Genomic DNA, 72089 nt, shown 5'->3' with positions numbered 1-72089 from the left:
CGGTAACTATTAGCCGAACACACAGACGTGGGATTCAAGATCGAGATAACAGAACAGCCCAAGATTAATTATATAATTTAATCAGCCTAAAGCACACTAGAAACTACAATATATACAATAGGGAATCTACAGAATATACATATGTCAGAGTACAGTTACAATCAAAGCATGGGTTACAAACAGGCATACACAGTTCCAGCAGTTACCTTGTTGCGTCTGGCCACAGGGGGGCGCTGTACCCAGGTTTCTAGGATCCTTCCCACAGATGTTTCCTACACGTGCCCCCAGCGAAAAGAACACTGGAAAATGGCCGAAGTAGGGTTATCAACCTGGGCAAATCCAGGTCCCCTCCTACCTTAGTGACCTCAGAGGGAGCACTGCTCCACCCCTGGCTTGAGTTATGGACAATCCACAACATGGAATATGGGCCATAACTTTGCCTGGGAGCGTCGTAGGCGGACGCCAATGCTCTCATTGTGACAGTTATGAATTTAGCTACAGAACGAGGGGACTCATGACCTGTCTGCCAGTTCCCCATTGGCTGATATCACGCCTGGGGCATTTCCCAATGTCCTGCTCCCATAAAAAGGGTGTGCCGGCATCGTCCGCATGCGGAGACACCATTTTTATGGTTGCCATATTTATCGGAAATATGGCTTGCGAGATATGAACCATTTTTTACTGGAGTCGTTCTGTCTAGCTAGTTCCATAGCCTTGCTAATGAGATACAACTCTTGTTACAGGGTGACGGCAGGGAGTCATCCTGTGTCCATTGTTCCCACACCACCTCATCTCCATATCACAGGAGATGGCCATGGGATTTGTTGCTAAACCAGTTGTGTGAAGGAAAGGGGGGGTTGTGACGGGGTGTACAGCAGAGCAAGGAGAGACAACAGGCCGAGGAACGATCCAACAGGTTTATTCACAAGAACACTGGAACAGCACACGATAAGTCCACGTAAAACAGATTCGGGGGCCCTTCCCGACAATCCTCGGACCGGATTACAAAGCAATCGTCCTTACAGTAGTCCAAAGAGTTCCACACAATCCCACGGGCCGCCACACAGGCCTAGCTCCGTCCGTGTCCACAGCCACACAGGCTGGAGCTCCTGCTCCCTTCAAGTTTCAGCTCACTCTGACTGAATCTCCCAGGTAAGCAGAGTTTACACTCGTTGGACTCTAGGCCCACCTCCCCCTACTCCCAGGGATGGAAGTGCCTCAAGAGGATATAACCTTGCATTTTAGGGGGTGATTACCTACAACAATAGAAATGTACACAGAAGTAGTTCAAATAAGACAATGAACCCAGCTTGAAATAGGAATCTGTACAGCAAGATACACCTCCCCCAAGGAAATACATGAATTACAACTAATACAACCAGGAAAATATACATATCATGACATAGTATCACAGCATATACAGTGAGAGGGTAAATTACATCTTCACAATCCCTCCCCCTCCCAACTTGTGTACGTACTAGGGACCTCTACAGGTCACTGGTTAAGTACACGCAGGCAGAGCGTTACTTACATGTGGCTTCATGCAGCCACGAATTGGCATCGTAGCTCTCCCACATCATTGCCCAGGAGAACAGCTGCAGGCAGACCACCCATCACCCCAACGACACATCGCCTGACCCCAAAACCAAAGTTCAGATCCACAGTGGCTGTGGGAATAGTCCTCCATTGTCCACCAGCCAGTTCAATAACAATCCCAGGTCCTCTATGGATTGCCTCAGGCCGAACCACTCGGGGATCAGCCAGTGTGAGGAAAGCACCCGAGTCACAAAATCCAACAAGTCTCTGTCCATCCAGCACAACCTCCTGCAAGTGCTTACCTCGATGAGCAGAAGTCGTCATAACTGCGGGTCGCACCCCGTAAACTCCTGGTGGTGCAACATGGGGGGCTGAGTCACTAGGCCAGTCCTCACATAACGGTGCCACATCTTCCTCCATGGCACTGGGCTGTAAATAATTAACAATCCGATTGGGTGCAGGATCAGTCCTCATTTGAACAGCTGGGCAGGAGACTTGCCGATGCCCTGGCTGTCCACATTGATAGCATCTGAGCTGGGTCTCCCTCCATCCAAGGCGTCCTCTTGGGTAAGGGGTAGGGGAACTTGGAGGCCGGCTCCCACCTGAAGGTGCTGTAGGGGTTTGAGGATGATTCCTCCATGGCCTGGCTGGGCATGAGGCCTGCAAATGCCCGGGATGCCTACAAACATAACACCTGCGCTCTGTTACTTCCTCTCCCCGGCGTATTCCAGAAAGTGCAGTAGAAGCAACTGGAGGCACATTAACACGGGTATCAACATGTGGTGGCTTAGAGGAACGGGGAACAATGGGGACAGAATAACTGGGGGCATCCGGTGTTGTGGAGCTGTTAGGCGTCTCTCCATCCTCCAACAGAACCCTCCACTGAGGCTTGATGGTGAGCACCTCATCAGCGAGAGCAGCAGCTTCCTCCACTGTCGCTGGTTTTCTCTCACGCACCCATTCCCGGATCTCAGCGGGGCACTGGGCAAAGAATTGTTCTTTTAGGATGACCTGCAGGAAGGTCTCCCAAGATAAGGCCTCCTCTGCCTCCAGCCAGCGATTACATATTTGTTTGAGTCTATGAGCATATATCTTAAAAGACACTTCCCCATCACAGGCTAAAGCACGGAACTGAGTCCTGTAAGTGTCTGGCGTTACAGCATAATGTTCTAGAATAGTCTGTTTAATATCCGCATACTCACAGTTCCACCGAGGGTCCATGGCTCTATAGGCTTCAGCAGCTCCCCCCTCTAGGAGCCCAACCAGATGCCGGACGCGCTCCCTTTCTGGGACTTCCATTAATCGACACTGATGCTCAAAGTCCTGGAAGAAGCCCTCAATGTCACCAGCAGCCTCATTAAACTGCTTGAAGTCTTTGCGGGACACTCTGGGAAGTTCCCTCATGATGGGTGCTGGGGTTACAGTCTGTCTGGAACCTCTCGCGGCTTCCACAGCGAGCTGCTTATCCAGCAATGCCATCTCCTCCATCCTGCGCTCCTTCTCTTCAGCTCCACGCATGGCCTCCCTCTTATCTTCTATGGTGGCCTCATCTCCAAGCAGTGCCATCTTTTCTTCATACCACACAACCCATTGACTTTTTTGGGTATTCACCTCCGGCTGCCGTCTTTCTTCCGTTTGCTGTGAGGATCCTTCCTCCACGTCATTTTGCGAACAGACTCCTTCTAGCGCCTCAATCAGCTGCTCCTTGGAGAGTCCTTTGAAACAAACTCCTACTTCACGGGCCTTTGATTGCAGGCTCCCCAAAGTCCAGGTCTTGTACTCTGCAGTGCTGGTTCCTGATGTTGAGCCATTGTCCTCCATTCCTTCTGCTCTGATCCCAGCGCTGCCAACCAGTTTGTGACGGGGTGTACAGCAGAGCAAGGAGAGACAACAGGCCGAGGAACGATCCAACAGGTTTATTCACAAGAACACTGGAACAGCACACGATAAGTCCACGTAAAACAGATTCGGGGGCCCTTCCCGACAATCCTCGGACCGGATTACAAAGCAATCGTCCTTACAGTAGTCCAAAGAGTTCCACACAATCCCACGGGCCGCCACACAGGCCTAGCTCCGTCCGTGTCCACAGCCACACAGGCTGGAGCTCCTGCTCCCTTCAAGTTTCAGCTCACTCTGACTGAATCTCCCAGGTAAGCAGAGTTTACACTCGTTGGACTCTAGGCCCACCTCCCCCTACTCCCAGGGATGGAAGTGCCTCAAGAGGATATAACCTTGCATTTTAGGGGGTGATTACCTACAACAATAGAAATGTACACAGAAGTAGTTCAAATAAGACAATGAACCCAGCTTGAAATAGGAATCTGTACAGCAAGATACACCTCCCCCAAGGAAATACATGAATTACAACTAATACAACCAGGAAAATATACATATCATGACATAGTATCACAGCATATACAGTGAGAGGGTAAATTACATCTTCACAGGGTGACACCAGGAGAGGGCTTCCTGACATACTTGAATATCATGATTTATCGTCATATCTCCGGATTTACCTCACACCGGGAACACCCCACAAGACGCTCCGTATACCGGGAACACCCCACCAGACCCTCCGTATACAGAGAACACCCCACAAGACCCTCCGTATACCGGGAACACCCCACAAGACCCTCCGTATACAGAAAACACCCCACAAGACCCTCCGTATACCGGGAACACCCCACAAGACGCTCCGTATACCGGGAACACCCCACAAGACCCTCCGTACACCGGGGTCACCCCACAAGACCCTCCGTATACAGAGAACACCCCACAAGACCCTCCGTATACCGGGAACACCCCACAAGACCCTCCGTATACCGGGAACACCCCACAAGACCCTCCGTATACAGAGAACACCCCACAAGACCCTCCGTATACCGGGAACACCCCACAAGACCCTCCGTATACCGGGAACACCCCACAAGATCCTCCGTATACCGGGAACACCCCACAAGACCCTCCGTATACCGGGAACACCCCACAAGATCCTCCGCATACCGGGAACACCCCACAAGACCCTCCGTATACCGGGAACACCCCACAAGACCCTCCGTATACAGAGAACACCCCACAAGACCCTCCGTATACAGAGAACACCCCACAAGACCCTCCGTATACAGAGAACACCCCACAAGACCCTCCGTATACAGAGAACACCCCACAATAACCTCCGTATACCGAGAACACCCCACAAGATGCTCCGTGTACCGGGAACACCCCACAAGACCCTCCGTATACCGGGAACACCCCACAAGACCCTCCGTATACCGGGAACACCCCACAAGACCCTCCGTATACCGGGAAAACCCCACAAGACCCTCCGTATACCGGAAACACCCCACAAGACCCTCCGTATACCGGGAAAACCCCACAAGACCCCCACAAGACCCTCCGTATACCGGGAACACCCCACAAGACCCTCGTATACCGGGAACACCCCACAAGACCCTCGTATACCGGGAACACCCCACAAGACCCTCGTATACCGGGAACACCCCACAAGACTCTCCGTATACCGGGAACACCCCACAAGACTCTCCGTATACCGGGAACAGTCCACAAGACTCTCCGTATACCGGGAACACTCCACAAGACTCTCCGTATACCGGGAACACTCCACAAGACTCTCCGTATACCGGGAACACCCCACAAGACCCTCCGTATACCGGGAACACTCCACAAGACCCTCCGTATACCGGGAACACTCCACAAGACCCTCCGTATACCGGGAACACCCCAAAAGACCCTCCGTATACCGGGAACACCCCACAAGACTCTCCGTATACAGAGAACACCCCACAAGACCCTCCGTATACTGGGAACACCCCACCAGACCCTCCGTATACCGGGAACACCCCATAAGACCCTCTGTATGCCGGGAACACCCCAAAAGACCCTCCGTATACCGGGAACACCCCACAAGACTCTCCGTATACAGAGAACACCCCACAAGACCCTCCGTATACTGGGAACACTTCACCAGACCCTCCGTATACCGGGAACACCCCATAAGACCCTCTGTATACCGGGAACACCCCACAAGACCCTCCGTATACCGGGAACACCTCACAAGACCCTCCGTATACCGTGAACACCCCACAAGACTTGTTTTCGAGCTTCTCTGATCCAGTCATTTAGACATCACAATTTAATATTGACAAAGGGACGTGTTACATAACCAAAAATATACCCTTTAAAAATCAGCCTTTATTCAATTTAAGTTAAAAAATCACCCAATGTAAATCACACCAATATATACAAAAATAGAAGAAAAAGGGAGGAGGGTATAGTGTTCACCCTAAAAATTTACCCTCCCTCCTGTCCTCTACCTACCGCGGAGGTCGGCACCCTAGGCCTGATACGAGTATGGCGCCCCCACTCAACGGCGGCTGTCCCTAAGGAAGCCCTATAAGGCCCTTCCGACAGTTATGATATTAAAGGACAGATACAGTTAGGTCCAGAAAAATTTGGACAGTGACACAAGTTTTGTTATTTTAGCTGTTTACAAAAACATGTTCAGAAATACAATTATATATATAATATGGGCTGAAAGTGCACACTCCCAGCTGCAATATGAGAGTTTTCACATCCAAATCGGAGAAAGGGTTTAGGAATCATAGCTCTGTAATGCATAGCCTCCTCTTTTTCAAGGGACCAAAAGTAATTGGACAAGGGACTTTAAGGGTTGCAATTAACTCTGAAGGCGTCTCCCTCGTTAACCTGTAATCAATGAAGTAGTTAAAAGGTCTGGGGTTGATTACAGGTGTGTGGTTTTGCATTTGGAAGCTGTTGCTGTGACCAGACAACATGCGGTCTAAGGAACTCTCAATTGAGGTGAAGCAGAACATCCTGAGGCTGAAAAAAAAGAAAAAATCCATCAGAGAGATAGCAGACATGTTTGGAGTAGCAAAATCAACAGTCGGGTACATTCTGAGAAAAAAGGAATTGACTGGTGAGCTTGCGAACTCAAAAAGGCCTGGGCGTCCACAGATGACAACAGTGGTGGATGATCGCCGCATACTTTCTTTGGTGAAGAAGAACCCGTTCACAACATCAACTGAAGTCCAGAACACTCTCAGTGAAGTAGGTGTATCTGTCTCTAAGTCAACAGTAAAGAGAAGACTCCATGAAAGTAAATACAAAGGGTTCACATCTAGATGCAAACCATTCATCAATTCCAAAAATAGACAGGCCAGAGTTAAATTTGCTGAAAAACACCTCATGAAGCCAGCTCAGTTCTGGAAAAATATTCTATGGACAGATGAGACCAAGATCAACCTGTACCAGAATGATGGTAAGAAAAAAGTTTGGAGAAGAAAGGGAAAGGCACATGATCCAAGGCACACCACATCCTCTGTAAAACATGGTGGAGGCAACGTGATGGCATGGGCATGCATGGCTTTCAATGGCACTGGGTAACTTGTATTTACTGATGACATAACAGCAGACAAGAGTAGCCGGATGAATTCTGAAGTGTACCGGGATATACTTTCAGCCCAGATTCAGCCAAATGCCGCAAAGTTGATCGGACGGCGCTTCATAGTACAGATGGACAATGACCCCAAGCATACAGCCAAAGCTACCCAGGAGTTCATGAGTGCAAAAAAGTGGAACATTCTGCAATGGCCAAGTCAATCACCAGATCTTAACCCAATTGAGCATGCATTTCACTTGCTCAAATCCAGACTTAAGATGGAAAGACCCACAAACAAGCAAGACCTGAAGGCTGCGGCTGTAAAGGCCTGGCAAAGCATTAAGAAGGAGGAAACCCAGCGTTTGGTGATGTCCATGGGTTCCAGACTTAAGGCAGTGATTGCCTCCAAAGGATTCGCAACAAAATATTGAAAATAAAAATATTTTGTTTGGGTTTGGTTTATTTGTCCAATTACTTTTGACCTCCTAAAATGTGGAGTGTTTGTAAAGAAATGTGACAATTCCTACAATTTCTATCAGATAATTTTGTTCAAACCTTCAAATTAAACGTTACAATCTGCACTTGAATTCTGTTGTAGAGGTTTCATTTCAAATCCAATGTGGTGGCATGCAGAGCCCAACTCGTGAAAATTGTGTCACTGTCCAAATATTTCTGGACCTAACTGTAGGTAGGGTATGTTTTTTTGCGTCTCAGTGATGCCTCAAATTTGCCTCGACGCGTTTCTCCGTCAGCGGTTCATCAGGAGGCTTGATACTATGTCATGCGACAACAGGATGCCATAATGTCATGATGAGGAGGAGGGGACCTGATGTGATAGGGTCTCCTTAAATAGTATACCAGACAGGATGTGACCAGTCTTACACCCTCTCCCCTTAGCCTCTCTCCTTATAGCTCCACCCCTCCCACAGACATAACACCCATCTCCGAGTATAGATAATAAAGTGGCTCCTTAAACTTTAATATAAAGCGCTACTCACATCATGCAGACTTAGGTGCAATATATAAACTCGCATGCCTCTGTCTATACAGCGTTCCATAACCCGCTCATGTGACATACGAGAGACCGGAAGTGGAGGTGCTAAATAGTATGTGCTACTGATAGTTTGTCTTAAATAACTTAAATTGAATAAAGGCTGATTTTTAAAGGGTATATTTTTGGTTAGACATCACAATTTGTCACTTTTCAAAGTCCCTCAGAATCTTAGAATTGCCCTTTTTTTCCCGCTTCCAACCCCTCAATGTGAAGAACTAATATATCTAATATCTATCCTGCACCTATGGGTATTTTCGTGTTACTTCTAATACATTACAGTGAAGGAAATAAGTAGGAAATAAGCCATGTACAGTAAAATCCTGAGTGACAACCTCCTTCCCTCCGCCAAGACATTAAAAATGGGTCGTGACTGGGTCTTCCAGCACAACTCAAAACATACAGCCAAGACAACAAAGGGGTGGCTCAAAAAGAAGCACATTAAGGTCATGGAGTGGCCCAGCCAGTCTCCAGACCTTAATCCCATAGAAAACTTATGGAAGAGCTGAAGCTCCGTGTTGCCAAGCGACAGCCTCAAAATCTTAATGATTTAAAGATGATCTGCAAAGAGGAGAGGAGCAAAATTCCTCCTGACATCAAACCTCATCATCAACGACAAAAAAATGTCTGACTGCTGTGCTGCCAACAAGGGTTCTACCACCAAGTATTAAGTCTTGTTTGCCAGAGGGATCAAATACTTATTTCTCTCTGCAAAATGCAAATAAATTGATATAATTTATACAATGTGATTTTCTGGATTTTATTTTGGATATTCTCTCACTGTTAAAATTAACCGACCCTTAAAATGATAGAATGTTCATGTCCTTGTCAGTGGGAAAACTTATACAATCAGCAAGGGATCCAATACTTATTTCCTTCACTTTATATAGTGACCTGAGTGCCCCTTTTGTGGTGGTTCTGCTTATAAATGAGAATAGTGCCTCTGTCCAGTGGTTTATATGTAAATAGTGGATAGGACGCCCCCTTGTTATAGACTGGGGTATAACCATGACACCCCCCACTTGTATAGTAATTAGGCTTTCTTTTCTCCCCACCATGTAACCTTCGTCAGGGGTGTCCTGAGATGTCTTCCGCATATGAACCCCTTGTTTACCCTCCGTGTCTACCCTCTGTTTCTTTTACTTGGCTCAGTAGAATAATGAACAATGGAGAAAATGTATTATACGTCATGTGGCAGAAGCAGGAGAGTAGTGAGCCATCATGTGAAAAGTGCAAGCGCCGCCGGATCTGCTGCCGGGTGAAGTACGTGGCTTTTCACTGCATCATATTTAGTTGCGGTCAGTTTTGCGCACGGTTCCTGGTTGCACTACACTACTGTTTTCCATAAAACCCCGGCTTACAATGTGGTTTCCCAAAATCTTATTTTGATTCCATCGGAATCAGATTCTGAAGAGCAAATTCAACCCTGACATCGATAAGGTTCTTCTAGATAGGATGTGCAAAAATGGCTGCAAAGAAGGAACAAACAAGGCCAACATGTCACTGGATGCCCTATGAGACATGTTCATCCATTTTACTTATGTCAGGCCTGTCCTGACCGCCGGTATAAAGACCTAAACTGACAGGACCAGTACTGCTGAGACCGTCCCGCCTTCATGGGAATGTCAGGCTGCGGGGAGCCCATGAGACGAGACAACACAATCTACAGTCTTCTCCTACCATTTATTTCTGGATGTGGACTAGTGATGGGACTACGTGACTAGATGCCAGATGACTTTTCCCTCTGGGACTATATGACCATATGCTGCCCAGCTTTTCCTTCTGGGACTATATAACCAGATGCTGCTCCGCTTTTCCTTCTTGGACTATGTGACCAGATGCTACCCGACTTTTCCCTCTGGGACTATATGACCAGATGCCGCCCGACTTTTCCTTCTGGGACTATATGACCAGATGCTGCCCGACTTTTCCCTCTGGGACTACGTGACCAGATGCCGCCCGACTTTTCCCTCTGGGACTATATGACCATATGCTGCCCAGCTTTTCCTTCTGGGACTATATAACCAGATGCCGCTCCGCTTTTCCTTCTTGGACTATGTGACCAGATGCTACCCGACTTTTCCCTCTGGGACTACGTGACCAGATGCCGCCCGACTTTTCCCTCTGGGACTATGTGACCAGATGCTGCCCGACTTTTCCCTCTGGGACTACGTGACCAGATGCCGCCCGACTTTTCCCTCTGGGACTATATGACCAGATGCCGCCCGACTTTTCCCTCTGGGACTACGTGACCAGATGCCGCCCGACTTTTCCCTCTGGGACTATATGACCAGATGCCGCCCGACTTTTCCCTCTGGGACTATATGACTATATGCTGCCCCGCTTTTCCTTCTGGGGCTATGTGACCAGATGCTACCCGACTTTTCCTTCTGGGACTGTGACCAGATGCCGCCCGGCTTTTCCTTCTAGGATTATATAACCAGATGCCGCCCGACGTTTCCTTCTGGGACTATATGACCAGTTGCCGCTCGGCTTTCTCCTCCGTCCTTTTCGCTCGGTACCGTCCTCTCGTTTCTGCTACAATAGTCGGAATCCTCCGTATCCTCGTCTGTACGGACCCATCTCCTGGATTGATCGGACGTCGCGCAGTTTTCTATTCTCCTCTCGTTAATGAAGACGACATATTAGGAATCAGAAGCTTTTAATATGATGTTATTTACATACAGAATCAGCGCGCCCATCCGTCTACTGAACATAACGTGGCGGGGAGACCATCTAGTGCGGATGCGGATTCCTATACATATATATTGCTTTCTGGGCTAGACTCGTGGGTGTAGATGGAAGAGGACAGGGCCGGAGACGTCTGTCACAATATCGAACGTTTCCACATAAAAACCTGAGAGCAGCAGGAAACGAACGCTGGACGGGCGGCCCCCCGCGCACAACCCGGCAGCCCCCAATCACATCCATTGGTTGAGTAAGTACAAGACTGAAATCTACTGAAGCTTCATCACGACACGCGGGCTCTTTTCGTGCGTTCACCCTGACGCTAAAGCTCAGCCCCTGCTTCTAACCCCCCGACCAGTGTGCTTTATTAGGATCCTTCCTCCGGGCGGCCATAGACATCACGAATTAGAGCGGAGGGATGTAGTGTATAGGGGAGGGCATAAGGGTGCAAATCCGCAAATACCTTCATCACCCGGTGAATTGGAGCAGAGAGGAGCATGAGATTTAGGCTGAGGGTCTTGTCAGCTGCGCTTGTACTACACTATCCCCAACAATTCCTACTACAAGAGGATTGTGGAAGTCGCATTTCAAACACAGAAACAAACGTATGGAGCCATCGGGAAGGATTCAGCGTTTTCTGTCTGGGGAGTAAAAGTCCTGAAGTTCTGCGCCTCCTCATACAGTTCGCCAACATCTATACGTTTTTCCAGCGGCCTCTGCGTTTACGAGAGTTCAAGTAGGAAAATCTCTTCCTCTTGTTGGGGGGCGGGGAGGATGGGGGCTGCGGCTGCACCTCTGTCGTGTCCTGGGCTCCGTCTTCATGTGCCTCATGACGTTCTGCCTCATAACTCACAGAACAAGGCTCAGACTCCGGCTCTGTCTTTGTGGGGAAGTAAACAGGTTCAATAAGGGTCGAGGGGGCTGGGGACGGCGGCTGCGGAGGTATTAGAGGCAGCAGGGTGGCCAGGACATTGGTCAAACGGTCCATACTCTGCCGCAGGGTGTAGGTAAGGTGCCTTATGGCTTCAGCAGTTTCTTGTTGGGCTCTCAACATGGCAACTGTTGGGTCGTAGTGTTGACGGACACCATCGGAGGCGAGTAACGGAGATCCGGGGGGCAGCTGTTCTGGAGAGTCCCCATCTGAGGGATCAGGCGAGGGGCTCAGCTGGGGCAACTGTACGATGTGAATCTGAGGTGTTGGGGAAGCAGATTCCTTAGGATGAAGCAGCATTGGTGGGTCCGGGGGGCAGCAGGGACCACTCAGAGAGTTTTCAGCACTGGACGAGCCAGGGCCGGCTAAATGTAAATCTGCGGATGAGAAGAAACATTTGGGTTAGCTGTGCGGAGCATCATTACCACTACCCTCCTGTGGGCACCAAAATATCTACAACTCCTAATACCAGACCCTTTATGGCCGGGTCTCAGGATACAGATCCTCGTAATAACTGTTACAATCCATTCTAAGGGCGACATCACCTGCTGCAGCCAACGCTCTGCCCTCCATGATGCGCTGCCCACCATGATGCACTGCCCACCATGACGCTCTGCCCACCATGATGCACTGCCCACCATGACGCTCTGCCCACCATGATGCACTGCCCACCATGACGCTCTGGCCACCATGACGTTCTACCCACCATGACGCTCTGCCCTCCATGACGCTCTGCCCTCCATGACGCTCTGCCCACCATCACGCTCTGCCCACCATCACGCTCTGCCCACCATCACGCTCTGCCCACCATCACGCCCAGTGGCTCTGGTTTCATAGTCATTGGGCATCACGGTCGGTGGCGGTGCAGCAGATTCCTGAGGTCCTACCGAGGCCAAGCTAATCAGGAAACATCTACCAGTTCGTAATACAGTCATGTAAATATGTAAGTGTGTCCCGAAAAGGTTTTCTTTTCCTACAGGCCGACGTCTCAGCGTCTGCTCCTCAGTGAATGAAAAATAAAACATCAAAGTGACAGAAAGAAGCAAACTTTCCTATAATTTCTTACACGACATCTTGCCGGGAGTTGTTAGAACATCCAGATAAAGATGGTTCCTGCAACATCTTCTCATCATTAAACCTGACCTGCTCCACCTATGTCTAACGTTAGGAGCAGCAGCATTACAAGGGGGTCACTTACTTTCACAACAGAGATCTGTGAAATTTATACCGTAACAATGCACAGAATTGTACTTTGTTCTTTTCAGTCACTTCCATTCATTTATTTTCTATTTGACTGAGGAGCAGACACCACTGTGCAGATGGAGGGAAAATAAGTGCTTTACATGGAGGTGTACTTACTTCTTCCAAACACTGTGTTTTTCCTTCTTAAAAGTGTTGGGTGTACAGTTGAAACCCTTAGTTTCGTTCCACTCTTAATAAAGTCTACAGGTTTTTCCCTCCACTCTCCATAAAGACACATCTGCAGGTTTTTCCCTTTACCTCTGTATAAAGACACATCTGCAGGTTTTTCCCTCCACTCTCTATAAAGACACATCTGCAGGTTTTTCCCTCTACTCTCTATAAAGACACATCTGCAGGTTTTTCCCTTTACCTCTGTATAAAGACACATCTGCAGGTTTTTCCCTCCGCTCTCTATAAAGACACATCTGCAGGTTTTTCCCTCCACTCTCTATAAAGACATATCTGCAGGTTTTTTCCTCCACTCTCTATAAGGACACATCTGCAGGTTTTTCCCTCTGCTCTCTATACAGACACATCTGCAGGTTTTTCCCTCCGCTCTCTATACAGACACATCTGCAGGTTTTTCTCTCCGCTCTCTATGCAGACACATCTGCAGGTTTTTCCCTCCTCTCTCTAAACAGACACATCTGCAGGTTTTTCCCTCTGCTCTCTAAACAGACACATCTGCAGGTTTTTCCCTCTGCTCTCTAAACAGACACATCTGCAGGTTTTTCTCACTATCTGACATGAAATCAGAATAAATCTTTCCCGTTTTAGGTGAATTAGGAACCAAAATGATTTCTATTTGCCAAATGCCAGAATAATGAGAATGTTTTCAGGCATTTTTATTACTTTCTGCAAAGTCAGAAGTTTCCATACACTAAAAGTACTATGCCTTTAAACAATATGGGACCGCCCATATGATGATGTCATGTCTTTGGAAGCTTCTGATAGGTTTATTGACAACATCTGGGTTAATTAGAGACACACCTGTGGATGTATTGTAATGCACACCTGAAACACACGGCTTCTTTGTGTAGCATCATGGGAAAGTCAAAAGAAATCAGCCAAGATCTCCGGATGAGAATTGTGGACTTGCACAAGTCTGGTTCATCCTTGGGTACAATTTCCAGATTCCTGAAGGTGCCTCATTCATCTGTACAAGCAATTATACACAAGTACAAACAAGATGGGAATGTCCGGCCATCATACCGCTCAGGAAGGAGACGGGTTCTGTGCACCAGAGATGAGCGTGCTTTGGTCAGACATGTGCAGATCAACCAAGAACAAAAGCAAAAGACCTTGTGAAGATGCTGGCGGAAGCTGGTAAGATTGTGTCATTATCCACAGTGAAACGAGCCCTGTATCAACATGAACTCTGCCAGGAAGAAGCTATTACTCCAAAAGAAGCATAAAAAAAGCCAGATTAATGTTTGCAAATGCACACAGGAACAAAGACCTGAATTTTTGGAGACATGTCCTGTGATCTGCTGAAACTAAAATTTAACTGTTTTGCCATAATGACCATCGTCTAAGAAAACCATCCCAACTGTGACACTCGGGGCGGCAGCATCATGTTGTGGGGTTGTTTTGCTGCAGGAGGGACTGGAACACTTCACAAAATAGATGAGGAAAGACGATTATGTGGCAATAGTGAAGAACATCTCAAGACATCAGCCTGGAACTTAAAGCTTGGGTGGAAATGGGTCTTCCAAATGGACAATAACCGAAGCTACTGCCAAACTGGTTACAAAGTGGCTTAAGGATAACAAAGTCTGTTTTGGAGTGGCCATCACAAAGCCCTGATCTCAATCCTATTGAAAATTTATGGGCAAAGCTGAAAAGGCCGGAGCGAGCAGCGACCTCCAAACATGGCTCAGCTACACCAGATCTGTCAGGAGGAATCGGCCCAAATTCCACCAACTATTGTGAGAAGCTTCTGGAAGGATCCAAAATAATTCCCCCAAGTCACACAGTGTAAGGGCAATGCCACCAAATACTAATGACCTGGAGGAAACGTCACTGTGCAGAATGGAAGAAAAATACCTGAAAACATTCTCTCTCTCTCATTATTCTGGCATTTGACAAATAGAAATAATTTTGGTTCCAAATTGACTGAAAATGGGAGAAAAAACTGCAGATGTGTCTGTATAGAGAGCAGAGGGAAAAACCTAAATATGTCTCTTTATAGAGAGCGGAGGAAAAACCTGCAGATATGTCTTTATACAGAGTGGAGGGAAAAACCTGCAGATGTGTCTTTATAGAGAGCAGAGAGAAAAACCTGCAGATGTGTCTTTATAGAGAGCAGAGGGAAAAACCTGCAGATGTGTCTTTATAGATAGAGGGAAAAAGCTGCAGATGTGCCTTTATAGAGAGTGAAGGGAAAAAGCTGCAGATGGGTCTTTATAGAGAGTGAAGGGAAAAACCTGCAGATGTGTCTTTGTAGAGAGCAAAGGGAAAAAACTGCAGATGTGTCTTTATAGAGAGTGGAGGGATAAACCTGCAGATGTATCTGTATAGAGAGCGGAGGGAAAATCCTGCAGATGTGTGTGTATAGAGAGCGGAGAGAAAACCTGCAGATGTGTCTTTATAGAGAAAGGAGGGAAAAACCTGCAGATGTGTCTTTATAGAGAGCATAGGGAAAATCTGCAGATGGGTCTTTATAGAGAGCATAGGGAAAAAGCTACAGATGTGTCTTTATAGAGAGCGGAGGAAAAAACCTGCAGATGTGTCTGTATAGAGAGCGGAGGGAAAAACCTGCAGATGTGTCTATAGAGAGCAGAGAGAAAACCTGCAGATGTGTCTGTATAGAGAGCGGAGGGAAAAACCTGCAGATGTGTCTATAGAGAGCAGAGAGAAAACCTGCAAGTGTGTCTGTATACAGCGTGGAGGGAAACTAAGGGTATCCACTGTATTTTCTGCAGTATTGTGTCCTTACTACTGTCTGTTCTGCAGTCCGTCTCAGTGGATCCTATCATTTTTTCACATTACAACAGCCAGAATTTTTTTTTCCCTGCACAGATCTTAAAAATGGGGCCCAGCTTTCATTGCCAGAAGTGCAGGGATTGTCTACGACGTAGGTCACTGATATCGTCTCGGTGGAGGTTTGTCGCTCCACCACTCACCTCTGATCAGTGGATTGCAGCTCCCTTGGCCGGATGTACACAGCCAGAAGAGCACCACTAGTGGCCATTCTCGGTACTGCTGCTAAATTTTGAAGTGAAGTGAATGGCATCTGAGCTGCAGTACCGAGAATGGCCACTTGCAAAGTATGGACCTGTGGACCACCCTAGGCCCATGATCACTGGGGTACACATTAGACCTTTTCTACAGCATAGACTTGCTCTATGTCTCTGGAGCCTCGGGAGGACGTGTGGTCAGGAGGACACCAGCACGATGATGATGACGCTGAGGAGAAGAGTAAGGTTATAATGTACAGCAGACTATAATAACATCACTGACCTGAGTCTCTCTATCTACAGCGGTCCGGAGAGCGGGCACCTGAGATCCTCAGATCTGAAACACAGACTGGAGTCCTACAAAACACCGACAACTCAAAGTATCTGCAATGTAATGCTCACCCATAGCTCCCAGCCGCGTCCCATGGAGATAGGACTCCCTCCCAGGCACCACCCCCGGCCCCAGGATGGCAAAGATGGTCTCCTCCTCTGCCGTCAGGACGTCCTCCGCTGTCCCGTTCTGCGTGGAGTGAGGGATACGAGCCAGCTTCTCCTTGGTCCGTCTCTTAAAGTCATTCCAGCGTTTCTGGACTTCCTGGGCCGTCCTCTTCCAGTTGGTGATGGCGTTGATCTTTGCGGCGATGCCCTCCCACACACGGCGTCGCTCTGCCACGCTGAGACGTCGGCTCTGTGCACCGTACAGCATAGAGTAATGGGACCGCACTTCTCTGATCAGTATCTGGTTCTCCTCGTAAGAAAACCTGGGCTTACGGAGGCGAGTCACCTCCTCCGTGTCGCCAGACATGGCGAGAGCATTCACTATGGCCTCCAGTGTTGTGGCTAAATGAGAATGGAGAACAGACATTAAACTGATTATACTGGTTCGTCCATCCAAAAACAGCCCACAGCCCGGACACCCAACATCCCACCGGACCTCACACAGCTCAAAACCACCGGACCCAGGGCCACCGGAAAAGAGGTGGTTGGTCCAAAATCCTGTTATCAAGGACGGTGTACTTAATGAGAGGAGCGATGTGAGCTCTGTGTGTCTCTCCCAGTAATATAGGCTGGATGTGAGGTCTGTGTGTCTCTACCAGTAATATAAGCTGGATGTCAGCTCTGTGTGTCCTTCCCAGTAATATAGGCTGGGGGCGAGGTCTGTGTGTCTCTCTCCCAGTAATATAGGATGGATGTGAAGTATGTGTATCTCTCCCAGTAATATAGGCTGGATGTGAGGTCTGTGTGGCTCTCCCAGTAATATAGGCTGGATGTGAGCTCTGTGTATCTCTCCCAGTAATATAGGCTGGATGTGAGCCCTGTGTGTCTCTCCCAGTAATATAGGCTGGATGTGAGCTCTGTGTGTCTCTACCAGTAATATAGGCTGGATGTGAGCTCTGTGTGTCTCTCCCAGTAATATAGGCTGGATGTGGGCTCTGTGTGTCTCTACCAGTAATATAGGCTGGATGTGAGGTCTGTGTGTCTCTCCCAGAAATATAGACTGGATGTGAGGTCTATGTGTCTCTACCAGTAATATAGGCTGGATGTGAGGTCTGTGTGTCTCTCCCAGTAATATAGGCTGGATGTGAGGTCTGTGTGTCTCTCCCAGTAATATAGGCTAGATGTGAGGTCTGTGTGTCTCTCCCAGTAATATAAGCTGGATGTGAGCTCTGTGTGTCTCTCCCAGCAATATAGGCTGGATGTGAGGTCTGTGTGTCTCTCCCAGTAATATAGGCTGGATGTGAGCTCTGTGTGTCTCTCCCAGTAATATAGGCTGGATGTGAGGTCAGTGTGTCTCTCCCAGTAATATAGGCTGGATGTGAGCTCTGTATGTCTCTCCCAGTAATATAGGCTGGATGTGAGGTATGTGTGGTTCTCCCAGTAATATAGGCTGGATGTGAGGTCTGTGTGTCTCTCCCAGTAATATAGGCTGGATGTGAGCTCTGTGTGTCTCTCCCAGTAATATAGGCTGGATGTGAGCTCTGTGTGTCTCTCCAAGTAATATAGGCTGGATGTGAGCTCTGTGTATCTCTCCCAGTAATATAGGCTGGATGTGAGCCCTGTGTGTCTCTCCCAGTAATATAGGCTGGATGTGAGCTCTGTGTGTCTCTACCAGTAATATAGGCTGGATGTGAGCTCTGTGTGTCTCTCCCAGTAATATAGGCTGGATTTGAGGTTTGTATTTCTCTCCCAGTAATATAGGCTGGATGTGAGGTATGTGTGGTTCTCCCAGTAATATAGGCTGGATGTGAGGTCTGTGTGTCTCTCCCAGTAATATAGGCTGGATGTGAGCTCTGTGTGTCTCTCCCAGTAATATAGGCTGGATGTGAGATCTATGTGTCGCTCCCAGTAATATAGGCTGAATGTGAGCTCTGTGTGTCTCTCCCAGTAATATAGGCTGGATGTGAGGTCTGTGTGTCTCTCCCAGTAATATAGGCTGGATGTGAGGTCTGTGTGTCTCTCCCAGTAATATAAGCTGGATGTGAGCTCTGTGTGTCTCTCCCAGTAATATAGGCTGGATGTGAGCTCTCTGTGTCTCTCCCAGTAATATAGGCTGGATGTGAGGTCAGTGTGTCTCTCCCAGTAATATAGGCTGGATGTGAGCTCTGTGTGTCTCTCCCAGTAATATAGGCTGGATGTGAGGTCTGTGTGTTTCTCCCAGTAATATAGGCTGGATGTGAGCTCTGTGTGTCTCTCCAAGTAATATAGGCTGGATGTGAGATCTATGTGTCGCTCCCAGTAATATAGGCTGAATGTGAGCTCTGTGTGTCTCTCCCAGTAATATAGGCTGGATGTGAGGTCTGTGTGTCTCTCCCAGTAATATAGGCTGGATGTGAGCTCTGTGTGTCTCTCCCAGTAATATAGGCTGGATGTGAGGTCTGTTTGTCTCTCCCAGTAATATAGGCTGGATGTGAGGTCTGTGTGTCTCTCCCAGTAATATAGGCTGGATGTGAGCTCTGTGTGTCTCTCCCAGTAATATAGGCTGGATGTGAGCTCTGTGTGTCTCTCCCAGTAATATAGGCTGGATGTGAGGTCAGTGTGTCTCTCCCAGTAATATAGGCTGGATGTGAGATCTATGTGTCGCTCCCAGTAATATAGGCTGAATGTGAGCTCTGTGTGTCTCTCCCAGTAATATAGGCTGGATGTGAGGTCTGTGTGTCTCTCCCAGTAATATAGGCTGGATGTGAGGTCTGTGTGTCTCTCCCAGTAATATAAGCTGGATGTGAGCTCTGTGTGTCTCTCCCAGTAATATAGGCTGGATGTGAGCTCTGTGTGTCTCTCCCAGTAATATAGGCTGGATGTGAGGTCTGTGTGTCTCTCCCAGTAATATAGGCTGGATGTGAGCTCTGTGTGTCTCTCCCAGTAATATAGGCTGGATGTGAGGTCTGTGTGTCTCTCCCAGTAATATAGGCTGGATGTGAGGTCTGTGTGTCTCTCCCAGTAATATAAGCTGGATGTGAGCTCTGTGTGTCTCTCCCAGTAATATAGGCTGGATGTGAGCTCTGTGTGTCTCTCCCAGTAATATAGGCTGGATGTGAGGTCAGTGTGTCTCTCCCAGTAATATAGGCTGGATGTGAGATCTATGTGTCGCTCCCAGTAATATAGGCTGAATGTGAGCTCTGTGTGTCTCTCCCAGTAATATAGGCTGGATGTGAGGTCTGTGTGTCTCTCCCAGTAATATAGGCTGGATGTGAGGTCTGTGTGTCTCTCCCAGTAATATAAGCTGGATGTGAGCTCTGTGTGTCTCTCCCAGTAATATAGGCTGGATGTGAGCTCTGTGTGTCTCTCCCAGTAATATAGGCTGGATGTGAGGTCAGTGTGTCTCTCCCAGTAATATAGGCTGGATGTGAGCTCTGTGTGTCTCTCCCAGTAATATAGGCTGGATGTGAGGTCTGTGTGTATCTCCCAGTAATATGGGCTGGATGTGAGGTCTGTGTGTCTCTCCCAGTAATATAGGCTAGATGTGAGCTCTGTGTGTATCTCCCAGTAATATAGGCTGGATGTGAGCTCTGTGTGTCTCTCCCAGTAATATAGGCTGGATGTGAGGTCTGTGTGTCGCTCCCAGTAATATAGGCTGAATGTGAGCTCTGTGTGTCTCTCCCAGTAATATAGGCTGGATGTGAGGTCTGTGTGTATCTCCCAGTAATATAGGCTGGATGTGAGCTCTGTGTGTCTCTCCAAGTAATATAGGCTGGATGTGAGATCTATGTGTCGCTCCCAGTAATATAGGCTGAATGTGAGCTCTGTGTGTCTCTCCCAGTAATATAGGCTGGATGTGAGGTCTGTGTGTATCTCCCAGTAATATAGCCTGGAAGTGAGGTCTGTGTGTATCTCCCAGTAATATGGGCTGGATGTGAGGTCTGTGTGTCTCTCCAAGTAATATAGGCTAGATGTGAGCTCTGTGTGTATCTTCCAGTAATATAGGCTGGATGTGAGCTCTGTGTGTCTCTCCAAGTAATATAGGCTGGATGTGAGATCTATGTGTCGCTCCCAGTAATATAGGCTGAATGTGAGCTCTGTGTGTCTCTCCCAGTAATATAGGCTGGATGTGAGGTCTGTGTGTATCTCCCAGTAATATAGCCTGGAAGTGAGGTCTGTGTGTATCTCCCAGTAATATGGGCTGGATGTGAGGTCTGTGTGTCTCTCCCAGTAATATAGGCTAGATGTAAGCTCTGTGTGTATCTCCCAGTAATATAGGCTGGATGTGAGGTCTGTGTGTCTATACCAGTAATATAGGCTGGATGTGAGGTCTGTGTGTCTCTCCCAGTAATATAGGCTGGATGTGAGCTCTGTGTGTCTCTATCAGTACTATAGGCTGGATGTGAGCTCTGTGTGTCTCTCCCAGTAATATGGGCTGGATGTGAGGTCTGTGTGTCCCTCCCAGTAATATAGGCTGGATGTGAGCTCTGTGTGTCTCTACCAGTAATATGGGCTGGATGTGAGCTCTCTGTGTCTCTCCCAGTAATATAGGCTGGATGTGAGCTCTTTGTGTCTCTACCAGTAATATGGGCTGGATGTGAGCTCTGTGTGTCTCTCCCAGTAATACAGACTGGATGTGAGCTCTGTATGTCTCTCCCAGTAATATAGGCTAGATGTAAGCTATGTGTGTCTCTACCAGTAATATAGGGTGGATGTGAGCTCTCTGTGTCTCTCCCAGTAATATAGGCTGGATGTGAGGTAGGTGTGTGTGTGTGTGTGTGTGTGTGTGTGTGTGTGTGTGTGTGTCTCCCAGCAATATAGGCTGGATGTGAGCTCTGTGTGTCTCTCCCAGTAATATAGGCTGGATGTGAGCTCTGTGTCTCTCTCCCAGTAATATAGGCTGGATGTGAGCCCTGTGTGTCTCTCCCAGTAATATAGGCTGGATGTGAGCCCTGTGTGTCTCTCCCAGTAATATAGGCTGGATGTGAGCTCTGTGTGTATCTCCCAGTAATATAGGCTGGATGTGAGGTCTGTGTGTCTCCTCCAGTAATATAGGCTGGATGTGAGGTCTGTGTGTCTCTCCCAGTAATATAGGCTGGATGTGAGCTCTGTGTGTCTCTCCCAGTAATACAGGCTGGATGTGAGCTCTGTGTGTCTCTCTCCCAGTAATACAGGCTGGATGTGAGCTCTGTGTGTATCTCCCAGTAATATAGGCTGGATGTGAGCTCTGTGTGTCTCTCCCAGTAATATAGGCTGGATGTGAGCTCTGTGTGTCTCTCCCAGTAATATAGGCTGGATGTGAGCTCTGTGTCTCTATCAGTAATATAGGCTGGATGTGAGGTCTGTGTGTCTCTCCCAGTAATATAGGCTGGATGTGAGCTCTGTGTGTCTCCTCCAGTAATATAGGCTGGATGTGAGCTCTGTGTGTCTCTCCCAGTAATATAGGCTGGATGTGAGCTCTGTGTGTCTCTCCCAGTAATATAGGCTGGATGTGAGCTCTGTGTCTCTATCAGTAATATAGGCTGGATGTGAGGTCTGTGTGTCTCTCCCAGTAATATAGGCTGGATGTGAGCTCTGTGTGTCTCTCCCAGTAATATAGGCTGGATGTGAGGTCTGTGTGTCTCTCCCAGTAATATAGGCTGGATGTGAGCTCTGTGTCTCTATCAGTAATATAGGCTGGATGTGAGGTCTGTGTGTCTCTCCCAGTAATATAGGCTGGATGTGAGCTCTGTGTGTCTCTCCCAGTAATATAGGCTGGATGTGAGGTCTGTGTGTCTCTCCCAGTAATATAGGGTGGATGTGAGGTCTGTGTGTCTCTCCCAGTAATATAGGCTGGATGTGAGCTCTGTGTGTCTCTCCCAGTAATATAGGCTGGATGTGAGCTCTGTGTCTCTATCAGTAATATAGGCTGGATGTGAGGTCTGTGTGTCTCTCCCAGTAATATAGGCTGGATGTGAGGTCTGTGTGTCTCTCCCAGTAATATAGGCTGGATGTGAGGTCTGTGTGTCTCTCCCAGTAATATAGGCTGGATGTGAGCTCTGTGTCTCTATCAGTAATATAGGCTGGATGTGAGGTCTGTGTGTCTCTCCCAGTAATATAGGCTGGATGTGAGCTCTGTGTGTCTCTCCCAGTAATATAGGCTGGATGTGAGGTCTGTGTGTCTCTCCCAGTAATATAGGGTGGATGTGAGGTCTGTGTGTCTCTCCCAGTAATATAGGCTGGATGGGAGCTCTGTGTGTCTCTCCCAGTAATATAGGCTGGATGTGAGCTCTGTGTCTCTATCAGTAATATAGGCTGGATGTGAGGTCTGTGTGTCTCTCCCAGTAATATAGGCTGGATTTAAGACTTGTGATCAGATATTGCAGAGCAGCTCGCCAGGTTATAGGCTTGCAGACTCTACAGTAAAAGGGTAGAAAACTATTAATGAAGAATATTTTGATAGTTGCTTCATTTTGCATTTATGAGGAAAATAAAACTACATTCTTAAAAATTGAAGTTGCAAAACCAAAAACGAGAAGTCGTGGAAAGATGGAAAACACCGGATGGGGACGTCACGGACGGAAAGATGGGAACAACATTGTGAAATCATCTGGATTATTCAGTCTGGAGTCTGCGCCTCGTGCACTTCCAGCCTCAGCTGCTGTCACTGATGTCACTAATGGGGATACCTGCCTAAGCTCTAATATTCAGGTAGTTGCTATGTACTTGCCTGTAGTGGCCGGCGTTGTTCTTCACCGGCACAGAACGGTCACAGACGGCTCCTTCTGGTGCTTCAACCGCTTCTGCCGACGACGTGTCAACAGTGCGCAGGCTTCTTATCTGCTCTGCTCTGCAGGTGGGGCGAAACAGCCAACATCATGCTGATTGACAACCGGCTCCCCCAGTTACGCAGCAGGACGTCGGCTGTCTCACTCCATCTACAGAGCACAGCAGAAAAGAAGCCTCCGCTCTGCTGACAAAGCCGCTGTATCGCTGGCAGGAGCCGCCTGTGACCACTCTGTGTCGGAAGAAGAAGAAGAACAGCATCAGACCCAACAGGCAGGTAGGTAGCAATGTCCTGCCTGTTAGTACTTAGGCATATTTTTTTAAGTCCTGGATATCCTCTTAAATGGTCATCTGAGGAAGGTTCTGCTGCTAAATGTAGTAAATCATCAAGATCCGCTGCTGGCAGCTCCTGTGTTATCAACGACCAATGATGTTCCCGATGTGCTCGATGGAGACAAGTCCGGAGACGCTGCAGCTCCTGTGTAATTTATAAGGAGCCAGTTTTAAACACAACGTTAGGTTACATGTTCCTCGTACTACTGTGAGCTGCCTTTGTGGCCTGAACGTGTTCCCATGGCTGCAGCATCTCCGGACTTGTCTCCTATGGCTGCAGCGTCTCAAGACTTGTCTCAGATGGCTGCAGCGTCTCCAGACTTGTCTCCCATGACTGCAGCGTCTCCAGACTTGTCTCCTATGGCTGCAGCGTCTCAAGACTTGTCTCCCATGGCTGCAGCGTCTCCGGACTTGTCTCCCATGGCTGCAGCGTCTCCAGACTTGTCTCCCATGACTGCAGCGTCTCCAGACTTGTCTCCCATGGCTGCAGCGTCTCCGGACTTGTCTCCCATGGCTGCAGCGTCTCCGGACTTGTCTCCCATGGCTGCAGCGTCTCCGGACTTGTCTCCCATGGCTGCAGCGTCTCTGGACTTGTCTCCCATGGCTGCAGTGTCTCCGGACTTGTCTCCCATGGCTGCAGCGTCTCCAGACTTGTCTCCCATGGCTGCAGCGTCTCCGGACTTGTCTCCCATCAAGCACATCGGGGACATAATTGGTCGGTGATTACACAGGAGCTGCCAGCACAGGATCTTGATGATTTACTCCATTCAGCGGCAGACCCTTCCTCAGACGACCATTAATAACCTCAGTGATGGCAGCCGAGGCTGGGAGTGCCGGGATTTCTGCACTCAAACTCCAGACTGGAGAAATCAGATGGGTATATCTGACCAATACCTGGTATTAACACTAGGGACTTGATATGTATGACGTTTCCCGGGTATACACAGCAGTCTCTGAGTATATATGATGGTTCCCAGGTATATACTGTGGTTTTGGGGTATATATGATGGTTTCTGGGTATATATGGTGGTCTTCAGATAGATACAAGGTTTGCCAGGTAAATATGTTTATCTCCGGATATACACAGTGGTCTCCAAGTATATACAGTGGTTACAGAGTGTGTATATATGCTGGTCTCTGATTGTATATAGGGGTTTACAGGTATATACGGTGGTCTCTGGGTATATACAGAGGTTCCCAGATATATATGATGGTAACAGGGTTTATACTGTAAGGGGTACTTCTCACATAGCGAGATCGCTGCTACGTCACGGTTTTTGTGACGCACCAGTGACCTCATTGGCGATCTCGCTGTGTGTGACACTGAGCAGTGATCTGGCCCCTGCTGTGAGATCGCTGCTCGTTACACACAGTGCTGGTTCATTTTTTAGTTGTCGCTCTACCGCTGTGAAGCACACATCGCTGTGTTTGACAGCGAGAGAGCAACGATCTGGATGTGCACGGAGCAGGAAGCCGGCGTCTGCAAGGTGCAGACGCTGGTAACCAAGGTACACATCATGTAACCAAGCAAAACGCTTTGCTTGGTTACCCGATATTTACCTTGGTTACTAGCGTCCGCCGCTCTCAGGCTGCCAGTGCCGGCTCCCTGCTCCTTGCACACGTAACCGGAGTACACATCGGGTAAATAAGCAAAGCGGTTTGCTTATTAACCCAATGTGTACTCTGGCTAGGAGTGCAGGGAGCCAGCGCTAAGCGGTGTGCGCTGGTAACCAAGGTAAATATCGGGTAACCAAGCTCGGTGACCAGGTCAGATCGCTGGTGGGATCGCTGGAGTGTCGCTAAAGTGTGACGGTACCCTAACAGTGTGTCCCTCCCCCGCCTTTGCTCATGGTGTAAGAATCTGTCTCTCCTTGACTGTCCTGTATGTACTACTGGTGGGGGATTGTTTGTTCTTCTCAGCATGGGACTTCTCCAATCCACAACTTGGTAAACAACAAAGAGCCAGGACTTCTAAAGTCCATTCATGTCATCAAATGTCGAGGCGGAGTTGGACTCTTCTGCCCACCTAAGGGGCTGATCCCAAGAGAGAAGAACAATGAGACCCATGCTAGGTTGGTTGGATCTCGGCTGGAGAAGGACTAGGATCTATAGCTGAGGCTGGATCCTAGAGCCTGTGTATGGACTGTTACAGACTGGAGATCAGTGACCACTTGGGATTGTGTTTTATTGTTCCCCCTGTTGGACTCAAGGAACTCATATAAGGACCATTGCCCTATTTTCCCTGGCGTTGGAATACCAGGCGGTGCCCCTGGATCTTTTGTTTTGTTGTGGACTCCTTGCAGACTTTAAGGATTTATATTTGTTTGGTGCTTATTCTTTGTGGTTCTAATAAAGCCCTTTGGATTGTTCCTTGGCCTGGCGTCCCTCACTGCTCTGCCGCATACCCCGTCACATATACAGTGGTCTCTGGATGTACACGGAGGTTTCCAGGTGCATACAGTGGTCACAGCTCACAGAGTGTGTATATGGTGGTCTCCAAGTACATATATGGGTATACGGGTATATACAGTGGTCACAGGGTGTACATACGGTGGTTACGGGGTGTGTATACTGTGGTCACAGGGTGTATATACAGTGGTTACAGGGTGCATACAGTGTATATACTGTGGTCTCCGAATATATATACGCTGGTTGCAGAGTGTATAGTATATATGGTGGTTACATGGCGTATACAGTGTATATAGTGGTTACAGGGTGTATGCAGTGTATATACAATGGGTTCCGGGTATATATGGTGCTTACAGAGTGGATACAGTCTTTATACAGTGGTTACAGGGTGTATACAGTGTATATAATGTTGGTACCGGGTTTATACAGTGTATATACGTTGGGTACTGGGTGTATACAGTGTATATACAGTGAGTACCGGGTTTATACAGTGTATATACGGTGGGTACTGGGTGTATACAGTGTATATATGGTTGTCTCTGGGTATATACAGTTGGTACAGGGTGTATATAGTGTATATATGATGAGTAAAGGGTGTATACAGTGTATATACAGTGGGTACAGGGTGTATACAGTGTACATACGGTGAGCAAAGGGTGTATACAGTGAATATACGGGGAGTACAGAGTGTATACAGTGTATATACTATTGTCTCTGGGTATATCTGGTGGATACAGGCTGTATACAGTGTATATAGAGTGGGTATAGGGTGTTTACAGTGTAAATACGGTGGGTACAGGGTGTATAGTGTATATACGGTAGGTCCAGGCTGTATACAGTGTATATACGGTGGGTACAGGCTGTATACAGTGTATATATACGGTGGGTACAGGCTGTATACAGTGTATATACTATTGTCTCTGGGAATATCTAATGGGTACAGGCTGTATACAGTGTATATACGGTGAGTACAAGGTGTATACAGTGTATATACTATTGTCTCTGGGTATATCTGGTGGGTACAGGCTGTATACAGTGTATATAGAGTGGGTACAGGGTGTTTACAGTGTAAATACGGTGGGTACAGGGTGTATAGTGTATATACGGTCGGTACAGGCTGTATACAGTGTTTATACGGTGGGTACAGGCTGTATACAGTGTATATACGGTGGGTACAGGCTGTATTCAGTGTATATACGGTGGGTACAGGCTCTATACAGTGTATATACGGTTGGTACAGGCTGTATACAGTGTATATACGGTGGGTACAGGCTGTATACAGTGTATATACGGTGGGTACAGGCTGTATACAGTGTATATACGGTGGGTCCAGGCTGTATACAGTGTATATACGGTGGGTCCAGGCTGTATACAGTGTATATACGGTGGGTCCAGGCTGTATACAGTGTATATACGGTGGGTACAGGTTGTATACAGTGTATATACGGTGGGTACAGGCTGTATACAGTGTATATACGGTGGGTACAGGCTGTATACAGTGTATATACGGTGGGTACAGGCTGTATACAGTGTATATACGGTGGGTACAGGCTGTATACAGTGTATATACGGTGGGTACAGGCTGTATACAGTGTATATACGGTGGGTACAGGCTGTATACAGTGTATATACGGTGGGTACAAGCTGTATACAGTGTATATACGGTGGGTACAGGCTGTATACAGTGTATATACGGTGGGTACAGGCTGTATACAGTGTATATACGGTGGGTACAGGCTGTATACAGTGTATATACGGTGGGTACAGGCTGTATACAGTGTATATACGGTGGGTACAGGCTGTATACAGTGTATATGTGGTGGGTACAGGCTGTATACAGTGTATATATGGTGGGTACAGGCTGTATACAGTGTATATACGGTGGGTACAGGCTGTATACAGTGTATATACGGTGGGTACAGGCTGTATACAGTGTATATACGGTGGGTACAGGCTGTATACAGTGTATATACGGTGGGTACAGGCTGTATACAGTGTATATACGGTGGGTACAGGCTGTATACAGTGTATATACGGTGGGTACAGGCTGTATACAGTGTATATACGGTGGGTCCAGGCTGTATACAGTGTATATACGGTGGGTACAGGCTGTATACAGTGTATATACGGTGGGTACAGGCTGTATACAGTGTATATACGGTGGGTACAGGCTGTATACAGTGTATATACGGTGGGTACAGGCTGTATACAGTGTATATACGGTGGGTACAGGCTGTATACAGTGTATATACGGTGGGTACAGGCTGTATACAGTGTATATACGGTGGGTACAGGCTGTATACAGTGTATATACGGTGGGTACAGGCTGTATACAGTGTATATACGGTGGGTACAGGCTGTATACAGTGTATATACGGTGGGTACAGGCTGTATACAGTGTATATACGGTGGGTACAGGCTGTATACAGTGTATATACGGTGGGTCCAGGCTGTATACAGTGTATATACGGTGGGTACAGGCTGTATACAGTGTATATACGGTGGGTACAGGCTGTATACAGTGTATATACGGTGGGTACAGGCTGTATACAGTGTATATACGGTGGGTACAGGCTGTATACAGTGTATATACGGTGGGTACAGGCTGTATACAGTGTATATACGGTGGGTACAGGCTGTATACAGTGTATATACGGTGGGTACAGGCTGTATACAGTGTATATATGGTGGGTATAGGCTGTACTCAGTGTATATACGGTGGGTACAGGCTGTATACAGTGTATATACGGTGGGTACAGGCTGTATACAGTGTATATACGGTGGGTACAGGCTGTATACAGTGTATATATGGGTATACAGTGCTCTCCAGCACATCTCTGGGGCTCTCCGGGGTGAGTGTGTGGGAGGAGGCGGCTCTCTGGCCTTATGCTGTGGGCGCTCAGCCTCCGGGGCCGCTCTGCGGGTGGGGGCGGGGCAGGGGCTCAGTATCCGGGGTGATATCGGGGGATTTTACCTTTTTGTAGCCGCTCCGGCTCCTGCTCCACCTCTTCCACTTCCTCTCCTCCCGCCACCCACGGAGCATGCGCCGCACTGCGTCATCCTCACGGTCCGCAGCGCGAAGCATCATGGAAAGATTTCTGCGCACCCGACCTTTTACCACCAGATGGCGCTAGGTGACCTAACGTACAAGTGAGGCTGGACTGCAGACCGTAGCGACCCACCTAACCACGCCCAGAACTGCAAGCCACACCCACACGACAGGTAGCTCCTGTGCAGATGTCTGCACTGCGCATGTGTGATGAAGTACATGCTCCCTCTGCCGGCAATACAGGGTTAAGCAGGCAATAACATCTGCGACCCTCACAAATCCGGAGAGCTTGTAATATATGGAAGCCCCTCCGTGTCTGAGGCACTGTGTACATAAAATACATTACTGATCCTGTACTGATCCTCAGTTTTATCCTGTATTACACTTCAGAGCTGCACTCACTATTCTGCTGGTGCAGTCACCGTGTACATACATTACATTACTGATCCTGAGTTACCTCCTGTATTATACTCCAGAGCTGCACTCACTATTCTGCTGGTGCAGTCACTGTGTACATACATAACATTACTGATCCTGAGTTACCTCCTGCATTATACTCCAGAGCTGCACTCACTATTCTGCTGGTGCAGTCACTGTGTACATACATAACATTACTGATCCTGAGTTACCTCCTGTATTATACTCCAGAGCTGCACTCACTATTCTGCTGGTGCAGTCACCGTGTACATACATTACATTACTGTTCCTGAGCTACCTCCTGTATTATACTCCAGAGCTGCACTCACTATTCTGCTGGTGCAGTCACTGTGTACATACATTACATTACTGATCCTGAGTTACCTCCTGTATTATACTCCAGAGCTGCACTCACTATTCTGCTGGTGCAGTCACTGTGTACATACATAACATTACTGATCCTGAGTTACCTCCTGCATTATACTTCAGAGCTGCACTCACTATTCTGCTGGTGCAGTCACTGTGTACATACATTACATTACTGATCCTGAGTTACCTCCTGCATTATACTCCAGAGCTGCACTCACTATTCTGCTCGTGCAGTCACTGTGTACATACATTACATTACTGATCCTGAGTTACCTCCTGTATTATACTCCAGAGCTGCACTCACTATTCTGCTGGTGCAGTCACTGTGTACATATATAACATTACTGATCCTGAGTTACCTCCTGCATTATACTCCAGAGCTGCACTCACTATTCTGCTGGTGCAGTCACTATGTACATACATTACATTACTGATCCTGAGTTACCTCCTGCATTATACTCCAGAGCTGCACTCACTATTCTGCTGGTGCAGTCACTATGTACATACATTACATTACTGATCCTGAGTTACCTCCTGCATTATACTCCAGAGCTGCACTCACTATTCTGCTGGTGCAGTCACTATGTACATACATTACATTACTGATCCTGAGTTACCTCCTGTATTATACTCCAGAGCTGCACTCACTATTCTGCTGGTGCAGTCACTGTGTATACATTACTGATCCTGAGTCACCTCCTGTATTATACTCCAGAGCTGCACTCACTATTCTGTGACTGTTGAATTGTGATCTCTTTGCGCTTTCTCCGCACAGTAGTACATTTTCCGCTCTTGTTCTGTGTCAGTGTCGCAGGTTAATACTCTCAGTCTATTTCCAGCAGGAGCTTCGCTCACTCTGTGACTCCGCCGATGTTATAGCACTGGATGCACTGGATTAGTGATTGGTGACGCTGTGCAGTCACTATGTAGTAATACTATTCATGTATATAGTATTGTTTAGTGTTGTTATTGGAGCACTGTATGACAGTATTATTTTGCACCATTTGGTGGTATAATTTGGCCAATATGTTCTGGAATTTATGTGCTATATTATGTGGACACTGTACTATAGTGGTAGTATTATTTGTAGAATATTCTGGTATTATTTGAGCATTGTATAGTGGTGTTATTTAAGGATTGCACCACAATTTTATTGGAGCCCTGTACAGTGTAGATATGAGCACTGTATGGCAGTATTATTTTGGCACTGATATTTTTGAAGCACTGTATGGTGGTATTATTATGATCACTATATTGTGGTTTTATTTGGGCATTCCGTAGTGGTAGTATTCTGACACTATCATTTAAGCACTATATGGTAGTGTTTGGGAACTCTATGGTAGTATTTCAGCATTGTATGGTGGTATTATTTAAACACTTCTTGGTAGTTTTATTTGAGTATTGTATTACAGTGTATTGGCACTGTATGGTAGCATTATTTTTGCATTGCATAATGGCATTATTTGAGCACTATATGGCAGTATATTGGTGTGGTGCCTCTGGGCACCACAGGGTACTGCGCCTCAGTTAAGGTGCGGTATCCACCTAATGTATGGGGGGGGTGGGGGGTGGGGGGGGTAATCACCGGTGTTCCACATTCCATACAGATTAGGAGCCTACACATAGACTGGTTTGCTCAGGGTAGGCAGGGGGGGGTTGGTTCAGAGTAGGTGGGGGGGGGGTTGGCTCAGAGTAGGCAGGGGTGTTGGTTCAGAGTAGGCAGGGGGGGTTTGCTCAGGGTAGGCAGGGGGGGTTGGTTCAGAGTAGGCAGGGGGGGTTGGTTCAGAGTAGGTGGGGGGGGTTGGCTCAGAGTAGGCAGGGGTGTTGGTTCAGAGTAGGCAGGGGGGGTTGGTTCAGGGTAGGCAGGGGGGTTGGTTCAGGGTAGGCAGGGGGGGTTTGCTCAGGGCAGGCAGGGGGGGGTTGGCTCAGGGCAGGCAGGGGGGGTTGGCTCAGGGTAGGCAGGGGGGTTGGTTCAGGGCAGGCAGGGGGGGGGGGTTGGCTCAGGGCAGGCAGGGGGTGGCCATCACGATCATGGGACTTCCCGGTCACTGAAGCCACCTGGGGGCGAGGTCCACTTGGGGTAGAAATAGGCACAACACACAAACCTCAAAAACAAATCCGTTAGGACCATAGTTCTGACAAGACACCTCTGGAACTCTTGGACTTTGCTGGGCCCGGGGCTTGGAGCGGAGCTCAGCCGGGGTACGTAACTGCGGAGGGGACACCCTAGAAATAGGACTCTCTCTCCTTCTCCTTCTCTCTTCAAACACCGGTGGTGGCCCCTTTCTTGCTTGGGATTGACCGGAGCCCATAATGGCGGTCCATAATGGCGGTGACCGGTGTGACCGGGCTGGCAGCTGAAGTTGTGAGTAAAAGACACCCTGGACCCGCAGAGACTGTTGGCTCGTCCTTACCGCCGCCGCCGCCCAGCGCTTAATCACCAACGGCCATTACTACCCTCATCATCCACCCGGGGCCCACTCCGCCTGTGGGCAGTGACACCATCCCGGATGCCATAACACCTGCCCTGGCGAGGAATCCTGCAGCGGCAGCTATTACTGACCACAATCCACAGGTGGCGTCACAACAAACTCTCCCCAACACCCCGCTTCCCCCACCATTTACAGTACGCCTCGGAGCAACGGAATCGAGCAAGGCCACCCAGTGACAACGCCTAAAACCCGATCCGAAACGACCCGGCAACAAGTAGGTTAACCACCTGTCCCGTGGAGCGCTGCATTGGCACTGTATGGTAATATTATTTGAGCATAATATTGTGCTTTTATTTGAGCATTGAATGGTAGTTTAATTTGAGAATTGTATGACAGATTATTTGAGCACTGTATGGTGGTATTAGCAAGCATTGTATGGAAATATTATTGAGTACTGTATGATACTATTATTTGGATACTTTATGATGATGTTATTTGGGCACTATATAGTAGTGTTATTTGATCATTGTATGGTGATATTATTTGGAAACCGTATGGTAAAGTTATTTGAGCACTGGGTGGTTGTATTATTTGAGCACTATATGGTGGTATTATTTGGACACTGTATGGTGATATTATTTGGGCACTGTATGGTAGTATTTCAGCCATGCATGGTAGTATTATTTGGGTACTGTATAGCAGTATTATTTGTGCACTGTATGGTGGTATTATTTGAGCACTGTATGCTGATATGTGGGAATTGTGTGGTGGTATTATTTTTACATTGTATGGTGAAATTATTTGGGCACTGTATGACAATATTATTTGGGCACTTTATGACGATATTATTTGGGAAATATATGGTGGTATTGTTGAGCTCTGTATGGTAGTATTTGAGCACTGTATGGTGCTATTGTTGAGTACTGTATGGTGGTATTATTTGAGCACTGTATGGTGGTATTGCTGAGTACTGTATGGTGGTATTATTTGGGCACTGTATGGTGGTATTATTGCGCACTGTTTGTTGTTGTTTTGAGAACTGTATGGTGATATTTATGGGCACTGTATCGTAGTATTATTGAGCACTGTATGGTGATATTATTGCATACAGTATGGTGGTATTATTTGAGCACTGTATGGTGGTATTGTTGAGTACTGTATGGTGGTATTATTTGGGCACTGTATGGTGGTATTGTTGAGTACTGTATGGTGGTATTATTTGGGCACTGTATGGTGATATTGTTGCGCACTGTTTGTTGTTGTTTTGAGCACTGTATGGGGATATGTTTGGACACTGTATGGTAGTATTATTGAGCACTGTATAGTGGTATTATTGTGTACAGTATAGTGTTATTATTTGGGCACTGTATGGTGGTATTGTTGAGTACTGTATGGTGGTATTATTTGGGCACTGTATGGTGGTATTGTTGCGCACTGTTTGTTGTTGTTTTGATCACTGTATGGTGATATTTTTGGTCACTGTATGGTGATATTTTTGGTCACTGTATGGTAGTATTATTGAGCACTGTATGGTGGTATTATTGAGCACTGTATGGTGGTATTATTTGAGCACTGTATGGTGGTATTATTTTGGCACTGTTGTGTTTTAATGCATTTAATCGTCTTCCGGCGGACATGTTTCTGCCTCCTGTGCAGGGTATCACTTGTCAGGTTCCCATTTTGCCCTAGACGCCTCCTGCTGTCTGGATTCGGTATGGCCCTGACTTCCTCGCCATCCAGCGCTCCCTCGGGTCTTCCTGTGAGTGCCCGCCGCTCATCCTGTTCACTCTGCAGATGACGGATCCTGACTCTCTGCGTCAGACGATCAGAGCCATCAGCCTCTGAGGACCCTCACGTTATCTAGATACCCCCCCCCCCCCCCCAATTTCAGAGAAAGGACAACTTCTGCCCTTGGTGGGTTCGCTATGATGGAGATGTGCCTTGTTGCTCTTACATTACCCCCTTTAGTTTTGTCTATTGTTTTCTTCCTGGTATTGATAACCGGTGTAGGGATCATCCCTGAGCTGGGTGTCTGGCCGTATGGCCTACGTTCATGCATCTCCTTAGTGGACCTCACCAGGTAGACTGACGATAAACCATCGCCTCTCCCCCGCCCAGGCTGCAGCTTATGTCATGGCCGCTTCCTCAGCTGTACTGGCCATTACTTATTTATGTCCTAGTTCCTAGGTTAACCCTTCTTACTCACAGATCCCGACAGATGCGGAAGTGGAGGAGACGTCCAGGAGGAACAACTAAGATTGGAGCGGCCTGTCCTGATCCGGTCACGGCAATGTAGGGTCATAGACCTATAGCAGGACGCCTCCACCGGGTGTTGATCCCAGAGCACCGGCGGGGATCCAGGACAGAGTACAGAGAAGCGGGGCCCGTCCGGGAGGTGAATATAAATGGACCAGGAGTGGAACAAGAGGAAAAGAAGAAACGAAACATGAGCACCACTTCTGCCACCCTCACAAATACTGACCAAATACTGAGCGTGTGCACCTACCCATAGGATATACGCAGGCCAACATATTTTAACTGTGTGGACCCAGTGTTCATCTATGTGCTGGTGCGCAGGAGCTACTCTTCACACAAACCTCAGATCCGTTCCAAAAATATCAGATTCTGCGAGTCCGGTCCAATTTATAGAACCAAACGATTGTATGTAAACAGCAGACGGTTCCTGCGGACGAGCACGCGGAGCTATAGACAGACACCACTGGCACGACATTTACAACGTCCGTCTGAACTTCACATAAGCCCTCATCCAGGCGCCTGTTTACACGGATGGAACGCAGACCCATTATCATCTATGTGGCTGTTCACACTGACAGTTTTTTGAGAACCGTTTTTACCAGTGTTTTTGATCCAAATCACGGTCAATCACTTCCGTCTATAAGGTCCAATGAAAACCTGGACGTGCTCGTTGCATCCATGTGTTGTCTGATTTTCACTGACTGTGCCACGAGAAGATTGAAGACTCAAAAACCTCCATTTTTTTTATTTGTAAGAATTTAATAAAATGTTGTTGGTAAAAAAAATCTGATCTAGAGAACCGGGGAAAATCGGAAGTTTTGGGTTTTTTTTTCACATAAGAGGAAAATCCCTGAGGTCTGAATGGGGGGTAACGAGCAGGAGACTCGGAAGCCGTCAACTTTATTTTTTTTCATACAGCAAAATGATAGATGCCGCATTGATGGTAAAGCGGACGCATGGCCCAAAAAAACACGGAGAAAAATCAATCCATTTTTCTCATACAAAAAAAACCCCCAGGTGTGTGAATGTGGCCTTAGTGGAAAAAGGACAGCAAACCAGGAAAACGTTCCCATGTCCTTCTCCGTCAAGGAAACCTTGACAATTATGCACACTCCATCTGTTAGGCTAGGTTCATAATTCCGTCAATTTGTATCAGTCACAATCCGCGGCTCTGGAAAACAACGGAAACCGTTTGGCGGATGTCGTTGTTTCCCATAGACTTGTATGAGCGGCGGATTGCGACTGATGATCTTGCGTTACATCCGCAGGGCGGCGCATCAGTCATTTTTGGACTGACCGCTGGGCGGAAACAACGCAGAATGTAACGTTTTTTGGGTCGTCAAAATTAACGCACCGCGCAGGAATCCGTCAAGCTTGTAATGTTTGTCTATGGTGCTGGATTCCGTCATAATCCGTCTTCCGACGGAATTCAGCGCTCTACTGAGCATGCCCAGCATTTTTGGCACACCCACTGGGCTGTCCCAAACACAAACGGATCACGACGGCTCCGTCAAAAAACGGACGCACAGCGGATGTAACGGACGCAACAGATCAGTTTTTTCACAGGATTCCTGTGACTAGAATCCTGAGAAATAACACATCGATTGCGTCAGTTGACATCTAAAAAACTACGGATCCGTCGCTCAGTCGCAATGACGGACCTGACGGATTTAAAACAACGGAAGTGTGAACTTAGCCTTAGAGGAGTCCTCGTAGATCCTAACGGGCCTTTGCAGCCATTAGTTGACTCCCCATGATTTCCCCCTGGTATCTCCACACGTTCTTTTTTGAATAGCTCTAGAAGACCTCCTCTCCACATGCACCATGTTGCTCCCAAGGGTCCCCTTCTCCCTCTACAGTCCATGTTAGCGGACCACCCTACCTCGGCTCGGCATGTCTTCGAATACATGCAACTTCAGCACTTCTACAGACTTACAGATAAAACGGTCTTTTGGGCGCCCCTGCGTAGGATTTGAAAAATTCTGTATCGCCTCCTCAAAGCCGTACCACACTATCTTGGTCCTTTATGGACTGCTGAGGGACTGAGATCACCCCCTCACTTCTGCAGGGCCTGGGAGCTCAAACGCAATACCACAATTACCCAAGATCAGTGGGACAGGTGTTTCTTCTTGTCCCACATATCCATAATAGCGACTAAATCTCAGGAGACAAGCTTTAAGATCGTCTCCAGGTGGTATCGCGTTCCTGTGGCCTTGCATAGATGGCTTTCAGGGGTAGATAGTCTTTGTTGGCACTGTGAATTGGAGGAGGGGACCATGACCCATATTTGGTGGTCTTGCCCGAACATGAGCGCCTTCTGGGAGGGGGTGCTCAAGGTGGTGAAAACCATTACAGATGTCTATCAGCCTTCTCGGAGGTGGTGCTCTTGTTCATGCTTCCGATGTCTAAGGCTGTTTATAAAAAATCTTTATTGTGACATATGCTGCAAGCAGCTAAAACAATCATACCCCGTCATTGGAGATCGACGGACCCTCCCTCCCTTCAGGAATAGTTCACAGAGATTTTCTTGTCTCATTGAATGGAGATTTTAGTTGCCCAGTCCCACCAGGAACAGTCTTCTGTTGCCACTAAATGGTTTCATTGGTAGGCCTGCTTTCCTCCGCACTGTACCAGACTGTTTTGAGATCGGTTTTACCACGAGGCACCCTACCATGTGCCCATTACCTTAGTTTCTTGTCTCAGTTCTAGTGGATTCCCGCCCTCAGAGCCTCAGTAACCTCCTCCCCGACTCTTGAGGATGTGTCCCTCTTGCTTTTTCTCTATTCTTCTCCCTTCCGTTACCTTAACTTTTGCTAATCTTTTTCTTATGATTTATGTGCATGCACTCAATTATTTGTATTCGTGATGGTTCTCCACGTGTCTCGTTAATGAGTGTTATATGGTTCTTTTTTTTTTAATCAATAAAACCTTATAAATTGAAAAAGGTCAGCAAACAGGCAACATGGATGTATGGATGGGATCTCTCCAGATCCATGTGCTTGAATGGGAGATTTTCTCTGCACTCCTTGGTCTTTATTTGCCGACTGTCAGTCCATAAAGAAAACAGATGGATATGTGAAGATGTCAAAAACCGATAATGGGTAAGTGTGTCATCTACAAAAATCTGGAGAGAACGTGTGGCTTAGATATTTGAGGCAGTGATGAAGCCATGGCCACATTTGTGGTGAAGGTGGGTTTTTTTCCACCAAATTGCAATCCTGAATCGAGCCTTGATGTAGTGTGAATAGAGCCTTTAGCCTAGCCCTCCATGTAGGGTGACGCTCGTATGGAGACCACCCAGGACCAGCGGTCTGTACGTTTTTCTCTACACCCAGGACCAGCGGTCTGTACGTTTTTCTCTACACCCAGGACAAGCGGTCTGTACGTTTTTCTCTACACCCAGGACAAGCGGTCTGTAGGTTTTTCTCTATACCCAGGACCAGCGGTCTCTAGGTTTTTATCTATACCCTGGACCAGTGGTCTGTAGGTTTTTCCCTATACCCGGGACCAGTGGTCTGTAGGTTTTTCCCTATACCCGGGACCAATGGTCTGTAGGTTTTTCCCTATACCCGGGACCAGTGGTCTGTAGGTTGCCCGGGACCAGTGGTCTGTAAGTTTATCTCTACACCCGGGATCAGTGGTCTGTAGGTTTTTCTCTACACCCAGGACTAGTGCTCTATAGGTTTTTGTCTCTATGCCCGGGACCAGTGGTCTATAGGTTTTTCTCTACGCCTGGGACCAGTGGTTTGTAGGTTTTTCTCTACACCCAGGACCAATGGTCTATAGGTTTTTCTCTACGTCCAGGACCAGTGGTCTGTAGGTTTTTTTCTATGCCCGGAACCAGTGGTCTGTAGGTTTTTTTCTATGCCCGGAACCAGTGGTCTGTAGGTTTTTTTCTATGCCCGGAACCAGTGGTCTGTAGGTTTTTCTCTACGCCCGGGACCAGTGGTCTGTAGCTTTTTCTTTACGCCCGGGACCAGTGGTCTATAGCTCTTTCTATACACACAGGACCAGCGGTCTCTAGGTTTTTTCTCTACGCCCGGGACCAGTGGTCTGTAGGTTTTTCTCTACGCCTTGGACCAGTGGTCTGTAGGTTTTTCTCTACGCCTGGGACCAGTGGTCTGTACATTTTTCTGTACGCCCAGGACCAGTAGTCTGTAGGTTTTTTCTCTACACCCAGAACCAGTGGTTTGTAGCTTTTTCTTTACACCCAGGACTAGTGATCTGTAGGTTTCTTTCTACGCACAGGACCAGTGGTCTATAAGTTATTCTATACACCCGGGACCAGTGGTTTGTAGGTTTTTCTCTACGCCTGGGACCAGTGCTCTGTAAGTTTTTCTCTACTCCAGGACCAGTGGTCTGTAGGTTTCTTTCTACGCACAGGACCAGTGGTCTATAGCTTTTTCTCTACGCCCAGGACCAGTGGTCTGTAAGTTTTTCTCTATGCCCAGGACCAGTGGTCTGTAGGTTTCTTTTCACACCTGGGTTGCCGGGTGGCATTACTTACCGATCATCACATCCCGATAACCACACACTGCCCATGATACAAATATCAATAATTATTGCCAACACTTGCCACTGATTTCATTGACCGTCTGCAAAAAATAAATCTACATCTGGAGTAAAAGGAGCAATTTTGGCTTTTCTTTTTTAATGTTAACCACAGAAGCAGCTGAGAGGATAACATCGTCCAGTCTCTATCATTGTCCCAGTGGGATTCTAACTACCAGGTCTGGCATTGTGCGGGGTTCCCTGCGAGAGTAGGACAGTGGTTTGGCACTAGTTCTAGGTTTTGGCACATATGAGTCTATGAGATGTAGTTGGGTACAGGTCATCGCCACCTGCGAGGGTTCAGTCCTGGTTACCGGGCCGCGACATGTGATATGTTCCTATAATACAGCATCCGCCATGTTTTCAGCCAGTCTTGCTCCTGCATCATCATCCGAGGGTCAGGTCCAGGGGGGCCGTGAGTGGACTCATCCTTGCAGTGCAAAATCTACTCTTATTGCTTTTGTTCCTTTGAGTCTTCACATTTTTAGGGTTTTTAATGTTGCCTTCTATGGAGGGAACAAGGGGCAATAGCAGAACCCATTTTGGTTCTGCTTCCTGATATTATGGCGCCATCATCGAGTCCTTCTTAATGTTGTGAAGGTGCAAGTCCTCGTTTAACCCACAGAGACAAATAAATGGCATCTGCTTGTCTCTATGACCCCATCCCACCCTTCCCACCCGCTTGTCAACCTCTTCCCCCACAACATTTAAAAGCATTTTATCCCACTTTTTGGGGGTTGCTTGACCGCACGCCTTGCTCATATGCCACCCTCTGCCCAATCAGATACTGTGCCGCCTGTGTGGCTCCTGGGGGTCCAGTGATGGTCACTTTCCTGCTTCTCGTTCCCGGAACAAATTCTCCTTTTTTTGAGATCTGAATTCGGGCTCCTGTCAGCTCTTGATATTCCACAAGGGTCTTGCCACCTTTTCCCAGTATTGCACCCACCAATGTCTCTGGCACGGCCATCTCTAGCGTTTCTTTGCCGGTAACACTTTCTGCAGCCAACTTGTCCATGAGAATTCCTCCACCGCCGAGCCCCAGAGCGGGAGTAGGTTCACCTGTATAGGATGTAAGAAGACTGACTGCTGCTGGATGGACACCACCGACCAAGGGGTTAAATCCCAGGCCTGTACTGTAACCATAACTGGCCAGAGTATTTAGCGCAGTGGAGATGGCCAAGAGGTCTCCACCAGAGATGGCTGGAGGGGCTGGTGGTGCAGTGGGAAAAGGGGAAATAGTAGGTTCGGCACTCCCTCCAGCATAAGGGGATCCTGTCGGGTTTGAGTTGGCCACAGGACCCTGAGAGTTGATGTAGCTGATGTTCAGATGGGCCGTGCCCTGTGGGGGGTCCTCTCGTGCTTTGTGTATGATACTTCGTATGGCTCGTTGAACTTGATTCGGCTCTCCGCTCACTGTCACCACCCGTTCCTGGAGATTTGGTCCTGCGGGTTTTTGGGATAGTTGGACCCATGCCCCTGACTCCTCCATGATGCTCCTGACAGTGGATCCACCCTTGCCAATAATTAGGCCTGCTGTTGTATTGGGGACAATTAGTTTGGCCTAAGGTAGGGAAACAAGAGAAGTACGTCAGGCTGTATAGTAAATAATTGGCACAATGGTAAATATTGGGCAAGGATGAGATGAATGTGATGAATATTGGTCTGGGATGAAAATGTAAATATTAGTCAAGAATACGGTGAAGGTGGAAAATATTGGACAGTGATGGGGTCAGGGTGGTAAATATTGGACCAAGTTGGCATCAGGTTGGTAAATATTGGACCAGGTTGGGATCAGGTTGGTACATATTGGGCAGGGAATGGTTTAGGGTTGTAACTATTGGGCGAAAACAAAAATCAGGATTGTAAATATAGGATAGTAATTGACTCAAGGTAAGAAATATTGGGCAGAAATTTGTTAAGGGGGGTAAATATTGGACAAGGACAAAATCAGAGTGAAAATATTGGGTAGGAATAGGATCAGAATGGTAGCTATTGGCCAAGGATGGAGTCGAGCTTGTAAATATTGGGTAAGGATAGACTCGGAGCAGTTAATATTGGATGTGGATGGGATCGAGGTGGAACATATTGGGTGGAAAGGGGTTAGGCTGGTAAATCTTGGACAGGGATGGGATCAAGGGGGCCAATATTGGACACAGTGGGGTAAGGGTAGTAAATAATGGACGAATATGGCGAGGGTGATAATGATTGTTTAAGGATGGGATGAGAGGTAGATATTAGACAAGGATGGCATCAGGGTGGCAAATATTCGGCAGAAATAGGATGAGGTTGAGAAATAGGATCAGGGAGACATATGGACAGCATGCTGCAATCGTTGACGTGGCACAGACCTGCTTGGCCCGTTCGGCGCTGATGTTGTTCTGGGCCGGGATGAGCACACCTAGGTCAGATTTGGTTGCTCCTTGTGGCACCTCCCGCACCTTCTCTGCTATGAAGTTATGCACAGACATTAGCGCCTCTGCGGTTCCCTGCACCAGACATACGCGCTCCGTTGTCCCTATGACATATTATAAACAGAGGAAATAGCAAGAAAAACATGAGAAAAGTTGAGATCAGCAGCCGCCCACCTAACAGCTCTCCATCAGAAGCCCCATTGCCTCCATCATCGGCCTCCTCACTGTCACCTAGACCCCAATCATTTCTGCCTCTGTAGATGGGAGCTCCAGCTGGGGGTGCGCCCTCAGGAGCATGTTCTGTTTCTGTACAGATTATCCCAGCAGTTTCCAGTATGGAGGGAATGGCATAATTTAGCTTCGTCCCTTGGGCAGCAGAGACTGGTGTGGGGTCTGTTGGAGAGCGTCAGTGGGCAGCTCTGGCCTCTCATTCATGTAATATATGCCTCCATGAATGTCACTGCCTCCGGGGGTACGGGTGATGATTCATGGACACAGATGGAAGATTTGTACCCACAAAATTACAGATAAAAAATGCATCATGTGACACAGCAATGACCAATCGAGGCAGCAGGCGACACAGTCACATGTCCCATGATGTGGTGATGTCACTTCCTTGACAATGACTATTACCTAATGATGTCACTTAGTCTAGAAATGTCTATTATATACCTTACATTTCACTGACTTGGCAATATCACTTACCCCAATGATGTCACTTACCCCAATGATGTCACTTAGCCCAATGATGTCACTTACCCCAATGATGTCAATATCACTTACCCCAATGATGTCACTTACCCCAATGATGTCACTTACCCCAATGATGTCAATATCACTTACCCCAATGATGTCACTTACCCCAATGATGTCACTTACCCAGGCAATATCAGTTGGCCAATGATATGATTTACCCTGATCATGTTAATTCCTGTTAATTCTCATAATGATTCAGTTTAACTGTCATTGTCAATTTTCAAAATGACATCACTTCCTCTGGTAATGTCAGCTACACTGATGATGTCACTTCCTCTGGTAATGTCAGTTACTTTGATGATGTCACTTCCTCTGGTAATGTCAGTTACTCTGATGATGTCACTTCCTCTGGTAATGTCAGCTACACTGATGATGTCACTTCCTCTGGTAATGTCAGTTACTCTGATGATGTCACTTCCTCTGGTATTGTCAGCTACACTGATGATGTCACTTACTCTGGTAATGTCAGTTACTCTGATGATGTCACTTCCTCTGGTATTGTCAGCTACACTGATGATGTCACTTCCTCTGGTCATGTCAGTTACTCTGATGATGTCACTTCCTCTGGTAATGTCAGCTACACTGATGATGTCACTTCCTCTGGTAATATCAGTTACCCTGATTATGTCACTTCCTCTGGTAATAGCAGTTACTCTGATGATGTCACTTCCTCTGGTAATGTCAGTTACTCCTATGATGTAACGTCCTCTGGTAATGTCAGTTACCCTGATGATGTCACATCCTTTGGTAATGTCAGCTACCTTGATGATGTAACTTTCTCTGATAATGTCAGTTACTCTGATGATGTCACTTCCTCTGGTAATATCAGTTACTCTGATGATGTCACTTCCTCTGGTAATATCAGTTACTCTGATGATGTCACTTCCTCTGGTAATATCAGTTATTTTGATGATGTCACTTACTCTTGTAATGTCAGTTATCCTGATGATGTCAATTACTTTGGTATTATCAGTTACCATGATGATGTTAATTACTCTAGTATTTTTAGTTACTTTGATGATGTCACTTACTCTTGTAATATCAGTTACTCTGATGATGCCACTTCCTCTGGTAATATCAGTTACCCTAATGATATTACATCCTCTGGTAATGTTACCTACACTGATGATGTAACTTACTCTGGTAATGTCAGTGACACTTATGATGTCACTTCCTCTGGTCATGTCAGTTACACTGATGATGTCACTTCCTCTGGTAATGTCAGTTACTCTGATGATGTCACTTACTCTGGTAATGTCAGTTACTCTGATGATGTCACTTCCTCTGGTTACTCCTATGATGTAACTTCCTCTGGTAATGTCAGTTACCCTGATGATGTCACATCCTCTGGTAATGTCAGCTACCTTGATGATGTAACTTTCTCTGATAATGTCAGTTACTCTGATGATGTCACTTCCTCAGGTAATATCAGTTACTCTGATGATGTCACTTCCTCTGGTAATATCAGTTATTTTGATGATGTCACTTACTCTTGTAATGTCAGTTATCCTGATGATGTCAATTACTTTGGTATTATCAGTTACCTTGATGATGTTAATTACTCTAGTATTTTTAGTTACTTTGATCATGTCACTTACTCTTGTAATATCAGTTACTCTGATGATGCCACTTCCTCTGGTAATATCAGTTACCCTAATGATGTCACATCCTCTGGTAATGTTACCTACACCGATGATGTAACTTACTCTGGTAATGTCAGTGACACTTATGATGTCACTTCCTCTGGTCATGTCAGTTACTCTGATGATGTCACTTCCTCTGGTAATATCAGTTACACTGATGATGTCACTTCCTCTGGTAATATCAGTTACTCTGATGATGTCACTTCCTCTGGTAATAGCAGTTACTCTGATGATGTCACTTCCTCTGGTAATAGCAGTTACTCTGATGATGTCACTTCCTCTGGTAATATCAGTTACTCTGATGATGTCACTTCCTCTGGTAATATCAGTTATTCTGATGATGTCACTTCCTCTGGTAATATCAGTTATTCTGATAATGTCACTTCCTCTGATAATATCAGTTATTCTGATGATGTCATGTACTCCATATTGTCAGTTACTTTGATGATATCACTAAAGTTAGTTACCCCGACGATATCATCTTCTGTGGTAATGGCAGTTACCTTGATAATGTCGCCTATATGGGTAATATCGCATATGATGAGGTCACGTTCCCTGATTATGTTAGTTACTGAAATGATGTAATCTATTCTGGTAATGGCAGTTAATAATGTCTGATAATGTCGCCTACACGAGTACGTCACTTATCCTAATGATGTTAATTACCCTGGTAAAGTTAGTTAGGGTATGTCCGCATGCTGCAGTTTTGTTGAAACCACAAAAATGCCCCCTGTGGCCAAAAAACGCATCTTGTGGCAAAAAAATGCATTACAAAATCCATGCGTTTTAGGTGCTTTTTTTGACCATGCGTTTTTTATCACCCAATGTGTGAAAAATGCAAAAACAGTTGACATGCTGCATTTTTGTGGTCACCACAAAAATGCAGCCCCCCCCAAAAAAAGCATTGTGCGCACAGCAAATCTGAAATCTCATAGACTTTCCTGGGGAAGGAAAAGCATGCAGCTTGTGGTGGATAAAAGATCACCACAAACTGCAGTAAAAAAGCACAAAAAGCTGCAGCGTGCGCATGGGGCCTTACCGTGATGATGTCACCTAGTCTGGTAATGTCAGATACTCTCATGATGTCACTATCACTTAATATGTTATTAGTACCCGGGGCAAAGTCACTACAGCTGTCAATAATCTTCCAATGTTATATGTGCGTCCAACAAGACGGAGCGGATAACACAACTCAAGGAAAAGTATAATAGAAAATGATCAGATACGTCAGGAACCATTAACATTCATATCCAAGGATCACATAATGTCAACTAAATAATATTTATATTCACACTTAGCCTTTTATTTCTATTCTGTTTTTATTTTCTGATTTTATATTTTTTTGCTATATTTTGCACCATGTGAGGGCGCTCTTGTCTGCGCTGCTTCTCTGCGTTATTTACTGCACTTCAGAGATTTGCTTTACAGTAACTAATATGGACTCAAAGAAGCCCAATCAGAAAAAGATCTATTGACTTCTATGAAAAATGTATAAAAAATTGCTCTGTATCATATCGTGCAGGGAGAGGGACCAGGATGTGAGCTGACCTTTTATATATTGGAGTGTAGTAGCCATGCTTTGTGATCTGTGCAGAGGTCAATGCGCAGGGAGGTAAAAAGAGTAAAGCTGACCCTATTACACTTTGAACTCTATTAGAAAGTGTGGTAGGCAAGGGCATAACACTCACACTCACAGAGGGTGGGACCACGACTGGGCCTGTGCAGAGACAGCAGCCAATTCTGGGGACACACATTCAGTTGAAATGTATTTTCAGTGCAGAGACTCGTCGAGTCCCTAAGCTGCAATACTGGCCAATCAGAGGCAGTCAGCTGACATCAACATGCCAGATGTCAGCATTGCACGGCAGTGACGTCATGTGTCGACCATAGTAGGTATGTCGATGTCAGCTGCCAGCATCTGTGCCGGCTAAAGAAGAAGACGCCTTGCAACGTGGGGGTGGTGGGGGGGGGGGGTTGGTGGGAAGACATATTTTTATGCTTTAGAGAACAGTGGCAGAACAGGAAGCATCTATACCAGAATGGGGGATATATAGACTAGGATGGGGGACATATACACCTGAAAGGGGCCTAGGATGGGGGGACTTTTCCACAGGATGGATGACATTACTACATAATGAGGGGGGGGGGCAACAGATATGTCTTTCTAGGATTTATAACGCTACATGGGCCCATACATGTGTCCAACATGTGGGGGGTGGGGGGAATAAGGGAGAGCCATGTCTGAATTTTGCACCGGTGCCCATCGGACTCTTGTTGTGCACTGGTAGTAGACATGCTTTATGATCTGTGCAGAGGTCATTGCACAGGGAGGTTAAAGGAGTACAGATATTTTATATATTGACTTCTATTGGATAGTGAGAAGGGAATGATTTGTGATCTGTGCAGAAGAGAAAAGGAGCTCAGCTACTTATATATTGGAGAGTGTTGTGAGCATGCTTTATGATCTATGCAGAGGTCGCAGCGCAGAGAGGATAAAAAGGTGACTTTTCATCACTTTTAGTCGGTCAGGGATCTGTTATCTGCCTTCAGATATTAATATAATAGCGGTGCTACCTCATTGTAATATTGCCTCTTATAATAATGCGATGTCTGCTGAGAAGTGATCTGTAAAAAATGTGACGTGTCAGTCTACCGTGAAGCTCGGCTGTTGTGCGAAAACGGCAAAATATTAAAAACAAGTAAAAACTCAAGTGAAAAGTCCTCTCTACCATATAAAATAGGAAAAAAAGAGCGGCCTGTAATTGACATCATATGACCACAACTATGAGAGACAACAGCAGAAAACAAATCCAGAAAATCACCGCGGCTGATTTGGAAGATTTTATTTGCAAATTATGGTGGAAAATAAGTATTTGGTCAATAACAAAAGTTCATTTCAATATTTAGTTAAATATCCTTTGTTGGCAGAGGTGAGTCATTTTCTGTAAGTCTTCACAAGGTTGGCACACACTGTTGGTGGTATATCGGCCCAGTCCTCCATGCAGAGCTCTTCTAGAGCAGTGATGTTTTGGGCTTGTCACTGGGCAACATAGACTTTCATCTCCCTCCAAAGGTTTTCTATGGGGTTGAGATCTGGAGACTGGATAGGCCACTCCAGGACCTTCATATGCTTCTTACGAAGCCACTCCTTCGTTGCCTTGGCAGTGTGCTTGGGATCATTATCATGCTGAAAGATCCAGCCACGCTTCATCTTCAATGCCCTTGCTGATGGAAGGATGTTTGCACTCAAAATCTCACGATACATGTCCCCATTCATTCTTTAATGTACAAAGATCAGTCGTCCTCGTCCCATTGCAGAAAAACAGTCCTAAAGCAGGATGTTGCCACCCCCCATGCTTCACAGTAGGTATGGTGTTCTTTGGATGCAACTCAGCATTCTGTCTCCTCCAAACACGACGACCTGTGTTTCTACCAAACAGTTCTACTTCGGTTTCATCAGACCATATGACATTCTCCCTATACTCTTCTGGATAATCCAAATGCTTTCTAGCAAACTTCAGATGGGCCCGGACATGTACTGGCTTAGGCCTCCGACACACTCACGTGCCGCGGGCCGTGTGTGCCATTTTTTACACGGACCGGAGACACGTGCACACGGGGACCTAGGTAATCCCTATGGTTAGGAGAAACGTAAGTATTTTGGAACGGAACGTGTGTCCATTCCGTACTTACGTGTCTCCGTGTGTTAAAAACGCTGACATGTCCGTGTTGCTTCGGCAGTACGGGTGTCACACGGCCCGCACCCGTACCACACGGATGTAGTGTGGATGCGGTCCCGTGTGACACGTGCCGGAGAAAACACACATGTCAGAGTAAAAAGAAAAAAAAAAAAATCGTTACTCACCTTCTCCTGCCCTCCTGTCTCTGCCGCTGCTGACACTTGCTGCCGACCGCCGCTTGTTATACTCATTTAATATTCACTTCACTGCGGCTGGCAGCAGCGGGGAGACGGCAGGGCTGGAGCCGAAGATCAGCACTACGGACAGCAGGAAGGACCACGTGAGTATGCAAATTACCGGTTCTCCGTGTGTTATCGCGGATAGCACACGGAGAACACACGTGGTCCGCACGTACCAGAGACACGTACTTACCTACACGCAACACGCAGGGTAAATACGTGTCTCGCGGCACGTGCGTGATTTTCACGTGAGTGTGTCGGAGGCCTTAAGCAGAGGGACACGTTTGACACTGCAGGATCTGAATCCCTGGCGGCGTAGTATGTTACTGATGGTAGCCTTTGTTACAATGGCCCCAGCTCTATGCAGGTCATTCCCTAGGTCCCCCCGTGTGGTTCTGGGATTTTTTGCTCACCATTCTTCTGATCATTTTGACTCCACGGGGTGAGACCTTGCGTGAAGCCCCAAGGAGTTTATTAGTGGTCTTGTATGTCTTCCATTTTTTTTTATTATTGCTCCCACAGTTGATTTCATCACACCAAGCTGCTTGCCTATTGCAGATTCAGTGTTCCTGGCCTGGTTTAGGGCTACAATTTTGTTTCTGGTGTTCTTCGACAGCTCTTTGGTCTTCACCATAGTGAAATTTGGAGTGTGACTGTTTGAGGTTGTGGACAAGTGTCTTTTATACTGATAAGTTCAAACAGGAGCCATTACTACAGGTAATGAGTGGAGGACAGAGGAGCCTCTTAAAAAAGAACTTACACATCTGTGAGAGACAGAAATCTTGCATGTTTTTAGGTTACTAAATACTTTTTTTTCCACCATAATTTGCAAAAAAAATCTTGCTAAATCAGACGCGGTGATTTTCTAGATTTGTTTTCTCATTTAGTCTCTCATAGTTGTGGTCACCTATGATGTCAATTACAGGCCTCTCTTTATAAGTGGGAGAACTTGCACAATTGGTGACTGACTAAATACTTTTTTCCCACTGTATTTATAAGGTTATCTCCAGTAAAATGGAAGTCAATGGTACTTCAAGCTGAAGGGAGCTTTTCTGCAGTTTCTTGGGCCTTTTATGTTGAGGCTTTCCTTTTGACTGATATCTGGAGGTCATAGCGGTCTGATCTACTGTCTTGAGCCCCCATTTGAACCCCAGTTTGGGACACTCGGGGTGACTATGGAGCATGTGACATGAGCATGAGATGCCGTGCATGATTTGTGGTGCACTCCTCCACTCATGTATAATTTTGGGGTCGGAAGGTACCTGTCGAGCGCCACACACAGTTTGGTGCGACATTCTCGGCCGATGTGGAGGTTACAGACTCCAAGAAGATTTAGTGATTGCTTATAGTCTACCTAGAAAAATAAAGCAGCAAAAGTCGGAAAAGTGGAGACAAAGAGATGATTTATCACACGCTTCAGTGAGAGGATCTACTGCAGCCTCCCTAGTGTTTCGGCATCTCTGCGCCCGGTGCCGGCTAACATTGACGTTTCCATGGTGACGCCAGGGATCAGTGCTTACTATGGAAACAGTAAAAGGTCTGAGCCGCAGCCAATTACACAATGGGCAACCATTCACCATCAGCCATCGTCATGGCAACAGAGGCCTGCTGTCTTCTGCTGAGCCTGACTGCCTGTGAGCCATCACCATGGAAACCTTTTCTAGTTCAAGGTTTGGCCTAATGGGACCAGGCCAAGATGAAGCTGCCCCCCCCCCAGCTCCACCCCAAAATCTGACACCACCTGAAAAACATTCCCCCTTCCCCCATTTAATCATCTCTAAATTACGTATGGGTCTTCAAGGAAAAAGACGTCCAAAACTGAGGCCTATAACACACAGTGTAGCTGTGGCCGCCATGTTCTCTAAACCTGTACAACAGCTTTCTAAAAGAATTTCACGTCACAGACAAGTGTAAATTCCGGGCAGTTCACAAGCTCCAATGTCACCTGAAACCAGTCAGATCCACACACAGTCCAGATCCTTCCACGGTCACCTATTCTCCTTTTTCTGGGACATTACACAGAAGTTACTCCATAACCAGGAGGTTGTGAGAACAGAAATGTCCACAAAACCTTACCACATAAATAATGGCCCCAAGTAACAGACAGCACTACACTATCTGACACTAGGTTATAATCCATCACAGGGTCACAAAAAGTCAATATTGTCACTAAAATGGCCAACAATAACAATGTCAGCTTATGTGTGCATTACTTTGTGTGTTCTCAGGTCACAGTCCATAGATTACTAATGGCGTCCATCTGTCAAATCCTAAGAGACCAACATAACAGAAATCTCAGCAGCCACCCTAGTGGAGCTCTGTCTAAAAACAGCCCATCCCCAGAGGAGCTCTCCCTCATAGTCAACCCATCTCAAGAGGAGCTCTCACTCATAGTCAACCCATCTCCAGAGGAGCTCTCCCTCATAGTCAGCCCATCCCCTGAGGAGTTCTCCCTCATAGTCAACCCATCTCAAGAGGAGCTCTCCCTCATAGTCAGCCCATCCCCTGAGGAGCTCTCACTCATAGTCAGCCCATCTCCAGAGGAGCTCTCCCTCATAGTCAGTCCATCCCCTGAGGAGCTCTCCCTCATAGTCAGTCCATCCCCTGAGGAGCTCTCACTCGCAGTCAGTCCATCCCCTGAGGAGTTCTCCCTCATAGTCAACCCATCTCAAGAGGAGCTCTCCCTCATAGTCAGCCCATCCCCTGAGGAGCTCTCACTCATAGTCAGCCCATCTCCAGAGGAGCTCTCACTCATAGTCAGCCCATCTCCAGAGGAGCTCTCCCTCATAGTCAGTCCATCCCCAGAGGAGTTCTCCCTCATAGTCAACCCATCTCAAGAGGAGATCTCACTCATAGTCAGCCCATCTCCAGAGGAGCTCTCCCTCATAGTCAGCCCATCCCCAGAGGAGCTATCCCTCAGTCAGCCCATCCCCAGAGCAGTTATCCCTAAAAGACAACCCATCCCCAGATGAGCTGTCCTAAGTCAGCCCATCCCCAGAGGATCTCTCCCTCAAAGTCTGCCCAGCACCAGAGGAACACTCCCTCATAAACAGCCCATCCCCACAGCAGCTCTCCATCATAGTCAGCCCATCTCCAGAGAAGCTCTCCCTCATAAACAGCTTATCACCAGAGGAGCTCTCCCTCATAAACAGCCCATCACCAGAGGCGTTATCCCTCATAGACCACCCATCCCCAATGGAGCTCTCCATCATAGTCACCCCATGCCCAGCGAAACTCTTCCTCAAAGTCAGCCCATCACCAGAGGAGCTCTCCCTCACAAATAGCCCATCCACAAAGGAGCTCTCCCTCATAAACAGCCTGTCTCCACAGGAGCTCTCCCTCATAGACAGCCCATCACCAGAGGAGCTCTCCCTCATAGTCAGCAGATCCAAAGAGGAGCTCTCCCTCATAAACAATCCATCACTAGAGGAGCTATCCCTCATAGACCACCCATGCCCAGAAAAGCTCTCCATCATAGTCAGCCCACCCCCAGAGGAGCTCTCCCTCATAAACAGACCATCATCATAGGAGCTCTCCCTCATAAACAGTCAATCCCCAGAGGAGCTCTCCCTCATAGACAGCACATTCCCAGAGAAGCTTTCCTTAATATATAGCCTATCCCCAGATGTGCTCTCCCTCATAGACAGCCTTATCCCATAGACACTCTTGGTCATAAACAGCCCATCCACAGAGGAGCTCTCCCTCTTAGTCAGCCGATAAACCACCGATCCCCAGAGGAGCTTTTCCTAATATCAAGCCCATCCCCAGAGGAGCTCTCCCTCATAGATAGCCCATCCCCATAGAAGCTCTTGCTCATAAATAGCCCATCTCCAGAGGAGTTCTCTCTCATAGCCAATCCCCACAGGAGCATCCCCAGAGGAGCTCTCCCCCATAGTCAGCTGATCCAAAGAGGAGCTCTCCCCCATAAACAGCCCATCCCCAAAGGAGCTATTCCTCATAGACCACCCATCCCCACAGGAGCTTTCCGTAATATCTAGCCCATCCCAAGAGGAGCTGTCCTTCTCCATAGAAGCTATTGCTCATAGACATCCCACCCTCAGAGGAGCTATCCCTCATAGTCAGTCCATCCCTATAGGTGTTTTGCATCACAGACTATGTCTGCATTCTGGTGCATTTATCTAGATTGTAACTTCATGGTATTACTGTTCCTCACTTTTCATCCAGTTATTATTACTCTATATCTGTTAAAAGCATCATCTTAAACTCTGCTTAGTGCCTGTATAAACTCCTTCTTGTGCAAATAGATCAGACTGGGCCTCCCTGACCAACCTTTACTGTACCAATGCATAAAAGACAAGAAAGCTAGCATGTCCATAGCACACATACTGACCTGGATAAAAGTCTTTAGACTTGGACAGTTTGATGGTTGCCCCTGTTTCGCGTTGAAGCTGGACGATTGTTTGACCTCCTTTTCCAATAATGGAGCCAGCAGCGTAACTCGGTATCAGCACCTTCAGGAAAAGCTCACTGTCATCTGCTGAAAAACACAACACAACTCTGCTATATCACATCTCAACACTGTTAAAGACCATCAGATTAAGCCTGCATTAAAGATCTAGTTAATTTTCCTGTGTAGTGTAGTATATAGATGATCTGTCCTCTGTGGTGTAGTATATAGAGAATCTGTTGGTGTGGCGCCCCTGACTATATCAGGGTGCCACAGGGTACTGCAATCCTTACCTAGGGTGCAGGGCCTACCCCCCATGGTTACAGGTTCCCAATCACCGGTGTTGCACCATCAGCATCACAAATCCCAATCACACCTCACATCAAACCTGTCAGACACACCAGTGGGATTGGCTAAGCTGGAATAGGGCCACCCACCTTGGGGTCAGGCAGACTGGTGGGAGGGAGGAAGTCAGTGTAGAGTCAGTTCTCAAAGTGAGAGGAGGTTGGAGAGTAGCCCTCAAAGAGTGAGGAGCTGGGAGTTGTAGCTCTCGGGGAGCGAGACCAAGGTTGGGTTGCAGACGGTGGTCCGGGACCACAGGAGTCGGGGACCGGTGGCAATGACATTGGAGAGGGTGCGACGGACATAGTCTAGGAGGACTGTCGGCATCAGAATCCCTAAAGAACTGACCGGTACCAAGCACGGCGGGGTATAGGACCCTAGATCAGGGAAGAGCTTCAGGCGCCTTGATAATTAACCTGTGGAGGATAGCCTCTTTATGAACTTTCCCCAAGAGCTCAGAGATTGAAGGCATCATCACAATGCGGGGGATAGGGTTTTTCAGAAAAACAACCCAACTGAAATCCCAAGTGCCAGCCATCAAGAGCACAGCTGCCATACAGGCGGGTAGCGGGGGCCCCAACAGCTTTTTTATTATTATTTATTTATAGAGCACCATTGATTCCATGGTGCTGTACATGAGAAGGGGGTTACATATACAGAACACATATACAAGTTACAATAGACACACTAGTACAGAGGGAAGAGGGCCCTGCCCTTGCGGGCTTACATTCTAAAGGATTTTGGGGAGGAGACAGTAGGTGGGGTGGGGGTTGGGGGGTCGGGCGGCAGCTCCGCACGGTGGTCGGGCGGCAGCTCCGCACGGTGGTGAAGCAGTGGTGTCATTGAAGGTTATAGGCATTTCTGAACAGATGAGTCTTTAGGTTCCGTTTGAAGTTTGCAAGTGTAGTAGATAGTCTGACGTGTTGAGGCAGCGAGTTCCAGAAGACTGGGGATGTTCGGGAGAAGTCTTGGAGGCGGTTGCGTGAGGAGCGAATGAGAGAGGAGGAGAGAAGGAGATCTTGGGAGGACCGGAGATTACGTTTTGGAGTGTAGCGAGAGATTAGTTCAGAGATATATGGAGGAGACAATTTGTGGATGGCTTTGTAAGTCAGTATTAGTAGTTTGAATTGGATACGAGGGAAGATTGGGAGCCAGTGAAGGGACATGCAGAGAGGAGAAGCGGGGTGGTAGTGAGGCGAGAGGTGGATCAGTCGGGCAGCAAAATTAAGGATGGACTGGAGAGGGGCGAGCGTGTTAGCAGGGAGACCACAGAGGAGGATGTTGCAGTAGTCGAGGCGGGAGATTATGAGGGCATGCACTAGCATTTTTGTAAATTGAGGATTGAGGAAGGGACGGATTCTGGAAATATTTTTGAGTTGAAGACGACAGGAGGTGGTGAGGGATTGAATGTGTGGTATGAAGGACAAGGCAGAGTCAAAGGTCACTCCGAGGCACCGAACTTTGGGTGCTGGGGAGAGCGTGATGTTATTTATTGTAATAGATAGATCAGGTAGAGAGTGTAGGTGAGATGGAGGAAAGATGATCAGTTCAGTTTTGGCCACATTGAGCTTTAGGAAGCGAGAGGAGAAGAAGGAGGATATGGCAGATAGACACTCTGGGATTCTGGACAGCAGAGATGTGACATCTGGGCCAGAGAGGTAGATCTGAGTGTCATCGGCATATAGGTGGTACTGGAAACCATGGGACTTTATGAGTTGTTCCAGGCCAAATGTATAGATAGAAAAAAGTAAGGGTCCCAGGACAGAGCCTTGAGGGACACCAACAGAGAGAGGACGGGATGAAGAGGTTGTGTGGGAGTGGGACACACTAAAAGTGCGGTTGGAGAGGTATGAAGAGATCCAAGAGAGGGCGAGGTCTCTGACACCAAGGGAAGAGAGGATCTGTAGTAGGAGGGAGTGGTCAACAGTGTCAAAAGCTGAGGATAGGTCTAGATGTAGGAGTATAGAGAAGTGGTTGTTAGCTTCGGCAGTAAGTAAGTCATTTGTGATTTTAGTCAGGGCAGTTTCAGTGGAATGATGTGGTCGGAAGCCGGACTGTAGGTTGTCAAAGTGAGAGTTAGAGGAGAGGTGGGAGGAAAGTTCAGCATGGACGTGCTGTTCCAGGAGTTTTGAGGCGAATGGTAGTAGCGATATGGGGCGATAGCTGGCAGCAGAGGTTGGGTCGAGGGAAGGTTTCTTTAGGATAGGTGTGACTGTTGCATGTTTAAAGGCAGAAGGGAAGGTACCAGTTGTTAAAGATAGGTTGAAGAGATGGGTTAAGGCTGGAATTAGGATAGTGGTGAGGTTGGGGAGGAGGTGGGTTGGTATGGGATCAAGTGTGCAGGTGGTGAGGTGCGCTTTTGAGAGAAGATGTGCAAGCTCTTCTTTGGTGATAGTGGAGAGGAAGTTTATGGGGGAGGAGCAGTGGTTTGTTATATGAAGGGGTTGTGGTGGTTCAGCAGAAAAGACTTGTCTGGTTTGGTCGATCTTTTCTTTGAAATATGTGGCAAATTCTTCTGCGGAGATGAGGGAGGTTGGAGGGGGCAGTGGTGGGCGGAGGAGGGAGTTGAAAGTATTGAATAACTGTTTGGGGTTGTGTGTTAAAGAGGATATGAGGTTTCTGAAGTAGTCCTGTTTAGCCGAGGTAAGGGCCAAGCGAAATGTGTGAATTGCATTTTTTAATGTGGTGAAGTCTTCCTGGGAGTGCGTTTTCTTCCAGCGCCGCTCTGCAGCCCTAGACACTTGCCGTAGTTTTTTAGTGAGGCTGTTGTGCCAGGGTTGTCTATTGATTTGTCTCACTCTGCCATGCACAAGAGGAGCAACTGAATCAATAGCTGATGTGAGAGTGGCGTTGTAGAAAGTGGTGGCACTGTTCGTGTCGTGGACTGAAGATATGGAGGACAGTGGTAGGATAGAGTCAGAAAGGGTGTGTATGTTGACGTGTGCAGGTTTCACGCCAAGGGGCCACAACGGACACTAAAAATTGTGCACGGAGGTAAAGGTCCAGGCTATCAAACGACACCGGTGGAAGCGGACACTTGGACAGGCTCCCCTGAAGTGATGCACAGCGACCCTGGTATATCTATAGTGTGAGTATCTGCTTTATATCTCCATCCAGCTCCACGACTACCGACAGTGAGTACTCTGTTCCCCTGCACCCAGCGCTCCCAATAATCCCACCAAAAACCCCAGGGGCCAGGGCCTTCCCTACCTGCGGAGGGACTGACACCTTGCTGCCCCACACCATCTGCCCCAGTACTCCCATCAGCAATGACGGTAGTCCCCTTACCGCAACCCGCAGGTGGCGTCACAAACTTCTCCCTGTAAATATCCCCTTTTCAAGGATCGGAGTGTCAGCCGAGCCCGGGTCCGGACCCCTCGAGCCACGACCACCCCGGATCCGAGCACCCCGGTCTGCGTCGGGGCGGTACATTGGCTCTCCTGAGTGATCTAGGTAAAATATATCTTTGTACTGTGTTAGCCTGAGTGATCTAGTATATTGAGGATCTGTCAGCTCTCCTTTGTGGTGTTGTGTATATAGAGGATCTGTCAGCTCTACTGTGTGGTGTAATATAAAGAGGATGTTTCCTGTGTTACATAGTATAGAGCAGTGATGGCGAACCTATGGCACGCGTGCCAGACTGGGCACGCAGAGCCCTTTTTGTTGGCACGCGCGCTGTCGCCACACTGCACCAATTTACACTATCGGTGTGGTCGTGCCGATAGTGCAAATTGGTGTTTAGCAGAGGACATCTCTGCTCCTTCTGACACGCCTCCTCTCCTGGGCCGCAGGCCTGTTGCCTAGGAGACGGAGGAGCGTCAGTAGGCGGTGCCGGTGTCTTGTGGCCGCGCGGGAACTGAACTGAGGACGCAGCGATGGCGCGGGTGTTGCAAGGTGAGTTTTTTTTGGTTTTTTTTTTAAGCTGTGTGCGGCTGTGCCAAGGTGTGGGGGACAGAGCCAGCACCGGGGGAACATGGAGCGCACGGGGGAACATGGAGCGCACGGGGGAACATGGAGCGCACGGGGGAACATGGAGCGCACGGGGGAACATGGAGCGCACGGGGGAACATGGGAGCACGGGGGAACATGGGAGCACAGGGGAACATGGGAGCACAGGGGAACATGGAGCGCACGGGGGAACATGGAGCGCACGGGGGAACATGGAGCGCACGGGGGAACATGGAGCGCACGGGGGAACATGGAGCGCACGGGGGAACATGGAGCGCACGGGGGAACATGGGAGCACAGGGGACAGAGCCAGCACCAGGGGAACATGGAGCGCACGGGGGAACATGGGAGCACAGGGGACAGAGCCAGCACCGGGGGAACATGGAAGCACAGGGGACAGAGCCAGCACCGGAGAACATGGAGCGCACGGGGGAACATGGGAGCACAGGGGACAGAGCCAACACCGGGGGAACATGGAGCGCACGGGGGAACATGGGAGCACAGGGGACAGAGCCAGCACCGGGGGAACATGGGAGCACAGGGGACAGAGCCAGCACCGGGGGAACATGGGAGCACAGGGGACAGAGCCAGCACTGGGGGAACATGGAGCGCACGGGGGAACATGGGAGCACAGGGGACAGAGCCAGCACCGGGGGAACATGGAAGCACAGGGGACAGAGCCAGCACCGGGGGAACATGGAGCGCACGGGGGAACATGGGAGCACAGGGGACAGAGCCAGCACTGGGGGAACATGGAGCGCACAGGGGAACATGGAAGCACAGGGGACAGAGCCAGCACCGGGGGAACATGGAGCGCACGGGGGAACATGGAAGCACAGGGGACAGAGCCAGCACCGGGGGAACATGGAAGCACAGGGGACAGAGCCAGCACCGGGGGAACATGGAAGGACAGGGGACAGAGCCAGCACCGGGGGAACATGGAAGCACAGGGGACAGAGCCAGCACTGGGGGAACATGGAGCGCACAGGGGAACATGGAAGCACAGGGGACAGAGCCAGCACCGGGGGAACATGGAGCGCACGGGGGAACATGGAAGCACAGGGGACAGAGCCAGCACCGGGGGAACATGGAAGCACAGGGGACAGAGCCAGCACCGGGGGAACATGGAAGCACAGGGGACAGAGCCAGCACCGGGGGAACATGGAAGCACAGGGGACAGAGCCAGCACCGGGGGAACATGGAGCGCACGGGGGAACATGGGAGCACAGGGGACAGAGCCAGCACCGGGGGAACATGGAGCGCACGGGGGAACATGGAAGCACAGGGGACAGAGCCAGCACCGGGGGAACATGGAAGCACAGGGGACAGAGCCAGCACCGGGGGGAACATGGAAGCACAGGGGACAGAGCCAGCACCGGGGGAACATGGAAGCGCAGGGGACAGAGCCAGCACCGGGGGAACATGGAGCGCACGGGGGAACATGGGAGCACAGGGGACAGAGCCAGCACCGGGGGAACATGGAGCGCACGGGGGAACATGGAAGCACAGGGGACAGAGCCAGCACCGGGGGAACATGGAAGCACAGGGGACAGAGCCAGCACCGGGGGAACATGGAGCACACGGGGGAACATGGGAGCACAGGGGACAGAGCCAGCACTGGGGGAACATGGAGCGCACAGGGGAACATGGAAGCACAGGGGACAGAGCCAGCACCGGGGGAACATGGAGCGCACGGGGGAACATGGAAGCACAGGGGACAGAGCCAGCACCGGGGGAACATGGAAGCACAGGGGACAGAGCCAGCACCGGGGGAACATGGAAGCACAGGGGACAGAGCCAGCACCGGGGGAACATGGAGCGCACGGGGGAACATGGGAGCACAGGGGACAGAGCCAGCACCGGGGGAACATGGAGCGCACGGGGGAACATGGAAGCACAGGGGACAGAGCCAGCACCGGGGGAACATGGAAGCACAGGGGACAGAGCCAGCACCGGGGGGAACATGGAAGCACAGGGGACAGAGCCAGCACCGGGGGAACATGGAAGCGCAGGGGACAGAGCCAGCACCGGGGGAACATGGAAGCACAGGGGACAGAGCCAGCACCGGGGGAACATGGAGCGCACGGGGGAACATGGGAGCACAGGGGACAGAGCCAGCACCGGGGGAACATGGAGCGCACGGGGGAACATGGAAGCACAGGGGACAGAGCCAGCACCGGGGGAACATGGAAGCACAGGGGACAGAGCCAGCACCAGGGGAACATGGAGCGCACGGGGGAACATGGAAGCACAGGGGACAGAGCCAGCACCGGGGGAACATGGAGCGCACGGGGGAACATGGAAGCACAGGGGACAGAGCCAGCACCGGGGGAACATGGAAGCACAGGGGACAGAGCCAGCACCGGGGGAACATGGAAGCACAGGGGACAGAGCCAGCACTGGGGGAACATGGAGCGCATGGGGGAACATGGGAGCACAGGGGACAGAGCCAGCACCGGGGGAACATGGAGCGCACGGGGGAACATGGAAGCACAGGGGACAGAGCCAGCACCGGGGGAACATGGAGCGCATGGGGGAACATGGGAGCACAGGGGACAGAGCCAGCACCGGGGGAACATGGAAGCACAGGGGACAGAGCCAGCACCGGGGGAACATGGAGCGCACGGGGGAACATGGGAGCACAGGGGACAGAGCCAGCACTGGGGGAACATGGAGCGCACAGGGGAACATGGAAGCACAGGGGACAGAGCCAGCACCGGGGGAACATGGAGCGCACGGGGGAACATGGAAGCACAGGGGACAGAGCCAGCACCGGGGGAACATGGAGAGCACGGGGGAACATGGAAGCACAGGGGACAGAGCAAGCACGGGGCAAACATGGAGCGCACGGGGGACACATGGGGAGCAAACCGACGGAGCACAGGGGCAAACCGACAGAGCACGGGGGCAAGCAAACAGAGCCCGGGGCAAACAGAGCACGGGGCATACATGGCTGCAAAGATGGGGGAAACATGGCTGCAAGGATGGGGGGAAACATGACTGCAAGGATGGGGGGAAACATGACTGCAAGGATGGGGGGAAACATGACTGCAAGGATGGGGGGAAACATGGCTGCAAGGATGGGGGGAAACATGGCTGCAAGGATGGGGGGAAACATGGCTGCAAGGATGGGGGGAAACATGGCTGCAAGGATGGGGGGAAACATGGCTGCAAGGATGGGGGGAAACATGGCTGCAAGGATGGGGGGAAACATGGCTGTAAAGATGGGGGAAACATGACTGCAAGGATGGGGGGAAACATGACTGCAAGGATGGGGGGAAACATGACTGCAAGGATGGGGGGGAAACATGGCTGCAAGGATGGGGGGAAACATGGCTGCAAGGATGGGGGGGGAAACATGGCTGCAAGGATGGGGGGAAACATGGCTGCAAGGATGGGGGGGAAACATGGCTGCAAGGATGGGGGGAAACATGGCTGCAAGAATGGGGGGAAACATGACTGCAAGGATGGGGGGAAACATGGCTGCAAGGATGGGGGAAACGTGCCAGGATGGGGTACATTTAGCAGGAAGGGGAACATGCCAGTAAGGGGTACATTTACCAGGATGGGGGGAAATATGCCAGGATGGGGATACATGAACATGTCAGGATGAGGACAAATGCCAGGATGGGGAACATTTAGCAGGAAGGGGTATAATTACCAGGAAAGGAGACATTTACCAGGATAAGGCCACATGCCTGGATGAAGTACATTTACCAGGATGGGGTCATTTAACAGCATGGGGGAACATGCCAGGATGGGATACATTTACAATGATGGGGTACATTTACCAGAGTGGAGGACATATACCAGGATGGGGCCATGATGGGGACAAATATACCAGAATGTAGGAAATATATATATCAGGATGGGGATGGGGGTGATGTTTACCAGGAAGTGGCAAGGAAGGGGGACAGAACTACACAATGAAGGGGGAGGGGAGCAACTCGTACGTCTTTATGGGATTTCAGGGTGTTCAGACTTTGAAATGTAGATGTGGATTACAGGGTGAAATCTGATTACATTCCAGGCTAAAATCTCTGTCTAATATGCTGCAATTTTTTCCAGAAAGATCAATCCAACTGCTGTGTCTGGAAAGGGCAGGGGCTCAGCTTCAGTGTGTGGTAAGCATGAGCGTGATGTCCCCTGCTGAGGAGAAGACGGCAAAGGTAAGATTAAAATCAATTCTTTATATAATAGGATTGGTTGGCACTTCGGAAAAAAAAATGGGTTTAGGGCTACAGTTTGGGCACTCGGCCTGTAAAAGGTTCGCCATGACTGGTATAGAGGATCTTTCCTGTGTGGTGCAGCATACTGTTTGGAGGTTCTGTTAGCTCTCCTGTGTGGTTTAGTATACAGAGAATCTGTCAGCTCTCCTGTGTGCTGTAGTGTATTGATGATCTTTCTTGTGTGGTGTAGTACGGTATATAGAGGATCTGTCAGCTCTCCTGTGTGGTGTAGTACGGTATATAGAGGATCTGTCAGCTCTCCTGTGTGATGTAGTGTGTAGAGGATGTCAGGTCTCCTGTGTGGTGTAGTATATAGAGGATCTGTCAGCTCTCCTGTGTGGTGTAGTATATAGAGGATCTGTCAGCTCTCCTGTGTGATGTAGTGTGTAGAGGATGTCAGGTCTCCTGTGTGGTGTAGTATATAGAGGATCTGTCAGCTCTCCTGTGTGGTGTAGTATATAGAGCATCTGGCCACTCACCTATGTGGTGGTAGTGTAGTATATAGAGGATCTCTTAGCTTTCCTATGTGGTGTAGTATATAGAGGAACTATTGCCTCTCCTGTGTGGTGTAGTATACACTGTATAGAGGATCTGTCAGCTCTCCTATATGGTGTAGTATATAAAGGATCTTGTCTCTCCTGTGTGGTGTAGTATATAGAGGATCTGTCAGCTCTCCTGTGTAGTATAGTATATAGATGATTTGTAAGTTGTTCTTTATCCTCTTGGTTCAGCTGATATGTCTGTTTCAGTAATTACCCAATGAAATTAACTGGCAAATTGTTATTTACATCCCAGTTGTCACAGTAAAGCTTCACCTCCCAGTATTACATGTTTAATTAGTGGCCAATAGTGTCAGATTGTGTAGGGAAAGTTATTTTTGCTAGGCTTGGGTTAGACGTTTATGTTAATGGTTAGGATTAAAGCTAGGGTTAGAGCTAAGGTAGAGCTAGGGTAGAGCTAGGGTTTGAAGTAGCGGTAGTGTTGGGGTTAGAGCTATAGTTATGGTTAGTGTTAGGTTTTGTTAGGTTTGGGGTTATATCTTGGGTTATGGTTAAAGCTAGGTTTAGAGCGAAGGTTCTGGTTAGAGCCAAGGTTAGTGTTAGAGGTAGACTTAAGGGGGCTTTACACGCTACGACATCGCTAATGCGAACTCGTTGGGGTCACGGAATTGGCATTAGCGATGCCGTTGCGTGTGACACCGATGAGCGATTTTGCATCGTTGCAAAAACGTGCAAAATCGCTCATCAGTGACATGGGTGTCCATTCTCAAAAATCGTTACTGCAGCAGTAACGAGGTTGTTCCTCGTTCCTGCGGCAGCACACATCGCTCAGTGTGACACCGCAGGAACGAGGAAGCTCTCCTTACCTGCCTCCCGGCCGCTATGCGGAAGGAAGGAGGTGGGCGGGATGTTACGTCCCGCTCAGCTCCGCCCCTCCGCTGCTATTGGGCGGCTGCTTAGTGACGTCGCTGTGACGCCGCACGGACCGCCCCCTTAGAAAGGAGGCGGTTTGCCGGTCACAGCGACGTCGCCGGGCAGGTAAGTATGTGTGACAGCGATTTGCCCGTGTCGCGCAACAGATGGGGGCGGGTACCCACACTAGCGATATCGGGACCGATATCGCAGTGTGTAAAGCCCGCTTTAGATGAAAAGCTTGAGTTTGTGTATGGAAGTGGAACTGGGTGCTGTTGAGTTCCTTTCCTTGAAGACACCAGTAGCGTTACTGTATTGTCGTGTAGTATAATGTGAATTGTGTCCTGCATCTTTTGCAACTATTATGCCATGTGATATATTGTAATTTAATGCAAAGTGTGATATGTCTTGTTGCATTGTGAAGGTAATGTAATGTAAGTTATAATGTACAGTAAGGTTATATGTGGTAATGTATTGCATAGTATTTGTAATGTACGTAGTTACCAGATCATAGGGTAAGAGATAGTTAAGTGTTGGGACTAGTCCACAATGGAAAGGGTTTGTTGATAGGATAAGAGACAGTAAATTCTGGAAACAGTAAAGACCCAGTGTGTGTCAGATACTGATGTATAGTCTGCAGGTCATCAAAGCCGTATGCAGTGTGTGACTTTTGGCAAATGGAGGCAGGCGACTGGAACAGAGATAGTGCCTGAGTGTTGACCGAGATACAGAGTGGCGACAACGTTGAGGCTAGAAATCGACCCTCGAACGTAGTGGCCCAAGTCAATAGGAGCGAAAGGACAGGCCCCTTAACTGTCAAGGTAACGGGTTAATTCTCACTGCCATGTGAATAAAGTCGTCTTACTCTGGTGGATTCTCACTAAGCGTCTGAAGAGCCTAGGTCTCTGCTCTGCCGTTGTGGTAATACCCCATACCCCTTCCTCTAGAGAGAGAAGTTCCTGTCATGACTCATGAGCTCTACTGTTGAGGTGGACTGGGTTGCGCTGGGACTCACAGGACCAGTAAGATGGAAGCAACCAGTGAAACTGAGACTGTGTTTGAAAATGCTTTGTACAAATTGAATGACCTGGAAGTTATGTGCCCACTGTCTCATGTGTGACGTTGTTACTGAGGAACTGTTAAGTAAAGAATTGTTGTTCAAGAGTAACTGATGGTCTCTTTGTGGAAGTGAGTCACCATTTGGTCCTGGCCAGCCAAAATCACTAGCAGTAGGCGGCCTACTCGAGTGTACAACCCACACAACACAAGTCCAGACACCTAGTCAGGACCAGGCTGTTCATGTAGCCTGCTGGAGCGTCCGGAGTTAATCCCTCACCCACGACTACTACCCCGCGACACTATGCACTTGGCGTAGTTCGCAGGATCAAATCTTGCCGTCAGAAGATCCGAGTGTTGCAGGGACAGCGCACTGGACAATGAAGATGGCGACCATTGTGTGGTTGAAGATGGTGCTGGACATAGGCTTTAAGAAGGAGAAGAAGAGACAGTAGAAGGGGAAGAAGACAGTCATGACCGTCGTCAGGATAAAGAGGAATGTTGAGCAGGAAAAGAAAGGAGCAGAGGAATTAGGTATTTAGCAGAGATATACATACATCATTACTCCTTACTGTATGAGGCCTGGACCGGGGACGAGAGGTAGCAGGAAAGTCATTTCCTGCCATAGATGTTTGTGTTTGGGGTTTCTCAGCCTCTATTACAGGAGCCATTTCATCTGCCATATAATAACTGGAAATGATCGTAGGGTAACCTAAAGATCACTTTATATTATTATACCTCTAGAACAGGAGGTACAGGGGGTATTTATGTATATAGATGAAGCTGCCGAATGAGAGCTTCCTTATGTATAAGGAATATTTAAAGGGAACCTGCCTTCTCCTGACTTCATTGTCTTATTTAGAAGTCCTCATCACAAAGACTTTGCTGTCTGTGTCCAGACTCCTCTATCTCCTCTAGACTTCTCTGTCTTAGGCCTCCTTTACACGTCCATGTCTCCGGTACGTGTTTGGTCCGTTTCCTTACGTACCGGAGATACGGGCACACGTAGACCCATTAAAAATAATGGGTCTGCGCTCACGTGCGTGTTCTACCATGGACCGTGAGTATGTGTGCAGCATACGTGTGCCCGTGCGCTCCACATGTAGACATGTCCGTTTTTCTCCGGCATCACGGGAGTCACATGGAGCGCAAACAGACCACACGGATGTGTTCCGTGTGACACGCACTGGAGAAAACACACGTGTCTGAGCAAAAAATAAAAAAACTTTATTCACCTTCTACAGCCCTGCTGTTTCTGCCGCTGCTGTCACTTGCTTCCGACCACCGCTCATTGCATATTCACTTCACTGTGGGCCGGAAGCAGCAGCAGCGGGGAGTCGGCAGGACCGGAGACCGAAGATCAGCACCACGGACAGCAACGCCAGGAACAGGTGAGCAGAAAGTTCCCATTTTCCGTGTGTTATCACGGATAACACACGGAGAACACACGTGTGCCATAAACACGGCTCACGGAGGGCAAAGCGCACCTTTGACACGTCCGTGAAAAATGTGCGTGATTTTCAAGGATGTGTGAAAGAGGCCTTATCTAGACTTTGCCCACTCCTGTACCCTTTGAATTCTTCATACCTATTTGTCTCTTTCAGACCCTTTACTCCACATCCACGCTCTTCATCAGTCACATAAATCTCTGAGACTGCTCTCTCAGCCTTCAAAACCTTCTATCCTCTTCCAGATGCCTCATTTGTCCTTTCTAGATCCCTCTGTCTAATCCAGACTCCACTAATCTAATCTCATCTCTCACCTTCCCTGAACACTTTCATTCCCTCTGTAAACCCAAAGTACATTTGAAGACTTCTCTATTTTTTCCAGACAACTTAGTCCCCTTCAGACCTTTTTTTGTTCTCTGCCCCTAATGTTATAATACAGGTGTTCTACAAATGGCGGCAGTTGACTAAAAAACAAGCTTGTTAGCGGGCTGATCGCAATACATCTTCCCATGAAAATAGGAAAAAATGGAAACTCTATAAGGACTTGAACGTTCTTATTAACCATTCTGTGTCTCGATACAATAAGGCTCTTAGCTGAGCACTAATTAACTAATTTACCGTCAATCGACACTTGCTATAGCCAGAAATCTGGCCTGTAAATGTCTTTATTGATGATTAGAGATATGGTTGAGAACCTCTCTATTGTAGGATTAAGGCGGGTTTCAGGTAGAGGTAATGGCTTTGTATACTGTTTATGTCTGGGCTTAGCCTGATCTCTTATGACCCCCTACTCCCTACTCACTAAAGTTGGCCAAAACTGCCAATTTTGGTGGAGCCAACAGACTACCTAATGTATATAGAGGCCTCAGCCAACATATAATGTCAGGGTAGAGAAGCGGCATCTGGAGGGGACACAATGGTCCTAATGGGACAGAGGTTTCTGAATAGGACAAAAGTGTATAAAGGGGGCAGAAGGGCCTGGAGGGGACAGAAGAGTCTGGAGGGGAAAAATGAGTTTAGAAGGGACAGAGGAGTCTGGAGGGGAATAGAGGAGTTTGAAGGCACCACAGCATCTGTAGGGGACAGAGGGTTCTGGAGGGAATAGAAGAGTGTGAAGAGGCAGAGGGGATAGAGAAGTCTGGAAGGACAGAAGAGTCTGGAGAGTAGAGAGGAGTCTGGGGGGACAGAAGAGTCTGAAGAGTATGGAAGGTACAGAGGGGTGTGAACTGAGGACAAAGAGGTCTGGAGGGGACAGAGGGGACTCAACAAAGACAAAGGGGTCAGAACAGGACAGAGGGGCCTGGAAGGAATCAAAGTGTTTGATGGAGAATAGAGAAATCTGAAGGGGAAACAGAAGTCTGGAGGAGACAGAAGAGTGTGGAAGAGGTTAGAGGGGTATGGATGTACACACTAATTCGGAGGGTGTAAAGAGGTCTGGAGGAGATAGGGGAGTCTGAAGAAGGACAGAAGAATCTGGGGAGGACAGAGGGGGCTGGAAAGGATGATTGGGGTTTACAGGTACACGAGAGTTTTGAGGAAGTAAATGGGTCCAAAGGGGTCTGGAAAGGATAGAAGAATCTGGAAGGGACAAAGGTGTCTGTAGGAGGATAGAGGGGTTTGGAGGATTATAGAGGGGTTTGGAGGATTATAGAGGGGTTTGGAGGATTATAGAGGGGTTTGGAGGACAGAGGAGTTTATAATGGGGAAAAGGATCTGGAGGAGAACAGAGTAGGCGGAGAAGCCAGAGGAGTTTGGAGGAGGACAGAAGGGTCTGAAAGAGTCAGCATTTTTTCCATTCTCCTGATTGAAATTACATACATGCTGAGCTAAGCCATGTGTTCAGGTGTATACGGGAGTCAGAAGAGATCGGTGTCAGCCACACAGACAGCTATTACTGACAACCATGCGCGAGATATTAATCTGCAGATCCAGCTGAACGAGGTGAGATCTGTGATAATATGGCGTCTGTGATGGTCGTACACATAAGATTAACAGCAGATGCCGCTCAAATAAACTGGATCTGCCAAAGATCTCCAGAAAATATTGCTTGTCTATGGCGCCTACTACACCTGTCCTCTCTGTCGCCATTGAAAGGAAGCAAACCCCCTCAAGGAAAAAAAACACGTCGTCACCAGCAGAGGCGGGACAAGCTCTCTTTGTGTCCAAGACAGAAGGTTTACAATAACGCCCCCCAGCCCATGACAGTCCTTCCACCATCAGCAGTGATTTGTCCCTGCTCTCCACGTCTGTGCTAGTGACGTCAATATATATATATACAGTATATATGCCTCATTATTCCAATTCATCCGTAACCTTGTCTAGATGACATTCTTCATGTGGGGGCAGATTTATGAAACTGTCTAAAAAGAAAAATGGCCTCAGTTGCCCATAGCAACCAATGACAGCGCCACTTTCATTTCATATTCTGCCCTTGAATAATGAAAGCTGCGCTGTGATTGGTTGCTATGAAACAGGTTTGATTTTAGACTGTTTCATAAATCTGCCCCCATGATGGAGTCGTAACGGGTCTCCCCAAAAGATGAAGATGTAACCGTGCCTTTTACATATGGTCACCGATCATACGAACGAATGTTTATTCGCCATCATTTCCTGCTGTAAATCTGACGGCAATCAGATCAGAAATCGCTCGTTTGTCTTTGGTCGCTTCTTTTATGTGGGCAAAAAATTGATCATTAGTCGGGAGCAGATCCCTGATCCAGATCCAGATCCCTGTGTAATGAATAGTGATGGAGAAGAACCGACGGGAAAATGAGCATAAATAAGCGTCAGTCGGCTTCCTATATCGTCACGGGCGTAGGGGGATAGCGCCCGAGATACGAGGGACCTCGGCCCCTGTCACATCTTTGGTTTAGGGGCAATGCTCTTACCCAAGCCTGCTCTATACAGGCCCTATCGTCCTTATCTACTATTGTTCCACAAGGTTTCTCCCATTGGTCCACTGTAGGTTCGGATGTTTGGATTTTGTGCTACTTTCTTCCTATCTGTTTGATGCAAGTAAAATATATCTTTGTACCGTGTTAGCCAGTAGAGATAAAAAAATTGTTTAAAAGAACAGAGAGTCCTCAGTGGTTGATACCTTTTAATGGCTAACTGAAAAGATGGTAATAATTGCAAGCTTTCGAGACTACTCAGGTCTCTTCATCAGGCATGGTATAACACAAAATCTGAAGAGTCACGTATTTATACACAACAGGACTTAGAATATTCTAAGTCCTGTTGTGTATAAATACGTGACTCTTCAGATTTTGTGTTATACCATGCCTGATGAAGAGACCTGAGTAGTCTCGAAAGCTTGCAATTATTACCATCTTTTCAGTTAGCCATTAAAAGGTATCAACCACTGAGGACTCTCTGTTCTTTTAAACAATTTTTTTATCTGTTTGATGGGCAGTCTCAGTTGCTTGGGGGGTTCTCATATGCAGGACAATATTGAGGATCTGAGACATCGGTGTTCACAAAAAAGGGGGGGTATATGAGGCCCAATGGACAAACAAGGAGATACATTTTCTGATCCTCATTTTCAGGATCTCCAAATTTCAGGGCTCCCCCCAAAAACCGACTTTAAGAACATGAAATGTTGTGGTGGAATTAGTGGAGGTGACTGAGGACACACAAGCCCCCGAGGGTACACAGTATGCAGACAACAAAAGGGTTAATGAATGAAGATGACATGGAGGAGGCCGCATCGTCCCATCCATGACGTTCTATCGAGGATGAGAACCAAAATGACAGAAGGATAATGCAGATCCTGGATTAGAGGACATAAAACCTCAGCATCTCCATCAGGTCAAACCTCCCTCATGTAGAGAGTACAAAGATCAATGTCATCGGGTCAAAGCCACCATCACACAATTATGACTCTAGAGCTGAGGTTCTCATCCAAACCCAGCAGCCCCCCCCAGAAAATAAGACTCCATGATTGTCATGTCCTATATATCGCATAGCTGGACTGACCTGCTGTGTTGGACCTCTTGGTGCTGGATGCCTCGGTTGGGGTCTCCAGGGGTCTCTTCCGTGAATCTGAAGCCTCTGTCTCCATCTGCGGTGTTTGCTGTTGCTGTGCAGGGGGATAAGGAGCGTTCTGGTGGAGAGACCCTCCAGCCATTGTGGCCTTAGAGGCAGCAACTGAGGAATAGAGACTAGAAGGCTGGAGAGCAGAGTGGGGGGCGGCAGGGGTCTCACAGTGCCATTAATGTAGAAGGTCTCCTGGGCTGTGATGATGGCGGAGCCCCCGGTGTGTGTCCTCCCTGCCTCTCTTATTGCTGTTTCTTCATTTCATATTATCCCTCCCCCACAGCTGAGGACAAAAAAAAATCAGGGATGGAAAAGACAAAGGGAGGAAGGAAATGGGATGTGAGAGGGTTTATACGGAGAAGAGGATGAGAGGGGGAGGGGGCCGCAGGGAAGAGGGGATGCAAGATTTGGGGGGTTCAGTCTGATCAGATTCTGGAATTAGGATGAGGGGATCAGTCCTAGATGAGGCATAGAATTAGCATCTCTATAGAAGGAGCTGGGGGCAGAGGGCCAGGGGCTGACGTCAGGATGCTGAGCCTGGAATTGGATGGGAGCTGCCCCCTCTCCACACACCCCCGGTCCCTGATAGGCAGACGCTCTCCAGGCTTTATTCTAAGGATGAGGATAAAGAAGCAAGTGCATCCACCACCAAGGATGAGGCTGGCAGCATGCGGCAGTGGGACTACGGAGCGCAGGCCCACCCCACATTCACAGTCTGGGGAACAAAATATGGGTGCTCACATTCTAAGGGGTCACAGTGTTAACAGAGGACAAAATTTGGGGGATCTAGTGTCGAAGGTCACAGTCAAGGGAGTGGTCAAAATGATACGAGTAGTGAAAATCTGGTGTTTTCACAATATCTTAGGAGGTTACAAGAGTCACAATATTAGGAGTGGTCTAAATCTAGGGGTTCACGGTATTAAAAAAGGGTCCAGCCTGGAGAAGGCCCCAGTCTAAGGGGGTCAGTATATTAAGAGAGGGAGGGAGCAAAACATTTTGGGGTTATAGGGAAGAAGGAGTTCATGGATGAGGCTCAAAGTCTATTGGAGGTCACAGTGGTGAATATAGTCAACATTTAGGGGGTCACAGTGTAGAAGGAGGTCACAGCCATGTCTGAGCAGTCATAGTTTGGGGGAGGTCACGGTAGTAGGAGCAGTTAAAATCTGAAGGTTCATTGTATTGTTGGAGGTCACAGTCAGAGCAGAGGTCATTTGCACATTTGGTAGTGTATAGCCTGTATATCACATATATTATGTATAATGTACATTATTGTATATCAGTGTACAATATATATAGTATATACACAGTATATTTATCTATATCACAGGCAGCCATGACATTTATGCCACTGGCAGGTGAGGTAAATAACACTGACTATCTGGTGACAATGGCTCCTGTCAAGTGGGGATTCATCAGGCTCCGGGTGACAGTCAGGCCGTGAAATTGAATAATGGGCAAACGTAAGGATATAAGTGACTCTGACTAATGCCAAATGTGATGACATCTGGGTGACAGCACCTCCAAAATAACAGGTTTTGGGGTGTTTTCCCGGTATACAGCAGGTCTTGTGGGGTATTCCCAGTATACGAAGGGGGTTTATGGGATTTCCCTGTGTACAGCACGTCTTGTGGGGGTTTTCGCAGTATACATCAGGTTTTTTGGGGGTGTTCACAGTATGTAGCGGGTGTTGTTGAGTGTTCCAGTATACGGCGGGTGTTGTGAGTTATTCACAGTATACTGTGGGTCTTCTGGGGTGTTCCAGTATACGGCGGGTGTTGTGGGTTATTCACAGTATACTGTGGTTCTTCTGGGGTGTTCCAGTATACGGCGGGCGTTGTGGGGTGTTCGCAGTATATGGCAGGTCTTCTGGGGTGTTCCAGTATACGGCGGGTGTTGTGAGTTATTCACAGTATACTGTGGGTCTTCTGGGGTGTTCCAGTATACGGCGGGCGTTGTGGGGTGTTCGCAGTATATGGCAGGTCTTCTGGGGTGTTCCAGTATACGGCGGGCGTTGTGGGGTGTTCGCAGTATATTGCAGGTCTTCTGGGGTGTTCCAGTATACGGCGGGCGTTGTGGGGTGTTCGCAGTATATGGCAGGTCTTCTGGGGTGTTCCAGTATACGGCGGGCATTGTGGGGTGTTTGCAGTATATGGCAGGTCTTCTGGGGTGTTCCTGGTATATAGCAGTTAGTATCAAAAATGGTCCAAAGAAGGACAAATGGTAATGTGGTGACAAGATTATGAGCGCCGAAAGCACCACTCCAGGGTTTTTTTTTATTGCACCGCTGCAGTGGCGCTTTAAATAAAGTCCCCTGACACCTTCCGTCAGCTTCATCTTCTATAGCCAACGCTGCTGTCAATCTCTGACGACTTGTGACCTGTGGCAGCTCCAGTGTTTCCTGGAATGCTCTGGAGGAGGTAACAACTCAACGCATCTCATCCTGGGCCTGTTCTGGCCTTGTCCTGGCCTCGTCCTGGGCCTGTTCTGGCCTTGTCCTGGCTTATTCTGGCCTCATTCTGCGGCTATTCTGGCCTCACCCTGGCCTCCTTCTGGACCTGTTCTGTCCTTGTCCTGGCTTATTCTGGCCTCGTCCTGGCTTATTCTGACCTCCTTCTGAGCCTGTTCTGGCCTTGTTCTGGGTCTGTTCTAGCCTTGTCCTGGCCTCGTTCTGCGGCTGTTCTGGCCTCATCCTAGCATCTTTCTGGGCCTGTTCTGGCCTTGTTCTGGACCTGTTCTTGCCTTGTCCTGGCCTCCTTCTGTGGCTGTTCTTGCCTCGTCCTGGCCTCGTTCTGTGGCTGTTCTGACCTCATCCTGCAGCTGTTCTGGCCTAGTCCTGGCCTCATTCTGCAGCTGTTCTGGCCTCGTCCTGGCCTCTTTCTGGGCCTGTTCTGGGCTCATCTTGGCCTCCTTCTGAGGCTGTTCTGGCCTAGTCCTGGCCTCGTTCTGTGGCTGTTCTGGCCTCTTTCTGGGCCTGTTCTGGCCTCGTCCTGGCCCCCTTCTGAGCCCGTTCTTGCCTTGTCTTGGTCTCTTTCTGAGCCTGTTCTTGCCTCGTCCTGGCCTCGTTCTGTGGCTGTTCTGACCTCATCCTGCTGCTGTTCTGGCCTAGTCCTGGCCTCATTCTGCAGCTGTTCTGGCCTCGTCCTGGCCTCTTTCTGGGCCTGTTCTGGGCTCATCTTGGCCTCCTTCTGAGCCTGTTCTTGCTTTGTTTTGGCCTTTTTCTGAGCCTGTTCTTGCCTCGTCCTGGCCTCGTTCTGTGGCTGTTCTGGCCTCATTCTGCAGCTGTTCTGGCCTCGTTCTGGCTTTCACAGAGGTGCATTGGGAGCTTGTGACGTAACTTTTGACTTCTGGCCAGTCAGAAGTTATAGTCACAAAATGGTGCTGCGGGATTGGAGTGACCTTGGTAAAAGGTGAAGCCGCCAGAAGGTGAGTATATGACAG

At 48.2% G+C, this 72089-nt stretch overlaps 2 protein-coding genes across 3 annotated transcripts; both read right to left on the bottom strand.

The window, feature by feature from the left end:
* Positions 1–10651: 10651 nt before the first annotated feature.
* Positions 10652–29030, bottom strand: LOC142250277 (myb-related transcription factor, partner of profilin-like). The gene is made up of 3 exons (XM_075322415.1): positions 28945–29030; positions 16449–16886; positions 10652–12002 (listed from the first exon to the last, which is right to left on the bottom strand). Exons 2-3 carry the CDS (start codon positions 16849–16851, stop codon positions 11389–11391), a joined length of 1017 nt encoding a protein of 338 aa, XP_075178530.1. The 5' UTR covers positions 16852–16886; positions 28945–29030; the 3' UTR covers positions 10652–11388.
* A 10085-nt stretch (positions 29031–39115) lies between these two features.
* LOC142250853 (RNA-binding protein Nova-2-like) lies at positions 39116–69172 on the bottom strand. 2 transcript variants are annotated; one of them, XM_075323120.1, is made up of 4 exons: positions 68592–69172; positions 52125–52271; positions 41393–41559; positions 39116–40605 (listed from the first exon to the last, which is right to left on the bottom strand). In XM_075323120.1, exons 1-4 carry the CDS (start codon positions 68740–68742, stop codon positions 39763–39765), a joined length of 1308 nt encoding a protein of 435 aa, XP_075179235.1. In that variant the 5' UTR covers positions 68743–69172; the 3' UTR covers positions 39116–39762. The 2 variants fall into 2 exon arrangements, with proteins under 2 accessions (XP_075179235.1, XP_075179236.1); XM_075323121.1 differs by having other exon boundaries at positions 52125–52268.
* Between the last annotated feature and the right edge of the window lie 2917 nt (positions 69173–72089).

This window comes from Anomaloglossus baeobatrachus, chromosome 9 (assembly GCF_048569485.1).
Source record: "Anomaloglossus baeobatrachus isolate aAnoBae1 chromosome 9, aAnoBae1.hap1, whole genome shotgun sequence".
NCBI lineage: Eukaryota > Metazoa > Chordata > Amphibia > Anura > Aromobatidae > Anomaloglossus > Anomaloglossus baeobatrachus.
Note: the sequence above shows the minus strand (reverse complement) of the source record. Positions and strands in the feature narration are given on the sequence as shown.

Coding starts and splice junctions, on each gene's coding strand:
- LOC142250277 (XM_075322415.1), bottom strand. CDS start 16,851: ATGTCTGGCGACACGGAGGAGGTGACTCGCCTCCGTAAGCCCAGGTTT. Junction 12,003..16,448: donor GACGCGGCTGGGAGCTATGG/GTGAGCATTACA, acceptor TCTCATCCGCAG/ATTTACATTTAGCCGGCCCT.
- LOC142250853 (XM_075323120.1), bottom strand. CDS start 68,742: ATGGCTGGAGGGTCTCTCCACCAGAACGCTCCTTATCCCCCTGCACAG. Junction 52,272..68,591: donor CAAGAGGTCCAACACAGCAG/GTCAGTCCAGCT, acceptor TGTGTTTTTCAG/CAGATGACAGTGAGCTTTTC. Junction 40,606..41,392: donor GCGCCGAACGGGCCAAGCAG/GTCTGTGCCACG, acceptor TCCCTACCTTAG/GCCAAACTAATTGTCCCCAA.